This window comes from Suricata suricatta, chromosome 6 (genome assembly GCF_006229205.1).
Source record: "Suricata suricatta isolate VVHF042 chromosome 6, meerkat_22Aug2017_6uvM2_HiC, whole genome shotgun sequence".
Lineage (NCBI taxonomy): Eukaryota > Metazoa > Chordata > Mammalia > Carnivora > Herpestidae > Suricata > Suricata suricatta.
The window spans coordinates 18,383,997-18,456,085 of record NC_043705.1 but is presented as its reverse complement, the minus strand read 5'-3'; the positions used below and the strand labels follow the sequence as shown (position 1 = coordinate 18,456,085).

General features: G+C 37.7%; 1 pseudogene; it reads left to right on the top strand.

The window, feature by feature from the left end:
* The first annotated feature begins 39,442 nt into the window (after positions 1 to 39,442).
* On the top strand, positions 39,443 to 62,383 carry LOC115293364 (annotated as a pseudogene).
* Positions 62,384 to 72,089: the final 9,706 nt, after the last annotated feature.

Here is a 72,089-nt window from a genome sequence, read left to right as displayed (position 1 = left end):
CGCATACTTCTTAGCCCTAAACTACCAACCATCTGAATAAGATGTTGAGCCCAGGTATCTTTCCACACTGGCGCTCACTCCCTGTTTTCCTCTCAATTCTCCTTATATTGTGGCATCTTATACAGAATACAAAATTCAGGATGAATTCTGACTTTTTGTGTTTGGATACTGTACTTGCTCTAGAAAAGATGTTAGATTTCATTTGCTTTTTGTCCAATTTTTTTTTCCCCAGATGCTTGTCCATGTTGAGTTTATGGTCAACTGAAACCCCAACAGAACTTTAAATCTGTTTCTATGGATGATCAGATTTTGAAGTACAGTTCTACTAATATCTTTCTGCCCAAAGACTTTCATAATTTCCCTTGTTGAATCCAAGGGTTATTTTCTTCTAGAGATTAATTTTTTAAATCAGTTATTAAATTAATGTATTGTTTTATTTTTATTTTATTTTTTAAAAAATGTTTCCTTATTTTTATTGAGAGAGAAAGAGTGGGAGAGGGGCAGAGAGAGAGAGAGAGAGAGAGAGACAGAGACAGAGACAGAGAGAGAATCTCAAGCAGGCTCCCTGCTTAGCACAGAGCTTGATCTCATGACCTGAGTGAAAATAAAGAGTTAAACACTTAACCCACTGAGTCACCTAGCCATCCCAATAATTTTATTGCTTTATAGATAAAGTGTGTATAATATTAATTGTGAGGGATCTTTTGAGACTTTGTACAGTATTAATTTTTCTAAATTTTGAACTGTTGCTTAAAGCAATGCTTAAGTCTATGTTGATGTAAAGTTTATTAATTAGAGCTTTCTTTTTTACTTCCAAGCATGAGTTTTATTTATTTTTATTCCATTTTATTTTTTTATATATAGTTTATTGTCAAATTGGTTTCCATATAACATCCAGTGCTCTTCCCCACAAGTGCCCTCCTCCATGACCATCACCCCCCTTCCCTTTTCCCCCTCCCCTTTCAGCCCTCAGTTCGTTTTCTGCATTCAAGAGTCTCTGTAATGAATATATTTGCTTTTTCTTGATCTTGATCATTGGTAATAATCTCCATAATAATAATAATAATAATAATAATCTCTAATTATCTTTGTTGATCTAACATTTTCCCCTCTAAATCTATCAATGTTGTTATATAATATTTTTGACTATACCATTTGCTTTGTTTTTAACTATACTATTATATGAAGATAGAGTCAGACTGATTTTACATAGCCTGTATATTTTCTATGTTTTTTCCTCATGATCACTTTTAAATTATTTTGTCTGATTCTGGATTTCTTTTGGTCCTTGTTTGTGTGCAGTCATTTTTTTTCTATCCCTTGATTTGCAAACTTCACATAGTTTTTAATATTTCTGAATCTTTTCAAGAACCCATCAGAGATTTTTGATTAGTGGTGACAGCCATTTCCATTTCTCCTAGTTACTATTATATTGGGATTTACTTTCGACATATGTTTTGTTTTTTTCTTTCATTTATTAAAAGTTTTTTGCTTATTCTCCCCCTTTCCTTCCTCAACTTTCTAATATCTAGAGGGAATTTTCTTCTGCTGACTCTCTTTTACCAAGACTTATGCTAAAGTTTATTTTTGTTGAGTCAGTTTTTAGCTTATAATTATCTACAAATATTTTTCAATAAGTTAAACACTTTAGCAAATACTCCATTTGTACAACATCTAGAATTTTAATTCTTGACTGTTATGGACAATTTCTTACTTTTTAGATTTCTTTTTCTTATGGTCATTGCTTTCTTAAGATAATCAAATATTTCCGTAAGTTTTTTATTTACCCTTACTTCTCATGTATTTGCACTATCCTCCTGGATCTATAGCTTTATTTGCTGGAGAACAAGCCAAATGGATTTTTGTGTGATTAATTTTTTGAAGTCTTTTGTGCTTGCTAATATTTCTATTTCACACTTACATTTAAAGAAAATGTTTAATAGAATATAGAATTCTGGTATAATGTGCTTTTCTTTCAATATTCTGAAGATAAAACCCTGTTGCCTTTTTTACTATAATGTTGTCCTTGAGAATTTCAATGTCCATTTGAGCCTAACTCCTTTATGAGTGATTGGATTTTTTTCTCTCTGGAACTTTAAAGAACCTTTCATTTTTCCTTGATGTTCTTAATTTTCACTATAGCCTGTCTCAACCTGGGATTGTCCTAATTTATCCAGTTTGCAGTTATACATTCTTTCAATCCAAGGTCTTAAATTTTTCTTTAATTCTGAGTATTTAAAGTCACTATCTTTTCTTTTTTTTATTTTTATTTTTTTATGCTTTTTATTTATTTTTGAGAGACAGAGAGAGACAACACGAGCAGGGGAGGGTCAGAGAGAGAGGGAGACACAGAATCTGAAGCAGGCTCCAGGCTCTGAGCAAGCTGTCAGCACAGAGACCGCCACGGGGCTCGAACCCATGAACTGTGAGATCATGACCTGAGCTGAAGCCAGAAGCTGGGTGCTTAACCGACTGAGCCACCCAGGTGCCCCAAGTCACTATCTTTTATAAAATGCCTTCCCCTATTTATTTATTCACTCATTTACTGTAAAATCTATACATTAACTTATGTTGACATTTCTGTATCTTTCTGGGTATCTTTACAACTTATCTTTCATTCTTCCCATCTCTCAACGTCTCCTTGATGCTTTTGGGAATCTGTTTTCACTTGATCTTAGTCAAATGGCCACGAAGCAATTTTTGGGATCTGTTTTCAGTCTGATTATGGTAGATATTGTTTGTGGCCTACCATCAGCCATTTCCACTTCCTTCTTACTGACTTTGTGTTGCCATGTACCCAGACTCAGGGAATGTATCATTACTGATTAAAGGCAATTCAGCAAGCCCAATTGACAGTGAACATCTAGGAGTGATCAGATGACTCTAAGAAAGAGTTCCATGCGTGAAGGCTTAGGCTTAATTAGTAAGGCTCCCACTTTCCTGGGGCCAAAGAAAGCGAGGGAGAAGGGGCCAAGATGGCTGGCCGTGCCCTTGTGCCACCACTGGTAAACGGAACTTTGGAGTTCAGCTTAGATGGTTTTAGAAAAATTAAGAAATACCCTATTTTTGCAGTTAGTGAGTCATGGAGCATTTTGTTACCAGTATTAACATATTTGGGTGCATTGTATCAGTTAGCTAGTTCTGGCTGATTATGATATGAGGGACGGATGCTGGGGACTGTGGGAGACATTTTCCTTTACCACTGACATGAACAAGTATGACCATTACCACGATCACCGATGATTAGTGTTATTAGAGATGCAAAGGAAAAATTCTTCTGGCCCTGGGGATGAGGTTTTGTTTTTGTTTTTGCTTTTGTTTTGGCTCTTCTCCTGCTCTCTCCTCTGGGTTACCTGGCTGGAACACTAACTTGCCCTCACTACGCATCGACCCCTGAACTACAAGCCACCAGCCGGTGTCTAGAGTCATCCACGAGAACCCTTTAGATCTACATGCTGCCATTAGCCTGATGCCAAATTTCACCACTGCCCGGTGATTCCTGTTGAGAACACCGACTCTACTAAAATAGATTACGCAAGCGATTCGTCAATATTTTGGAGTATTGGCCCCAGCTGTAGTTTTTCTCTTGGCTGTTCTTTTTTGCCTTTGCATCCCCTCTTTGCCATCCTGTTATTGTCACCCTAGTTATTCCAAAGTTGAGACTGTGTGCTACTGGAAGCATATTTATAAAACAGAAATAGTGTCTGTCCTCTAGGAGATAATGATCTGGGGTACAGACAGTCAAGTAAACAGATAATTATAATATAACCTCAAATATATGATAGCAGTAATATTAAAATGCTATAGAAGTGAAAAGTCTGTCTTTTTGCCTGGAGGAGTTAGTAATTAATTAATAGAAATGTTGACATATGAACTGAGCCTTGAAAATTCAGCATTTTCATTCTAGGAGAGAAAATGTCATGTACAGATATGGAAATGGGATCATGAAAGAGCATGGTGTAGTTGAGGAACTTTGATAGAAATTCATCTGCGTGCTTTGTGAGTGCTTGTGGTATAGGAGTAACAGGGTGAGATACTGAGAATTTAAAATAGCAGAATATACCATATCAGCCATGTTATTTATTTTCTGCTGCCTGTAAAGAAATGGGCTTCATTCTTGGGAGAACAGAAGAGTAGTACTGCATTTTTTTGTATTGACTTATTTTTTCTTTTTTGCCTCAGAATAGGTAAACAGGTATTTTCCTTTTTTAATTTTTGTTAATGTTTATTTTTATTTTTGAGAGAGAACACAAGAATATAAAGCAGGCTCCAGTCTCCAGGCTCTGAGCTGGCAGCACAGAGCCCAATGCGGGGTTTGAACTCACAAACCATGAGATCATGAGCTGAAGTCAGACGCTTAACCAACTGAGCCCCACAGGCACCCCTTAGTGAGCAGGTATTTTCTAACTTGAAGGTACGGATCCTGACTCAATGAGTCATTCGGCACTTTTCCGTACATAGTAAGAGTGAGCAGTAGTGTCAATGAGAGGATAATTGCCAATAAAGACAAAAGGAGAGGGGCAAGCAAATAATGTTGCAGGGTTTTGGGAAGTAGAAACTGGAAACTTACTCGGATGTCAGGCCTTAAAGAGAAACATTGTGAAGAATGATCAAAACTGGCCATTCAGCGGTGGTTGCTCCCTGGAAGCTTTGGCAAAGATCTGAGGAGGGGGCGTGAGGAGAGGGAAGCAGTCTCTGAGGGACAGTGCTTGATCAGTCTCCTGCCCCAGAATGAACTGTGACATGAAGAATGACCATGATGTGCCGCGGCTCAAGGTGATCGGCTATTTTCCTGGGGACCAAATAAGGCACAGAAAGGAGCCAGTGTGGCCGGTAATGCTCTTCTTGCCATCACTGGCAAATAAAGTCTTGGGTCTGGATTAGATTTGATTTCAGAAAATTAAGAAATGATTTTTTTTTTTTTTTGCATCTTATGTGTCACTGAGCACTTTGTCCCTATTGTTAGCATAGCTGCGGGCATGATTTAATTTAATTTAATTTTGTAAAGGTTTATGTGTTTATTTTTCAGGAGAGGGGCAGAGAGAGAGGGAGACACAGAATCTGAAGCAGCCTTTAGGCTCCAAGCTGTCAGCATAGAGCCTGAAGTGGGGTTTGAACCCATGAGCCATGAGGTCGTGTCCTGAGCCAAAGTTGGACACTTAACCTACTGAGCCATCCAGGTGCCCTTATGTTTATTTGTTTGTTTAAAGAGAGAGAGACAGAGAGAGACAGACAGACAGAGAGAGAGACAGAGAGAGAGAGAGAGAGAGAGAGACAAAGAGAGAGACAGAGAGAGAGAGAAGGGGAGGACTCGAGAGTGGGAAAGAGAGAATTTCAAGCAGGCTCTCCACCATCAGCAGAGAGCCAGTTGTGAGGCTCAGTCCCATCAACCAGGAGATCATGACCTGAGCTGAAGTCAAGACTCAAACGTTTAACTGATTGAGACACCCAGGTGTCCCTGTTATTTTAAAAATGATTTTAAAAAATCTATTGACTTATCTTTTGTCTCTTACTGGAAATATGTTGATTTAACTAATTGAATGTGTACGTGTATGGGCGGGGTAAGTAGAGGTATGGTCCATTTTGCAATATTTCTTTCCTCTGGTTTTGGAGATTGGTTAGGTATAGCATAAAACTGCAACATAAGAGCAATTTTATAACTGTTTTTCAGGTATATAGCAACAATGTTGCATTTATACTTATAGACTGCCTAAAGGACCTCATACCAGGCAGGGGGAGAGAGTCAGTTGTGTTCAATTAGGGAGAGTAGTTCAGTGCTCAGTGTTTACACATGATTATTTATGTATGAGTTGGGGGTTCATACTCTTTCAAGATGGGTATTAGGAAGAAACAGCTTGATTTTCTCGTCAGATTTAGCCATCCAGAATTCAAGCCTAGTAAAAATACTGGGCCTATTACATGACAGCATTGTAGATGATTTTCTTAGTTAATTTTCTATTACTCATAATGTATGGATATTCCTAATGATTCCATTAGTGTTTAAATAACAGAATTCAGCACAAATGTATTTTTACTAAGCGGAAGAAACATAATTTCTCTGGAACTGCAGCTGCTGTGGTTGAAGACGAGGCTCTTACTATCCCTTAGGGAGATTACCGTCTCTGCCAGCTGACTTAGTTTTTATACAGCCAGCGATTTATTAGATTGCTTTGCTCTTAAGTGTGATAATAGGCCTTATGCTTAGCAAGGTTTAGAGACTTCCAGTGCATTAATATTTTATGACAATGACAGGCAAGACACATTTTGTTTACCTAACAAGACAAGCCAAGCCAGAGCTGATGTGTATTGGATATCAGCACTTTCAACTTGGAGGAAATGATATATTTCCTGCCAATGATATATTTAGGGCTCCGCAATAGCTCCTATAATTGTAATATAATCAGTTCCTTATTGAGTACATTGCTATTGTGTGTAAAGAAATCATTATAGCTTCACAGTCTGGACTTCACAGGAAGTAACCTTACTATTAGGTGACGAATATTAGCCATGTAATGACCATGGGTTTTCTAGTGACTTCTTTTCTTGCAGGAACAAGTTTTATTCCACCTCGAATTCATTCAGCCATGTGCCAAAGCTTTGGTGGATGCACACATATTCTAGTTTTATTCAGAGGGTCCCCTCAAGGGATTGGAGTCACCTCTTAGGGAAGGTTGTGTCCTGGTGCTCTGATTTTCTGGATTGCATTGTTGTTGCCTTGTTATTTTACAAGCTATTTAAAATATTGTGTTTCCCATGAAAGGGTGCTCAACGTCACTCATCATAAAGGAAATACAAATCAAAACTACACTCAGATAGTGCCTCACACCTGTCGGAGTGACTAAAGTTAACAACTCAGGAAACAACAGATGCTGGTGAGGATGTAGAGAAATGGGAACTCTCTGGCACTGTTGGTGAGAATGCAGATTGGTGCTGCAACTCTGGAAAATAGCGTGAAGGTCCCTCAAAAAATCAAAACTAGAACTACCCTACGACCCAGCAATAGCAGTATTAGGAGTTTATCCAAGGGATAGAGGAGTGCTGATTCATGGGGCACATGTACCCCAATGTTTATAGTAGCACTTTCAGCAATAGCCACGTTATCGAGAGAACCCAAATGTCCATCAACTGATGAATGAACGGAATAAGGAGATGTGGTTTATATATACAATGGACACTCCTTGGCAATGAGAACATATTAAGTCCTGCCATTTGTAACAACGTGAATGGAACTGGAGGGTATTATGCTAAATGAAATAAATCAGTCAGAGCAAGAGAGATAACATATGTTTTCACTCACGTGTGAAACTTGAGAAACTTAATGGAGGACCATGGGGGAAAGGGAGGGGAAAAATAGTTTCAAACAGAGAGGGAGGCAAGCCATAAGAGACTCTTGAATGTGGAGAACAAACTGAGGGTGGATGGGGGTCGGGGGGGAGATGGGTGATGAGCATTGCAGAGGGTACTTGTTGGGATGAGCCCTAGTTTGCATTCTTGCCAACAGTGCCAGAGAGCTCCTGTTTCTCTACATCCTCGCCGGCATCTGTTGTTTCCTGAGTTGTTAATTTTAGTCACTCTGACTGGTGTGAGGTGTGGTATGGAAGTGATGAACCACAGGAATCTAGCTCCAAACCAAGAGCACACTGTATACACTATATGTGAGCTTACGTGACAATAAATGATATATATTGAAAAAAATTGTATTTTCTGGTCCCCCTAAAGAATGGAAGGAAGTGCAAGTAAATAAAAGATCACCAAATGAAAGAGACCAAGCAAATTACTACAGAGCCATTTTAGTTTTGCCTTCTTCATAAAGTTAACAAAGAATTCTGTCAGTTTTCTCATTGGACAAAGATCATAAGTCTCAATGAATACTGAATGTTGGAGTATTGATTCTCTCTAGTTTAAAATTCTCTTGGTATACCTAGCCTCTATGCATAATTTTGAACATAAAACTATGTGTGTAATGTTTCTTCAGTGTTCTCAAGGGCTGTGAATATTACAATCAAACTACTAGGTACTTCTTATTTGTGATATTAAGCTGCATTGTATACATTAGTAAGCCTGTAGTTTAGATCCTGGATATTATACCTATAGTTTAAGTGTGCAGTCAAATTAAAATTTTTTTTATGTTGTCCATATCACCTCAGGAAGTAACCGTGGGCATCATCTGCTCCAAGGAAAGGGCCTTTTTTTTTTTTTTTTTACGAAAGGCCCAAAAAGCTTCCACCAGCCTGGTTAGAGTTTAGTTGGTGGGGAGAAGGAAGGGGGAAGGACAGATGCAGGTTTGGAGGGTGAGGAGTGGGCATTTGAAAGGGAAAGAAACCTAAATATGTTGAGAAGTGAGTCAGTACATGTGCAAAACCAAAGGACACCACGCACATGCAGATTTGGAAGAATTGCTAATACCCACAGTGTTCCAATGAGGCATAAACACAAACCACGTCACACGGTGCAGGGTTTCTCTGTGTGTTCATTACTTTTAATGCCGTTCTGTGCAAGCCTCAGAGGAACCCAGCCAAGTCCCACATCTCGGGGTTAGCGTAATCTTGCTGTGGCTGGCACGTTGCCTGTGCCTGACGAAGTTGGCTGATGTTTCTGAGAGGCAAAGCAATGGAAAACATGTGGTTTGGGTTTACAGATTGCTTTCTTTTCTAACATGGGGGTGGGATGGTTGAGGTGGGTGGGAATGAAAGCTTATCACCTAAGCTAAAGTCTTGAAAATCGCAAATACACGATAAAATGAGATGAATCCTTTGTGCTCACTGTCAGGATTTTTGGTGTTGTGTTTTGGGGTGGGGGGCTTCACTTTGAGTGAAATCACTGACCATTCCAAAGAATGCTTGGCCACTAGGGTGTTAAATTTGTGACTCCTCTTTCAATGCTTTGCCCCTCTCTCTGCAATTGCCTAGGGAGTGTTTATTTAAATGCTAGTTAATTACATTTTAGCGAGGACCAATGCAATCAGATATATCTCAGTCTCTTCATCTTCTGTTCCTAATTTAGCTTTTAAGGAGTACTTTCTGATTGCAAACCCCACGGAAGAAAAATCAGAGGCTATGAGAGGAAGGAATAGAGATTGTGTTAAGCTTCATCAACCAGGAAATAAAGCGAGAATAAATTTTCTAAGTGCTAGGAAAAGAGACACATAGACATATACGCTGTGCTTGAGCATGATAGTTTAACTACGTTCTCCATTTTATTAATGCTTTCAAGTAATATTTTTTCTCGGCCTCCCTCCCTTCCCAGAGCAGTATGGTCCTCAAACTTGAGTGAAGCTCAAAATACCACGCTGTTGGAAAAGTGCTGATGCTAGCTTTCTTCAGGGAATTTAAAGGGCTGGTGGCTTGGAACAAATCACATGGCTGGTGATTGGCTTTGTCTCTGTTTTTCTAAGTGATTAAAAAGAAAACCACTTCAATAATCCTCAGACCTCTGCTCTCTGCTGGGACCTCTTCCAACCAGGCCTGCCCTGGGAGGAGGAAAGCGTGCAAACCTTGGGCCAAAAAAATTAGAAAAAGAAACAAAGACACTGGAACTGAAAAAGTTCATTGTAGGCTAGAATTCAAAGGCACGATTTTTTTTTTTCTGGTTTGAGCCTCACACTCTATAGCAATTTGTTTTTCACATCACCCTCTGTCAGCTCTCAAGGGCTTCACAAAAATCTTGATTATTTTATATATGTTTGCTTTGAACACATAGACAGTCTGGTTCTGAGTTGCCACTAGAAAATGCAGTGATAATGATAACAATGAGACAATTTAAGTAGCGTGAGTTTCAAGAGCAATAATGTTGAGTTGTTGTGTGAACATTCTGAAATGAAGGGATTTTAGAACAGATTTCCCAAATGATTGCCTTTCTTAGTCCTCAAACAAACAATAAACAAAATCTATATCCATTTAGTATTCCTTGTTATGGCTTGTGTTGTTTTTCATTAAAATACCCACATATGCATTTAAAAGAAATTTTAAGTTTATTTATTTTGAGAGAGACAGAAATAGCACAAGTGGAGGAGGGGTAGAGAGAGGGGGAGAGAGAGAGAATCCCAAACAGGCTTCCTGCTGTCAGTGCAGAACCCAATGCAGGGCTCGAACCCACAAGGCTGTGAAATCGTGGCCTGAGCCGAAACCAAGAGTTGAATGCTTAACCGACTGAGCCACCGGGGACGCCCCACATACTCATTAAAAAAAAAAATCTCAATCAATTGCCTGGGAAGTGAGGAAGGCAGCATGTTCCAGGTTCTGAATTCTGAATATTTTGCTTAGAATCCCAGTGCCACCACTCTGGGCTTTCAAATCTTAGGTGAACCACTGACCTTTCTGGATCCTCTTTCCTCATCTGTAAAATGAAGATAATAATAAAGAGCCTATCCGCTGGGATTCCTTGGAGCAATAGAGGAAATAATGTATGTCAAATATTTTGCATATTATCTGCAACAAAGGGAGTACTTCATAAAAATGACTATATCACTTTTAGGGCAGGAAATTTGCTTTATTCTCTTCTGTATTCCCATATTGTCTACTTTTTTTAAAAAAAGAGAAGGTTGGGGTGTCTGGGTGACTACACTGGTTAAGTGTCTGACTCTTGGTTTTGGCTCAGGTCATGATATTATGGTTTCTGGGGTCAAGCACCACATTGCACTCTGCATGGATAGCATGGAGACTGCTTGGGATTCTCTCTCTCTCTCTCTCTGCCACTTCCCTATTCCTGCATGCTCTCTTTCTCAAAATAAATATGTAAAGCTTTTTAAGAAAAGAGAGAGGACTGTATTAAGGATGGTAGCTGTGGAAAATAGTGATTTATAGTCGATTTCTGTATCTTCTCTTTACAGGTAGATGATAAAATTACTGAGTGTTTTTTCAATTTTTTAAATTAATTAATTCATTTATCTTTAAAAATTTAAAACCTTATTTATTTTGAGAGCGAGAGAGTGCAAGCAGGGTAGAGGCAGAGAGCACTGAGCCTGATGTGGGGCTTGAATTCATGGAACCCCGAGATCATGACCTGAACTTAATCCAAGAGTTGGATGCTTAACTGACTGAGCCACTAAGGCTCCACTATTTTTTTTTTTTAAATAAAGTAGTATTGGGAGAATATTTCTTTGAGAATATTGTAGTATATTTTCTTTTCTGTAAATCTGTAAAATACCAAACAATTGTCCATTAGGGAATCACACTGGATATAGTGTGCTTAAGAATTTAAAAATCGTTTTGTGTTTATAGTCACATAAATGGAAACAAAGAGGAAATAAGGCTATATGAAGTAACATCTGTACTGAGACTTATGTTAATTTAATAATAATATTTCATATCACTTTAAAATGCCTTGTCTTGCCATTTTTGTCTTACCCCAAAATATCTCAACAAAAAGAAAATCCATGAGTAATTATATGAATTCTGCACATAAGACTTGCTGTTTTGTTTTATGTTAGTAGCTATTTAATACTATAAGTATTTGTACAATGGTCAAAACATTAGAAATAATTAGCCTAAATGTGTTTAAGCTTCAACAGAAAACACTTGTGCTGTAAAAGATCTAAATATTTAATGAGATTTTTGAAAAACACAATTATAGCTTTTTATAGAAAAGGAACTTTACCTCTGAGACCTGAAAAAGACTGTTTATTATATAAAGAATGAGACTTTTATATTTTTAATGTATAATTTAATAAGAATTGTACCATTCCAATCTTAAAATCTGCAGCTTGAGAAGAAAAACAGAAAAAGCATGTCAAAAAAATATTTTAGAAGGGTAGCACTTATTTATATTTTAGGAAAATGTCCAAAGTATACAGAAGGCAGAAATCTTAGTCAGACAGTTTTAGTTTATTGAATTTTCTGTGCCTCGAAAATCATAGCACAATTCTCTGGAGACACCTATAAGGATGTATTACATCATAAAGCACACCAAGGATAGTAACCCATGTTATTAAACTGTCAACATACATTATACTACAATTTGTCCTCAATCCAATGCAACTAAAAGCCACATTGTTGGCAGGAAGTTTAAAACATAAGACTATTCTCTAATCATCTAAAGCCTAAGGTACTTTGGGGAAAAAATGCTGTAATAATCGCACCACTACCCCATAGCAGCACGTGTGAATTTCATTGGTTTTGTACAGCAAATGTTCGGCTATTATAAGAAAGGATTCAGAAGGATTACCACTTAAAGGCCTTTTCCTAGCGATGCTGTAGATGTCTCATTTCACAGCATATTAATAGGGGTTTTGTATAATAGTAGCAGGGAGAAATAAACCATAGAAAGTAGAATTTAAATCGTGTTTAATTTTTACAAAAATGTTTAACAGAAGATCTGGCATGGTAATATTGTTGATTCCATCAAAACTCACAATTAGAGAATTCTTTTAAATTCTGAAATTTAAGTAATCTACAGAAATGTGGACACATTAAGTGCTGCTCAATATTCCCGACAATAGTTTATGTATGAAATGGGTAAAGTGTTCATGAGAGAGGGAATTTGCCACTGCAGATAAAATTCCTGGCTCAAAGTTTGTGACATAATGTACTTTGTCATGACAAAGTTCAAATGCTTACTTTTTTTTCTAGGTTTATTTATTTTTGAGAGACAGAGAGACAGAGCATGAGCAGGGGAAGAGCAGAGAGAGAAGGAGACACAGAATCTGAAGCAGGCCCCAGGGTCTGAGTTGTCAGTACAGAGCCCCAGAGCAGGGCTTGAACTCACGAACTGCAAAATCTTGACGTGAAACCCACTAAGCCACCCAGGCACCCCTCAAATGCTTACTTTCAAATTTCAAAATTAGGGGAAGAAAAGACACAAACCAATGGTATGCAATTCTTTATTAAAGTTTGATCTTGGGAATAACCAGAAAGGACAGGGAAACAATGGAATAAAGGACTCATTTTCTTTTCTTTCTTTTTTAAAAACCTTTATTTATTTATTTATTTATTTATTTATTTATTTATTTATTTATTTATTTATTTAAGACAGACAGACAGTGAGAGAGACAGAGTGTGAGCAGGGAAGAAACAGAGAGAGAGAGGGAGACACAGATTCCAAAGCAGGCTCGAGGCTCCAAGCTGTCAGCACAGAGTCCAACACGTGGCTCAGACTCTCCAACCGTGAGTTCATGACCTGGACCGAAGTCAGATGCCGAACCGATTGAGCCACCCAGGTGCCCTTCATTTTCTTTAACCTGAAGCATAGCCAGCCAAGAAATTGTAGGTATAATCTGGTGTACATGTGGTGTTTAATGTATAGAGAAATGTCAACATTAAAAAAAAAAGCACAGGCCATGTCTGTAATGTTAATGCTGCCTAGCAACATCAGAAAAATTTGTGGCTTGTGAAAGTCAATCCATTTTTATAAAGAAGTTCTTTTCCACTGAATGATTAAGCTGAGCTGGCTTGAAAACTGGGAAGACTTGTTCGAGTAAAGGGAATAAATAGCCTCTGCAAGTGTGGAAATATTTGTTCATCTGTCTCCTCCCCTTGATTACCAGTTCCATAAAGGAAGAGGCATTATTTTAGAGTTTTTGTTTTTAAATATCATCTCTGTAGCACCAAGTACTATCCAGCTCATAGTTGATCCTGAATAAATAGTTTTTGATTAAATGAAGTGGAGAACAATTGTAGTAAGTTTGAATAAGAGAATCAGGATGAGAGCCAATCCCTTTGGTTTTCATAGCAGGAACTAGAAAGGTGCTGTTGGCTCTAAGACGCGCTAGCATTTCTTTTGTAAAATTTGTGATAACTTGATATCTTGGAAAGGAATAATGAAGACAGAGATTGATCTGATGGTAGACTCTGAAGATTTTTGATATTTGCCTCATCGTGGGAGTTTGGTTACAGATGAATTCTGCTTCCTCCGAGGAGGAATGCTCTGTCGCCATTATGTCTGAATGCCAGCATCCACAGCCACGACCCTGCTGGGGTCAGCCCACCCCATGTAGTCAGCCCACCACTATGATCTTTGTTCCTCATATAGAGATGTTCATCTTCCGAGGTCTCCAGTCTGCTGTGCAGAAAATCCTGTGCCTCATAAACATCAAAGTCTTATGGTTTTCTGCTGCATCTTTAGCACTGACAGTACCACACAGGCCAAAATCAACGTATCAGTCATATACCTGAATTACTTCGATTTGATGCCACAGTTAGGGCCACATAGTGAACTGTTTTATGACAGAAAGGACATACAATGGCCAATAGCCCAGTATGTATCTAAGGGGTAGAGCATAACAAATATAAACTAGATAGCACATTGTCTAATCATTGCAAGTGGGGACAGATAGTGAGGGCAGCAGCTTCACCGTCAGAACTTTGCTGCCACTTTCGTATAGAATCCAGAAAAAACTTGTTTCTCTTGAAGCCACCCTCCACTCTCATGGTTGAAATTTTATTCTCTTGTGCTAAAATGCAAACATCAGCAAATGAATGTAGATGATCCCTCAGGGTCATCATAGAATAAGTTTGCTGTATTAACACATTTATAGCATAGTTTACCTAACATCTATTATTAAAACTATCAGAATTCCTTTTGGTCTGGAAAAATTGTGTCTCACATTTATCCTTCTGTGTGTACCATTTGTAATTCTTTTCTGGATTGTTCCATTGACTACATGATGGCCATCTTTCCTAACTCTTCTCTAACTTCCCATGCATGGAGGTCCCCGGACTCCAGTTTCCTCATGATTCCATGTTGTGGCAGTTCTCACAACTAAGAGGAAGACTTCTCAAGTGAGGGGCATGTGTGTTCATGACTTGAGTTTTCCTGGTAAGCTGAAATTTCCTAAAAACACAATTTCCATGGAGGAGAGAGCTAGCTGTCTGCCAGAGATTCCCACCCTCCTCCCATGGTGAGAACTGTTGAATTACCTCTGGCAGACAGACATCCTTGAACAAGAAAAGTGTTTGGAATCTACAGGAGTGAAAAATAAACTTGTGTTAAGCCATTGAGATTTGCGGTAAGCTTCTGAGATTTTAGGGCTTATCTGTTATAGTAGCTATTGTCACTTCATGAATATAATACCTTGCAATAAAAGTAATTGAGCTTAGCTGGGATACAGAAATTTATCTAATCAGAATGATATTCTTAGTTGAAAGGCAGTTCCTGACTGCCCCTGGCTAACGAGCCTTTTCACGAAGAAAAACACTGACCTATTTTTATTTTTCTTTTACATATATTTCTAGTTTTCTAAAATATGTTTTGAGGGTCCAGATTCTTTTTATTTGATGTGAAGTTTTTATACTTTTTTGTTAGGATAAATTTTACCAAAAACAGGAAAAGTTCAAAATAAGCAAATGTATATTTTGCTGACTCATCCAGTACCTCGTAACATCCCATAATTGGTGATTCTGTAATTAAAGATATAAGACAGAGGAATAAAAAAGATGATAAAAAAGTCCATGAGGCAGTCATATCCTAAGATATTCAAGATGAATAACATTGCGTGATCCCTAAACAGCCAAGGTCTGTAGCTCTTTGTACAACATTGTTTTTTTCCATCTGGTGACTATGAATGCCAGACAATCAAATTAACATAGGATTGTGGACTAAAATGAAATGGGTTACTCCTGAAAGTTTAGCTGCTGCCACAGTTTTTCAATTCAAATGATTTTGTGTGTGTGTGTGTGTGTGTGTGTGTGTGTGTGTAGCACTTGTTTCCTTCAGACGTTTTTCAGTGTACATTAGACAATAGTATTTATAGAGTGACATTTAAAAACCTGTGTTACCAACTCTTATGTGTAACCCGCTGCTTCATTCTTAGACACAATACCAGATGCCATCTCTTCATTGCTGCATTCGCACCTGTATAATCCATCAGTGACTTTTGGACACTCATCGGCTTCACAGAACTTTGTGATATGCACGCTCCTTAGTGCACTAAGTACTCTCTTTTGTCCCTGTAAGGTGAGTACGTTTGTTTACCTTTTCAGATTTACACACAGATCGGAGGGCACTAAAATTTCATGCTCTGTGACCTATGAATATGAATCAGGACCAGGTTTATCTGCCAGGAGCATGTCTGAAGTTATGTCTCCAGATGTGAATTTGAAGAACAGAGGAGTGAGTTGCTCTGTACATGGCGTAACCCGCAATAGTGTAGTTAGCTTCCCCTTAGTGGAGGGTGAGTTAAGTAAGTCATAGTCATCACTAGTAAGTTAGGTTTCGTTTTATTTTCTGGGTTTTGGTGATTCATTTAGAATTCTTTTTTCTTTGTGAAGGGTTTTTATTTTTTTAAAAAATAAATGTATTTCAGCATGAGTTCATTGTCATACCTGCCTCCAGGCCATTTACTAAGAATTAGTGAAATATATAAATTCATTATTTGGTCTGCATGATTATCTTCCCTGCATGATGCCAAAAGGCTTGCTTGACAAATGGTTCTGGCAGCTTGATGTTCTGGCTGAAGTGTATCTTAGATAGAGCAGACATAGACACAGAGTAACTGCAATCTAAAACTCTGATTCCGTAGCTTGTAACATTTTAAAAAAGAATCTTAAAAATTATGAAACACAACTCACTTCTATAAAAGTTTTTAAGGGGTGCCTGGGTGGCTCAGTCAATTAAGCATCTGGCTTCGGCTTAGGTCATGATCTCACGGTTCTTGGGTCCGAGCCCCGCATTAGGCTCTGTGACCCTCCCCTGCTCATGCTGTCTCTCTCTGTCTCTCAAAAATAAATAAAAAAAAATTTTTTACAGAAGTTTATAAATACACAACAAAGCGAATAGTTATAAAATGTAAACACTTATAACCACTACCCAATCCAAGAAACAATATGCTTTGTGTCCTTTATACATTATTTTTATAATACATTATATACATTATAATACATTATATATTTTATACTATATTATATATATTTTTCATAGATTCCCATCTGGTTTTAGCCATTCTGTGTTATGGTCTAACACTGATGTGTACCTTTTTGAGAAATTATAAAGGCTTTACCAGTTCTAGAGTAGTATTATGTCATCCTTTCTTTCTTATTTTTAAAGTTTATTTATTTATTTTTAAAGAGAGACAGAGTCCCAAGCAGGCCCTACACTGTCAATGCAGAGCCTGACACGGGACTTGATCTCATGAACCGTGACACCATGACCTGAGCTGAGATTGAGTCAGACGCTTAATGGACTGGGCCACCCAAGTGCCCATGACCTTCTTTCTTAAGTAAAATTGAAAAGTTTTCATTTCACTTTTGTCTTCAAAGATATGCAAAGTCGATATAAATTTGTTGATTTTCTTATCCATTTTGATTTCTACTCTAATATAAGCGTCCCCATCTAGATATTTCTAAAGTTAGAGAATATGGAAGTCAGAAAAATAATATGAAACTTGACTTTACTCTGGTTCAGGGCCTGGACCGCTGTCAGAGATTGATTCTGTCTGTTCTCTTTCTTGACAATGTTCACAGCTGCCTTCAAAGACCGCTGCCAATCTAATTGTTTTTGCCACTTGTCATGAACACATTGCTTCTTTTCTCGAGCTATACGTGTTACGTGTTAGCGTGAGGATTAGCTTTAAGCAGCTCATTTTTATACTGAAAATGAACTAATCAGTCATGCCATTATATACTGTTAACTTAATCTCCTGCTGCCCTTAGAAGGAAAAAAAATGGTCTCATCTGTTAATTATTCACATCACACTTATCAAAACATTTCGTACCCAGTGTCTCTTTGTGGTGCTATTTGGACTTTATGAATATGCTGCATAACTATTTCTCAGTGGGCTTCTTCTCAGTGGAGGGTGTAGTTGATTTGAATGGAGTCATTAGAAAGTAGATTTCACTTTATTTTTTCTGTTTCAAATATGAAGGTTGCATTGGGTATATAATTTGTGAGAGACTGGTATTAGTATATTCCCTTACAATTATATTTTCCTTGTCAAGGCTTGTCTTTTAGGAGATAGGCTCATCTTTATGCCTGCACCATTTACTAAGAATTGGCAAAATATATAAATTTATTATTTTATTCATATTTATTATTATATTACTTATATACAAATATATAAAATTTATTATTTTACCATTATATATGCTTCTATAGAAAATTGGCACAAACTAAGAAGTACACAGAAAAAGCAAACAAAAAGCTTTTAACCAATGCATTTAAATGCAACATGGAAGTATTTGATTTGGGATGTACAATTTGAGATGCATAGCACATGGGAGAAAACATTCGTTTGTGACTCTGGATAAAATTTGGGGCTAGAAACCTATGTTGGAGACTGGCCTATAGCATAAAACTCAAAATCATGATTTTGACTAATGTTTATGTTATGTTAATAGGTACAGGATCTACCTTTGCCTCCAATCCCCAACAAATTATTCTAGGCATTAAAAATAAGAAAGGAAGTGGAGCTCCTGAGTGGCTCAGTTGGTTGAGGATCTGACTCTTGATTATGGCTCAGGTCATGATCCCAGGACTGTGGGATCAAGCCTCGTGTCTGGCTCCACACTGGGCATTGAACCTACTTGGATTCTCTCTCTCTCTCTCTCTCTCTCTCTCTCTCTCTCTCTGGCCCTCCCCTACTCACGGCCTCTTTCTCAAAATAAATAAATGAATAAAATAAAAATAAAAATAAATAAGAAAGGAACTTCTAACAAAATAATAGATTTGATATGATATACTTTTTATTGAAGGACCTTGCTTTAGACCTGGCTGATAGAATGAGCTTGAATTTGGAGCTTAACTGTAATTAGACAGACCATGCAGCTCACCGGTAAGTCGAGTCATAGAAGCCCTATAGATGTGACTTTGTTTATTTTACAATGTTCCACTCAGATCACACTGTTTTGGCTATTTAGAAATACATGCTGGTGGATTCAGAATTCCAGAAAGCAGAAAACACATCATGGTCTTTGAACTATATTTGTTCCTTCTATTCATCATCTTAGTGTTATGATTTGAAAAAACAGATGAGTTTTCTTATTTCATGTTCACAAATGCCCTGTGAGTGAAGCAGAATATATATCATTAATCACTTTTGAGTATGCAGAAATAGACACTTAGAAATGTGGAATGACGTGGCCAACATGACTGGGTTTATAAGTGGCAAAGTTAGGACTTGAATTCAGGGATTCCTCCCTCAGGATTTATGCTTATGCCAACAAGAGTTTATTTTTCATAACATATTGAGAGAGATAGTCAGTTGGATTGGTTGACAATTGAGGCTTCCATTAGTATTTACATAAAACATATATTTCAAGATATTATCAATTTGTTTATAGCTGAGAAAGTTAAAGCAGAGAAGAATGTCTGACTGGCTCGAGGTCAATATACTCAGAGAGAGTAGATGTTGGCACCTGAAAATGTTGACTTTTAGACCACAGAGAATGATGGAGTTATGCATTATAGTTCATTACACAATGGGTGTTCACCCAAGTGGAAAGGGAAATTTACATGCAGAAGTGTTTTTACTTTTAGAAATGCTTTTTAATCTTTTCCTAAAACTTAATAACTAAAATTATAATAGTTCAATTAGATGTATTTTTATATTTTAAATGTTGCAAAGAGAAAAATATCAGGTGGGTTAGGGCATCAAACGTAACTTTTTTTAGAAAGTGTAATGTAATCCACATTCCCAGAGGGACTTTAAAATGCAGTTTGTTGTAATGTGTGTCATTTGGTTGTAGAGAAATTAAACAAAGAAATCAATTGTCATTATTATTGCAGAGCTTATGCTAAATTAATGGCATATGCTGTTTATGAACCATTGCTGCGCAACTAATAGAGCCAGAGGAAGTAAACGTGATTCCCAGACCTGTACATATTTCCCTAACGTAATCAAGTAGGCTAGTACCCAACCATGAAAGTTGTATTGATTTCGGTATTGTTTAAAACAGTGAGTAAAAAAGGCAGTGTCTTCCAGAGAGGAAAAAAAAACGATGTGATTAAGAAGTCATTTCATTTTCGATGTTCACAAAATGTATCTCAGACTGCAGGAGGGATGAAAAATATATCTTAACATAATTGTGTGGTTCAGGAAAGCAGCCAAGGAAACACTTGATGAACAGGTAGCAAAATAAATGTAATTATTTGTTATATAGAATACATTGATCACAACTTCACTGGGATTTAAAAACTTGCAGTGGCTTTTTATCTAATTTTGGTAAATGGCACTCATTTCTCACTGAAATTGTTTTCGATATTTAATTATAAATGAAGATCATTCGTGTTTGGAAAGAAAACTCCCTTTTGAACCTACAGGATGCATTGCAAGGAATCATTTTCAGGAGGATATTTGGGTACAAGTACCGGCGGTAGCTTCTCTTACATGATCAACAGTGTTCTGACCTACATCTTCTCTCTGTGTTGGCAGGTGTAGCAGAGAGAGCGTGGTGTTCTCTCGAGTGTGTGTGTACTTGGCGTTGTGCTGGCAGTGATGGTGGAGGCTATCGTGGGTTTTGAACATATAGGAGCCAGAGGCTGCACAAATCAGGTAACCAACTACACTTTCAATAGCTTCTTTTGAAGTTAGTCCAATGCATCATCCTCTTCTCCCCCAACCCCCAACACGTCACAACTTTAGTCAGGTACACTGCAAGGTGTTTTCACGTGGTTTTATTAACATGAACGGAATAACCATAGCTTTTTGACAAAAGGATTGACATTTGAGACGTAGCTATTAATACAGAATCTAAAACTAAAATTTTGAGCAGAAAGAATGGGAAGTTTCAATTGCTAATTTCTGAGGGAACTTAACCCAGGGATTCTTGATCTGATCAGACATGTTACTCTATTTAAAAGATGTTAGGAAGTGCCCCTTTACTGTCCACAAGGAGAAACGCAAATAATATAACTTATCTGTATATACCCAGTTAAAATATTGATAAAACATCTTAATTACAGGATAAAGGAGACATATTGGAAAGTGATTTATGGCCAAATATTGTAATATTTTTGTGGATGGTTATATTTCTCTGTAGTAGATCTGTTGGTTTAGTCAGATGCTCGCACTAGTGGGTAGAATCACGATTGAGAACCACAGCTCTAAATATGGATCGCTGTGAAGACACCAGTACCACAATGTGCTTTTCTGAATCGGTGGGCCATTTTTGGTGATTTCCGGACAAAGCAAAGTACGGTCTTCTTTTACTTTAGATGGTAGTTTTATTTTTGGGAAAATCAATGCATATTAAAACGTTGCAGACTTAGTTTTACACACCAGAACCCAGGTTCAGAAAATTACAAACAGCATTTTCTGCTTGTGGCTGTCCACAAGACATTTCAGGTGCATGTGGGGACATGAGCCAGTAAGTATTGTATAGTATTCTCTGTAAAGTTGCAGGACATCAAGCATCCCTAATGCCTGGTTTCCCAAAGATTCAGATACCATTCATCATCCTGGAGCAAACCAAAAGTGCCCTTGCATATTTTCCCAATTTAAGGGGACTGTTGTTGTTTTTAAATTAAATTATAGGTTGTGATATGCCTTGTTTTTTAATTATTAAGATATAATTGTTGCTGGAGTCTTTATACTATTTTGATCCAGATTTTATAGGTAAGGAAAATTAAGGCCAGAGGAAGTCATTACCCATTTTCAAAATATGAAAATGGAATATTTAGCAAAATAGTATCAAAGCACCAACTACATATCTACCAGAACAACTGTTTGGCCAAGTGAGCGAAGAATTATAAAGAAACAAATCAGGCAATACAACGCCCCAGCAATAATTCTCCCTTTCCAAACATGTGTTTTGGCATTGTGTGTTGGCCTCGCGATAAGCCCACGGCAGCATTGGGCTGGATCCGTTCCCAGCTCTGTCACGGATTAGTTATGGTGCTTGGATAAGTCACTTACCCCTCTCTCTGCACTTTTCTCATCTGCAAAATAGAATAGTGCTCACTCCATCTACCTCATTATCAGGACACAAAAGTAGCCCATGTGAAAATATGATATGTAGCACTGACGGTCAAGAATGCATCTTGTTCGGGCTCTGTTTGGTATGAGAGTTTTAAAATCACTTTTTAAAATCTTTTTTAAAAATTTTTATCTTTATTGACATTCTGGCTTGTAATATGTATGGCAGGCGTTATACAGTTGGAGGAAAAGACAGTTAAGGATGTTTGACTTTATACTATGAAATAGTCTACCTACAAGTTAGTAAGAAGTTAACTTGAGAATTCTATTCTATATGCAGTATATTGATATGTGTAAATATCTGTGAATATACTGGACACACAATGTTTCTGGCTCATTGGTTCTCAAAGTACAGTTTGGGCAGTCCTCCAGGTCCCTGTCCATCTTTCAGGTTGTCTGCAAGATCACACTTTTCTTATAAAAGTACTAAAACCTTACTTACTTTGCCTTTTGCTTTCTCTCTGCCTGTACAGAGGCATTTTCCAGCGTCCACACGATGTTGCCAGGGATTGGATGCTGAGGCAGATATGACGATCTACTAGCTTCTGTTTTTTTTTTTCTTTTCTTTTTATTAGTTTATTTATTTATTTTTGAGAAACACAGAGACAGCATGAGCAGGGGAGGAGCCGAGAGAAGGGGAGACACAGTTTCAAGCAGGCTGTGTGCTGTCAGCACAGAGCCCAAAGCAAGGCTCAAACTCATGAACTGTGAGATCATGATCTGAGCTGAAACCAACAGTCAGTCACTTAACCAACTGAGCCATCCAGGTGCCCTGAATCTAGCTATCTTCTGTTAAGCATCATGAATTGGAAAATGTAAAAGAAATGTCACTCTTATCACGAAATTTATACATATATCCTAAAGCTCTTATTTTTATTTTGTTAATTTTTTTAAAACATGACTTTTCAAAGAAGTTTATTTATTTTGAGAGAGAGAGAGAGTCTGTGTGCACATGAACATAAGGGAGGGGGAGAGAGACAGGGAGAGAGAGAATCCCAAGCAGGCTACATGCTCTCAGTGCAGAGCCCGACATGGAGCCCAATCTCATGAACCTGTAAGATCATGACCTGACTCAAAAGTAAGAGTCGGGGGCACCTGGGTGGCTCAGTCGGTTAAGCCTCCGGCTTCGGCTCAGGTCATGATCTCACGTTTGTGGGTTCGAGCGCCGCGTCGGGCTCTGTGCTGACGACTGGCTTGGAGCCTGGAGCCTGCTTCAGGTTCTGTGCCTCCTTCTCTCTCTGCCCCTCCTGCTCTCATGCTCTGTCTCTCTCTGTATCAAAAATAAATAAAACATAAAAAAAAAAAAAGTAAGAGTCAGACGCTCAACTGACTGAGCCACCCAGGGAGCCACAAAATGTCTTACTTTTCGTATCAAATACAGTAAACACCAGTACATACAAGTCACATGAAGTTTTGTTGAGGTCTTCAATCCTTTTTAAGAGGTGAACTATTCCCAAGACTGAAAAGTTGGAGAACCAGGCCCGCTGGTTCAGCAGGGTCTCAGTCAGTAGACCATGACTCTTGATCTCAAGATTGTGAATTTGAGCCCCACACTGGGCATAGAGAGGATTTAAAAATAAGTATTTAAAAATAATAATCAATTTAAAAAAAGTTTGAGAACCTCCGATTCAAGTTATACTCACATCTTGACTTCATTAAAGAACTGGCAGAATTGGTTTTTCTATGGGAGGTGTTTGTTTCCTGGTTCTAGAGCTTCATTATCAGAGTCCTCCTTCTACCTCCCCTTCAGGTTCTTTGTAGATCATCTCGAGCTATGTTGGAACAGTTGCTTCTTCATAACAGAAAGGGTGTAGCAAATGCAAAAATAACCCAGCCCTTTTTCTGTAAACCCTATTTTCTCAAGCGATGATGTGAATTCCTTCCTCTTGTCCACATAGTCAGCAAAATATCCAAACTCACCTCCTCTCCACGTGCACTGTGATGCAACTCACTCGTCTCATGCTCCCTCCTTAAGAGTTCCATGGAAGCAGTGGATGGATTTTGTAATCACTGACGTTTTGGCAGAAAGGAAATCACTTCCAGCGAGGTATGAACTGCAGTAATGGCACTGTTCTGCAGAAGTAATGGACGCTATAGACTTCTTATATGTAAGCTCCTAATACATACCTGGCTGCTGCAAAGCGGAGCCTTGGCATTGCACTCTGTGACCACACTGCATGGTGTAGTCTATAAAGTCTAGTACAAAACGTGTAAAGCACCTTATAAACACAAAAATATATTCTAAACCAGGTTTCTCGTATTTTCCCTTTCCATTCAAGTATTTTTATTTTCTTTCAACAGTAACAGTCTTGAAAGGTAGATTGCTTTGGTATGGTTTCGTCAACTCTCTAGGTATATATATATTCAGAATAATATTAGTGTATTAACGATATCTGTACAATGGATGACATTCTCTGCAATGGATTTAATTCCATTTTTAACCCAACAGGATTATATTGGTTAGATTGTGTAAAAGTTATTTCCCTCATAATTTTTTTGGCATTACCTCATAGATCTTCAATTAGGAGTTGCTGACATAGCTTTATAAATTATTTTGCTAAATAAAAGAGGATCTTGTCAGTCCCCAATCTATGAATGATTTAGGCAAAGAGATTGCAGAGTCTCAGCAGAAGAGGCTCATCGTAACTGCCCCCCACTGCCCAGTCTGTGTTGAGGACACTTAAACAAGGAACAACCAGAGTATTTCCTAGGTACTATTTCAGGAACATGTAAGTCCTTGTTCAGAGGTTCCCAGATCTCATAAATCAAGGGCATCCTGCACACTTTAGCCTCAACTTGGAGATTCCCAGAGAATGTCTCCCATTAAAAATCCTGAAAATCCCAGAGGATAGAAGCCTGTTTAATTATGTCTAGTCCAACCTTTCTTCAAGTTCATTATCCAAAGAAAACTTTTATGACTGAACATATTTGAATAAGTTGTAGGACAATTATGTTATGGCGGGACAACATTTGGGAATTATAGACTAAGAGAAAATCCATCTCTTCAGTAGTTATAGAGGATTCAGTGCCACAGTTTTGATGCCCACCTTGCTTTCTTCTTCCCTTACCACTTATTCTAGGTACCACCAAGCAGAGGTTAATCTTGTGTCCTTAGCTGGAAGGCAGAGTAGATTTTCTGACAGAAGCTGTGTTATCCACATGGCTATGGTCAACATGAATCAGTATCATTAGTACTCTACCACAAATGTACCATGCATTTTGTGGACTTCTATAGGAGGGCTTGTTCTGAATTGCAAATCTAGCTACTTAAAAGATAACCAGCCAGCAAATTAGGACACTGGTGGTACTAATTGTTTACCATAAGGTTTGGAGAGTCAGTACGTTCAAAATGTATTTAAGAACAAAGAAATATTTTAGCAAAAGGAAGGACAATTTAAGATGAAAAGAAGAATGAGAGCATGGAAACCTTTCTAATTCAGTGTGTTACTGAATCTGGATCACAAATGACAAGCTTTCTTATATATGTTCCGTGGAGGGGCATTCGTGATCAACATATATTGTTTTAAAGTTTTTTAATGTTTTTATTTACTTTTGAGAGAGAGAGAGAGAGAGAGAGAGAGAGAGAGAGACAGCATGAGCAGGTGAGGGTCAGAGAGAGAGACACACAGAATCCGAAGACAGGCTCCACGCTCTTAGCTAGCTGTCAGCACAGAACTCGATGCAGGGCTCGAACCCACAAACCGTGGGATCATGACCTGAGCCGAAGTCGGACGCCCAACTGACTGAGCCACCCAGGCGCCCCAACAAATATTTTTCTAAAAATATCTGGCTGTGAAACACTGAATTCTTTTTTCTGCAACCAGGCTGTATGATGGAATATATCCACTTGAACACACATGGCCTCTAGGGCCCAGGAAAGCAAACATTCATCCGTTGTTAGTTCTCTCTTCCAAATCTCCCACAACGAAAAGTAGAGCCTTCAAGCAATTAAATGCAAAGAAAATAGACGTGTGAAAATGTCACCTGATTATAGAACTGATATTACATCTTATATATATCTGAGCTGCCACATTTCCCCTGGAATGCAGCATGCCAAACATGGTAACTGAAGAAATGGTACTCCAAAATCAACTTTAAAAGGTAGACCTACAAAAAAAATCTTTTGGAGGCTTTTCTATCCCAGGGTCGCCAGGGAGCTAACTTATACCAAATAGTTAGGCTATCTTTGTGATGCCTCTTTTTGAGCAGCCTATCAATTATTTGAAATTGTGATAGCATAATATTTATATAAAACCAAACTTCAGAATTTTTGAAACTTTGTTATAATTGAGGGAAATTTCTAAGTTTCTAATGACTCGGGGGGGGGGGAATTGCTTTAAAGAACTACTTACTACAGTAAATTAAAAACATGAACCCACTAATCCTTATATTAGGGTGAGAATTAAGTGGTTTTGAAGTAGAGCTTGATTAGTTCTTCCTGGATGGGCTTGGTGCTTTATGGGTGCTTATCTTTAAAAGGGACATCCTAATTTTCTTTTATCTAATTGGACACAGAATTAAGAAAAACTAAATCACTCATTAAAAAATGTAAGGGTAGTGTTTTATATTCTTTAAGCATCTTTCTTTTCTTTTCTTTTTCTTAGTGGTGAGTTTGAAGGTAGGTATTCCGAGCATACTAGTGGCATTAGTTTTCAGCACTATAACTGATGTACACTAAATACTTGCTAGCAATAACATTTTAAAGTACTCGCTCTAGTGATAGTACTAGGGAACATACATCTCCATACATTTCCACAATTGTTTATTTGCTTTAATATCTTTGACAAGTTGTAGTTTCTGGTTAATTGCATATAAGCACTTGATGGACTTATAACCAGATGGTAAAAATTCAGATGGATAAAATTCTTATAGTCTGATATTATTCCAGAAGCTTCTTGGAAATGCTGTTCCTGGGTCTGCAGTCCCAGCACCTCTGAGACTCCGTGTACCAACTCTTAGTGCAGGATAGATTTGCAGCGAGGACATCTTAATGCTTATTTCACTTGTGTTTCCTCTTTCAGAAGCACTGCAAGGCTGGAATTTATTTATAATGACTTAATCAGTTTCTTTGTAGGGAAAAATCCTCTGTTCCGTATACTTGGTGGACACGAAATGAAGTACCTGCCTGAGTCTCAATGTTTTTAAATAAGAGCTCATTAGATATTTGTTTGGAAAGATCACTGCAAGAAAACAAATATCTTTGTTTCACAGAAACATCTTGAACTACTTTACTATGCTTTTGGGTCATGAAAACTCCAAACATATTTTGTCAAACACTCTTTCTTCAACTTTGAAACCCATGTGTATAAGCCAGGGAAAAGCAATCTGTATGTTTCTAATTAATTTACACTTAACTCATCAGAATGTTGTTTTCTAAGAGCTATTTGATGTGTAAGACCCCTTATGAGCCTTTCAAATATGGCTTCTAAGCATTTTTCCTTTGAACCAGAAAGTCACTTTTTTTTTCCTCCCTGAAGCAAATGCAATCCAATTCTCAAAAGGCTTTAGTTTGGTTCAAAAAATTGTCAAGCTCACACAATCTGACAAAACATGTTTTCTCACTTAAATGGATTAACTTATGCAGGAGGCACTAGGAATTAAAGGGCATATCATTAGGCAAAGATTTACTTAAAATTGCCACAGTGTTAATGAAATTTTTATTTATTTAGCAATGCTTTCAGATAAAATAACATTAAATACACTCGTGTCAATGGAGTAGGATAATGCAAAGGAATTAAAAAATGTCATCTTAAAAGCACACAACCATCTTTACAGTGTGTTACAAGAGGTTTTGAGTATTATCTCCCTGGTTTCAGTCCTAAAGTCAGTGTTGCACACAGGAGAGACTCATAGATTGGCATGATCCAATACTGCTTCTCTTACCTTTCATATAAGGTCCTAAAAGCAGAGATTACTCTAGAGAGATGCAGTGACGGGTCCCGAGCCTAGCCATTGACAGATGTTCCAGGCGTGACATGTTTCACTATGTTCACATAGTCAGAGCCTGTATGAGTATATTTTCATCTAAATTCCTTTATGTTAGTCTTACAAGTACATTTTTGCTTTCTAATAGGAACTTTGAAGTATCCGCATTGGTTTTCAAGTTCATTTTTGTCATCATCAGCGGGCATATATTTTTACCCATTCATTGTAGCAAAAGTTTTGTGTAGAGGCTTTCTGTTAACCCACATATTAGAGAAAACTCATCTTAGAGTTTTTTTTAATGATTGTCTCTGTTTCCAATGCACAAGAGTATGTAGATATGCTCCTGTGATATTTTTTTCTTTTATTTATATCCAAATTTCTCCCTCACTTTAGGCACACACTACTTCACCATCTCTTTCTAACTTCTTGTTAATGATTACCTATTTAGATTTTTAGCATTTTCAAATGTTTATTTACTTTTGAGACAGAAGGGGGGGAGGGGCAGAGAGAGACCAAGACATAGAATCCAAAGCAGGCTGTCAGCTGAGCTGTCAGCACAGAGCCCAACATGGGGCTCAGACTCACGAACCATGAGATCATGACCTGAGCTGAAGTTGAACGCTCATCAGGCTGAGCCACCCAGGAGTCCCAAATTTTCTAGCTTCTTGAAAGATGATTTTAGTTTGCAGAGAAGAATTGATAGAGGATTTTGTATTATTACCACTGATGTCTTGTGTAGTTATGTGCTCTTAGAACAGTATAGACAAAGAACTGATCGCACTGAGTACCTACAAACCATCTAAATCCTATACATTTCTATGCCTGGACAGGTTTCTGTTGGCCTTTTTCCAGAAGAATTTATGTTGGACGTAGCATGAAAACCATGACAATTTGAGCATAATATAAAAACAAATGCAAATCTTGTAGAGTTCAAAATGTTTTGTGAACAGAAGCAGAAAGGTTCTGAAAGTTTTCAATACACTAGTTAGAAAGATTTCACGGGTCAAGTTTAGAAACATTTTCATAGAGATAATATTTCTGATTTCAGGGTACTCATGGATATTTTAACATGAAAATCCACTGAGTCCTTTATTGTCATTTTCACTAAAACACTGGACGTTTGTTGGTTCCATGTATTTCTCGGTGGGAAGATTCAGAGACTTTGGGCAATATGTGCTCCCTGCCTTCAGTGAGTTTTACAACTGGATTATAATCTGAAGTCCAGTATCTCATTTTCTACCTATAAAGGGCAATAGAACCATATTTCCCAATTTCTTTTGTAGTGTTCAGCGCCTGGCCTTTGAAATGAAGTTTAAAAATCATTGCAACACCCTTCAAAATAAGTCTGCTTGTTTGACTTCTGGGTGTCCTTGGCATATCTCTCAATGAAAGAGCCTGTTTCGAAAGAAAGCACTTTTAAAGACATTGCTAACCCTGCTCTTCTCCACCCCGCCCCCCCAACCCAGAATACTTTAATTTTCAGGCAGCATCAGTAGTATGAGATGAGGTAGCTCTGGAAGTTTTTGTGACAAGCCAGAAGGACATTTAAATAGAGCAGTACTTGTATATATTGTAGCCTATTCCCTGATGAGCTGTAACTAACAGTTGAAACATACTTGGTACTAGTGGCAAATTGCTACTGGAAACCCCTCCATTTCACTTGTGGGCTATAAACACATTAGTTAGGATCAGTTCTCCTATAGATTAAAATTCAAAGTATTACCAAAGAGCAAGTAGGTAGTAAAGTGATTACCTTTCAGTAGATCCAGTGTGACTACACTTAGACATTGGAGAGAGGGAGAGGAGAATAAGAAAAAGAAGGAGAGGGAGGTAAGGGAAGGAAAGGGGAAAAAGGTAACCTTCCAGCACTTACTTGATAGTAATGAGGAAAAAAAATTCTTTCAAAATGGTTTTATAGATGTCTACATATTTATTTGAATTGTCATTATGTTTAAATGGAATGAGTACATTGTATGCTAGCCAATTTGACAATAAATTATATTTAAAAAATAAACAAAAATGGAGTGAGTAAACTACCAAAATAAGTTTTTAACCCACTCATTCCTGAGTAACTGCATTTAAAATTCCAGAAAGTACAGTGGGCCTTTGAAAAGACACACAGATGGCCAACAGACCCACGAAAAGATGCTCAACATCATTAATCATCAGGGAATGCAAATCACACCCACAACGAGATAGCACCTCACACCTGCCAGAATGGCTAGAATAAAAACACCAGCAATAACAAGCGTTGGTGAGGCTGTGGAGCAAAAGGAACCCTTGTACACTGCTGTGGGGGAGAATGCAAACTGGTGCAACCACTGTGGGAAAACAGTATGGAAGTTCCTCAAAAAGAATTACCATATGACCCATTAATTTCCACTATTGGGTATTTACTCAAAGAAAATGAAAATACTAAGTCGGAAAGATATATGCAACTCTGTGTTTATTGTGGCATTATTTATAATAGCCAAGATATGGAAATAACCCGTGTCCATCCACAGAGAATGGATAAAGAAGATGTGATATATATTATATGTTATATACACACACACACATCTATAATGTAGTATTTCTCAGCCATAAAAAGGAATGAAATCTTGCTATTTGCAACAACATGGATAGATCTAGAGGGTGTAATACTAAGTGAAATAAGTTTATTAGAGAAAGACACATACCGTGTGCATTGACTCATATGTGGAATTTAAGAAGCAAGTGAACAAAGAAAAAAAATAGTAACAAACAAACAAAAATGACTTTTAAAAAAGAAGACTCTTATATACAGAGAATAAACTGATGGTTGCCAGAACGGAGGTAGGGGGTGTGGGTGAAATAAAGGAGATTAAGCTTAATGAGCACTGAGCAATGTAGAGAACTGTTGAATCATTTTATTGTACACCTGAAACTAATATAACATAACACTGTAGGTTAATTATACTTCAACAAAATAACAGAAATTAAATCATTTTTGCTGTGAGATTAGGATTCCTTTTAACAGGTTAATAATCTTGTTTCTTAACAGAAATAATTAATCCAGACCAGAATTCTACCTTCTAACTTTGCTATAGAAAGTATAAGAATTCACAAGAACAAAGCAATCACAGAGACTGATTTGAATAACCTGAAAAGCAGTTTGCCAAATGTACGTTTAGTGTGGTAGGTCTCCTGCTTCTGTTATGTTGGCCTTTCTTTGAACCTGAGGGTCGATGGGGAAATGTTATGGGAACCGCATGCTTTCATTCAGGTCAGTGCTCTTCCGAAGACAGAGTAGGGTCCCAATGCATTTTCTCAGGTTGCAAGACAGCCGCCCTATTGTGAAGAGTCATCCATTTTTCTCAGTGGGATAGATGCCATACTTCCATAAGACAATTAGCTGATTGTTAAAATTTGAAAATCCCATGGAGATACTAGTGTGTCATTTTTTGGGCTGTAAAAGTGTTAGATCCCCAAACATAATCCACTAAAGTTTACTTGGAAACGGAAATTTCCAAATACAATCAGCTTGTGGAATTTTTCAGAGCAGGAGATGCTTTACAATTCTTTTTTTTTTTTAATGCAAAGGAACAAATATTTTTAATATTTTGGTGTTTGTTTTTTCCCCCCGAGGGAAGACTACTTTAAAAGCGACAGGGCAGTCTGATATCTAAAATTGAAAGGGTAAATTGCTGCTTTTTCACATGAGTGTCTTCTGTAGGTTGGAAGTGAAAAATATTTTTAATTTCAAAGTGAATTTGGAGATCTGAGCATGCTCACTGTACATTACTTTAGAATTATTAAAGTAGTTTGATTTAATAGAGTGAATCTTCTCAGGCTGAGGAGTACTTCACTCTGGGCTGCACAGGCTGAGATGTTGGAACCCGATCGCTTTCCAGCTGAAGAGCTTATAAAAATGTGAAGTACTCTAATAATTTTAAATTACTCTATACTGCACATTTTCAGGTCTCTGATCACCTCCAAATTCAAGTGCTTATAAAACTGCTCCCATAATTTTAAATTGCTATGTGCACAGTGATTTAGAATTGTGAGAGTACTTTAAAGTTTTTTAATAAGTGCTTTAATTTAGCACTGAGTTGAGCGATACTCCAGTATAACTTCAAGAAATTATGAAACTGATATAAAAATTTATCCTCTGGAAAGAAAATTACATTATGTATAAAAGGGTGAGGCTTCAAATGAATATATATGAGGATGAAGGTACCAAATGCTCAGGAACAATCAGTCAATGAAATGAGATAATAGGGTCCTGCGGTGGGGAGGGGGTTGTTTTGTTAATTTTGCTCACTGTTTGCCTGGGGCTATAGTTCTTGAAACTCTCACGGGTATTTCAGTTCCTTTAAGGTGGTGAATTGCATTTAGAGGATTTCTCTTTCCATTCTCCGCATTTTCAAAGATGTCAGGAAATTTCTCCCAAAATTGTGGGAAAATGGCACTGTTAGATGGAAGGAGTATATCTTAGAAAAAGAGGGAGAGGGAGGAAGAGGGAAGGAGGGGAAGGAAAGGGATGAGGGGGGCAAGGTGGGAGAGTGGGAGACTGTTTATTGTTGAAGAGGTCTTCTCTTACTTGTCAGTGAGATAGCTTTGGCGGGACACTACTGACTAGTTAATTTCTCCTTTTTCAAAGGTAAACAAAGCATGTTTTAAATTGTACTCATGCCTGAGTAAAATTGTTTTTATAAAGGACAGACTCCCTTTTGTAAACCAATGGTTCTGTTCACTGTAGAGGAACACTTAGATTTTTTTCTTACTACCTGCCATTATTATTATCATGCACCAGTTAATTTGACTTTATACATGTTATCTTCCTACACAGATCTAGCATTATCCCACATGTTTTGGGGGATGAAATATCTTGTGATGTGCCAGCTGCCAACAAGCTGCCTTCTGTGTCTTCCCCCGCTGATTTTCAATGCCATTCAGGTCAACATGGTGGAACGTGTTGATTGTGTCACTTGGTTTGTCTGACTGCATTATACAATCTGAAATATCAAACTATTTGATGGGGACCGAGGCCTCTCACTTATTTAACTATAGTTTTACAATGTCTTTGGTTAACAACATTACAGTGAAATATGTAGGGTTGCCTGGGTGGCTCAGTGGGTTAAGCATCTGACTCTTCATTTTGGCTCAGGCCACTATCTCACACTTTGTGGGTTCGAATCCCGCATTGGGCTCTGCACTGAAGGTGAGGAACCTGCTTGGGATTTTCTCTTTCCCTCTGTCTCTGTTCCTCTCCTGCTTGTGCTTTCTCTCTCTCAAAATAAATAAATAAACTTAAAAAAAATAAAGTGAAATATGGACAAGATAAGGTTGTTCTGTTTGTCAAATTATTGAAGGCTTAGGATTTATAATACATTGTGATTCTTTGTAGGTTTCCAAATTCTGTGAAACCCCACAGGCTTACTTTTCAGGAAAAGACATTTACATTTTACTAAGTTGCAGATGAAATAAAGGGGGAATTGACTGTGTGCTTCAGCAGTTCATGTTTCAATAAGGGAAATTACATACATCATTGGATTCTAGGGTATAATAAATGAGTGAATGTTAGTTATTATTACACACATTGCTACAAATATTACCATGCACCAAAACATTTGAAATAGTTCTCATCTCATTTTTGGCTTATATAAATATTCCTTGAAAATAACTATCTTCCTATATTTTCTAAATATAGAAGATTAATTTCTCTAACTGCAGGGAAACAGGACTTACTGAAAGGTAATAACATACACATTTACGTGGTAATGGACAGAAAGGATGTCTGTTACAGCTTTAAAAAAGAGAGTGATTTTCCTTAAGATAATTTATCACTCAACCCATATCCCCATTTTCTAAGACTATTGCAGCATTACTAAAACAAATTGCATTCTGTGTCCCCAGTAGAACATCTGTTAGTGCCCTGCAAGTATGGACTACTCCGATCATGAAGCCTTGTGGAAAGGCAAGCGTTGCCTTGTTCCGGGAAAGTCAATGCTTTGCCTTCACTGCCATAGACTGGTGATGATTTTAGGGTAGAATTATCTCATCGTTTTCTGTCTGACATGATCCATTTCTACTTCTCAGTTCTCCACAGACACTTATTTAAAAAGCCCTCCCCTCTAGTTTTGTTCTCATTAGGAAAAGGAGGCAGTGGAGAGAAAAAAACAGAAGTAGTTTCTTTCTTTTTCTGAGTCAGATCTGGGCAGTGAGCTTACTCACATCTCATGTGTTTTTCTTACCGATGTCAATAAAAGACCATCCCTTTAACTGCCCAGCTTATTAGCCGTATGCATTGCCTTAAGATATTGCCCCCAAAGATCAATACCCCGATTTCCTTTCCATCTGCCTAGACTAAGATAATTAGGCTCTTTACTTTGTTTTGTATATAATGAAGGAGGCAACGTAGTGCTAGTCGGGGAAAAAAGGCGATCTCCCAGTGGTAAATGTATTGACATTTACAGACACCGACAGAGCACAACATGGAGAGAGTAATGAGAAATTTGACTGCTTTCCTCTCTTTCTCTGCTTCCTGCTTTAGAGCTGCTGCATCCCACAGTGAATTACTAGCTACAAAGAGAAGGGACTGCTTAGGGACTGACAATTGAGAGCATTTACAATTAGCTGAATTGATTAACCTTTACAAATGCTGTTACTTTATGAGGTGTTTTTCTCAGCCCTGGTTGAACAGTACGCCTTATTGATTCAACATACTCCTTTATGGAAGCCCTGATTTGTCTGTGACTCCACCAGTCATAACGCCTGCCTTGGTAATCGCTTCTGTGTGTTCTTGGGAAAACTTGACACGGTAGACTGATTGGCATTATGTAAATGGTGTCCTTGTCACCCTCTTGGAGAGGAAGCAGTGTGCAGCGGGAGAAGCGAGGGCACGGATCTGCTTCCCTGCATCGCCATCTCCAAGCACAGATACAAAGGATGCCAGCCCCTCACTGCCCCTCAGTCCACTGACTTGCTCCAAACAGCCTGCAGGACGGAGAGAACTGCAGATGTTCCTCTAAGGTTTCCAACACCCCTGTATGCCTGGGTTTTATTTCACTTTCCTGAAATAATTTGGATTTTGTGTGTGAATATGTAAGGGAAGGAGTGGTGGGAAATTGTCAAAAACATTAAATTGTATTTAGCTAATTGTTTTTTAATAATGTTGGAGACTGACGCTGAGTGCCTACTTTGGCTAGGGATCCCAAAACCTGTGACAAGAGGCATATTCCTTTAACCACTTGCAGTCACACTCTGTATTCAGAATAACTATCACGTAGAAATGGCTGCCTTCCATCCCTCACGGCCCATCAAACTATATGAATACAAAGTAAATGCTGTTTAGTTTTCCCTCCCTTTGCGCTTCCCTTTGTCTCCGCTTTCTTCTTTCTATCCTTCTTTTATTCTTCATTTCAAAGGGTACATATTTGTGATCTTAAAAGAACTGACAGCTGAAAATGTTACTGAGTTCATCCATTAGCTGTTCCACGAGTGCTCTTTAAATGCATCGTGCACCCCAGACCAGTTACATGATCTGTGGGCTCTGGGGTGCACAACGAAGATTTGGGGCCCCGTGTTTATGAAGTATGAAAAATTTCTAAATGGTGACAGCAGAGCATGAAACCAAACCCAGCTCTTGTAAGCATGAGGCTTTGGGTGACTGCAGAGTCACGTGCCAGGAAGCAGGCCCTGTCATTACCCTGGACACCGTAGTTTGTGAAAAGACTGAGGTGGTGGTATTTGTTTTCCTCCCCAACTGGAATTTAAACTTCCCTAATGCGTGACTAGTTCATTCTGGATCATGCTGAATTGCATATGCTTGCTTACCACTTGACCTGCTGCTTAGTGGACAGGAAGTGAGAGTGCCACCCTAATGACATCTTCTGCATCGCAGGGAAACCTAAACCAGACCCGGGTGACTGGAAACGCACTTTTATCCATGCCAGTGGTAGGAAAGTGGAATGTGTGTCACCTTGTGCATTCAGTGCTGGCTACAGAAAGTTTGTTTTGCTTCAAGTGATTAAACTGAATGTTTTGCTTGATCCACATGCAAAAATATGTGCATTTATTCTAATATAATACATATACATATTCAAATGCACAGGAATTTTTTCATACATATATATGTATAACGGAATTGAGTTTATGGCGTTCCAAGACACAGATGAACAATGATGGAAGACAGCCATTTTTTTTTTTTATGAAGAATTGATGCATTTTTAAAGAAAAAAATCAGGGAGCTGCTCTAACAAAGTCTGCAGCATTCACAGCATGACAAACAAATTAGAAAACAGCAGATGCAGCACAAATTAAGATGTATTTAGCACAGCAGCCCATCAGATGTGTGAACGTCTTTTGTAACTCAGCTTTGCAAGGTTGATGTATTGCACTTTAGACAGCTGATAATGAACCCTCCTAGCAATTAGAAGTGGAAATACTGAGGAGTCAAAATTGTGTTGTTCCCAGTGGGGCAAAAAGGAAAAAAAAACATGTGAAACTTATTTCTTTATGTGCTTGCAAAACAAAGAGAATGTTTCAATTTATATACTGGTGTGTTTGAATTTTTCTTGCCTTTTAAAAATTCCTACTTCATTTTAATTACCATCCGATTCCAAAGTGTCATTAAATAAGTATGAATTCTCTTGCAGTTACACACGTTTTATGGCCAATACAATGTCTTTCCTTTATGGGATGCATTATTTAGTAATCTTACATTAAGACAATAACTTCAATCATTGTGCCTTCAAATGGCAATAAGCATGGTAATGGCTTTGCTGAGCTGCTTCCTGACTCTTTCTATTATTGTGTTTTCTCTTTAATATTAGAGCATTGTTTTTATTTCTATGCAGATAGTGCACCCCCCACCCACCCGGTTTCTGCTTTGTGAGAGTAGAAGCACATTTGCAGTAGGGAACAAAGCATCAGAGTCCATTTAATAGACCAGATTCTAGTCTAATCTGGTGCCAGGTCTAACAGTGTACTGTTAATGTTTATTTTTTTTAATTCAATATTTTATTTAAGAAAGCATATCACTTCTTTCCAGGAGGAAGAGGTGATTGGTAGTCATTATGTGGAGTTAGCAGTAGTCCAGCATTTTGTTAAATATGGGAGTTGACAAATTTAACAAGCTTGGAAGGACTCACAGGAGAATAAGCCAAACCACATAAAGGTGGAAGAACAGAAACAAATAAGGAAAGGGAGCCTAATTGGTGTATTCTGCCTAGCAAAGAGAGATCTAACAGGTGATTTGAAAGCTGACCCACCTATGTGAAAACTCTCAGATGTTTCTGATGTTTGTAGTCTTAAAGAAATCAGCATCACAGACACCATTTCCTCTTGAGCATGTTTCCTGCTGTTGTGTTGTTCCAATCCGCATCCTCGATCCCAGACCTCCAAAGAAAAACCTTGCATCTGCAACTCTCCAGAAAGTTTAGAGGAGCATGAGGGTGAATGGAAACATTACAGTCACATTTCTTTAAGACAAATACAAATGTCCGAATATATGTGCAGATTGGTCATGTTGTAAACCCCAAGGACAGAATTTATTTCCCAAGGTGGAAGCTTTTCTGTGCTACCCAGAGACGGGTCCAAATAGTACTGCCCTCTATTCCCACTGTAACTTAAAGGGAAACTTTCAATGCCCACAGCCCTTGATGTCCTGCAGATTAAGTTGGAAGATGTCTCTGAACACTGGGCAACTGACTTAGGTGGCGGGCACCAATCTTGACTTCCAAACGGACAGTTCATCTATATAAGGAAAAGTGAGGTCATCTATATCCTAAGTCTTCAGAAGACCTGGGAGGGTCTCCTTTTGGTGACTTGTGACAGTGTTGCCATTGGAAATCCAGATGATGTCGGTGTCACATCCTCTAGAAGCACTGGCTATTGGGCTTTGCTGAAGTTTGCTGCTGCCACCGGAGCTATTTCTATTGCAGGCCGCTTCACTACAGAAACTTCAGGAGCCATGACTTCCTATGGTTACTGATCTTAGGGCCAACCACCAGCCTCTCAGAGAGGTGTCCTCCATTAATCCGCCTGCCATTGCCCTGAGGGACACAAAGGCGCCGCTTTGCTACATGGACACCGGAATCCCTGCAGCAAGGGGGCTCATTCAGCCGGTCGGCCACGCGGTGGAGATCAGGGCGGGAAGTTCTGCGCATGCGCGTAGCTGTTCCAGAAGCAGGCGGGACGTCGCACTAGTTCTCTCGCTCTGTGGAGCTTCTGGAGAGTTGGCAAAGGCAGGCCACGTCGCTGCTGAGAAGGCTGTGCCCAGGGGGTGGAACTTCGGGGTGAATGGACTGCTCCAGCTCCGAAATTTACTGCTCCTCAACCCGAGGTGGCAGGCTGGTCTGCAGGCCTTGGGTGCCCCCTGAACCCCCTCAGCAGTTCAGGCCACTGAATAGGTAATAGGACCGGCCCCCCGAGGCTGTTTCCCGTAGGCTCTTAACCAGTACTCCCTCCAGAGAGAGTGTCACGGGGATGAGAGAGGTCATGAGCCAGCAATGTGAAGCCTGGAACAGGCTTGGAGGTGTTTTATTTATGTATTTATAGGTGTATGTGGTTTTTGGCTTTTAAAAATTCATATAGTTTTAAAACCAGGAGATTGTCCTCTAAAGACTGGGATTCTAGCTGCTCGAGAAATCAGCTCGTCGCTCGCCTGCATTTCTCCGTGGTTACATTTGGCGAGGGTTGGGGAGTGGTGGTGGCACTGTCCTGGTTCCACGGTCCCCTGCCCTCTGTCGTCTCTTGCACTCAGCCTGAGCATTGGTCGCTCTTTATCATGCTGCTTGCGTTGTTTGTTTTTTGAGATCCAAGAACGTTTTCTTCCTCCACTGATTTCCTTATTTACGTTACTGTCCAGCCCTTGTAGGCAATATGTATGTTTATGGCCCTGGCCTATCACAGTATCTTCACTAGTGAAATCCCAAGGATATGTGATGAGATGTATTTTTCAAACCTAGGATCCTAGGTTTCTATCTTCTATTTCTGTGGAGGGAACAATGGAGTAACTAGAATAGGGCGAGATTTAGGGTGGTCATGAGAAAGAACTGCTTGAAAAAAACGCCAAAGAAACATTGTACTCTGTTTCCTGATGGAGATTTTGAACTCTCTTTATCCTTAACATAAAGAATGATAATCCCTTACATCTGTACAATGCCGTAGTGCTTTTTAAAGTGCTGTCACATAAAAGAACTATTTTTGAGCTCATTTTATGAGGCTATTTTTTAAAAGAAAGGACATAGATGATAGGCAGTAGATAATCCATCTAAGATGAATCCATTGGAGTGTAGGGGGTAAATTAAGGGCCTTATTGTGGTTCCTTCTGGCTGTATAATTCTATTTTTCACCAAGGCTGTGACCTGTTTTTAGAAGAGTAGTAAATACACTGCCAAGGAATAAAGCTGTTAGAACACATTGGCTCCTTACAGTGATGGTTTAACCCAGGTTCCCCTTATTATACTGATTTATGAGGCAGGTGGTATTAGGAATCACCAAGCTTATTACAACTATTTTCATTTCAGTATTGTAAATCTAAAGCACACCATGATATTAAGAAATAGTTGGAGAGACTGTAATTTCTGTTAAGTCAGACTTCACATAGATATTGTCCTACGTGGAGAATTCATTTAGCAGGTCTCTCTTTTTCTCTTTTCCATGTAAGTCTGGATTTGTAGGAAAACGAGGTTAGGATGAAGATTCGAACTCATGAGGGTAGTGTGGTTCCTGAGAAGGACACTGACCTCAGAGTTTGGAAGCCTGGATCCTGGGCTTGCTGTTTATCCTTTGTATGCACTTGGCTCATCAATGGAACTGCTCCTTCTCACCATTCTTGAAGACAGTGTTTTACAGCTTCCCGAAGGAGGGAGTGTTTGGTCACAGTTGCTAAGACCTCTTTCAGAGTCAACATACCTGGAGAGTCGAGCTTTGAGGAATCGGCTTGTATCAGACACAGGTGATGGGTACACGTAGATTTAGGGATTATCTGAAAAGCAGCAGTGAGCTAGTGTTTTTTGTGGCTTCCTTTTGCAGCTTGTATCTTCTTGTCCGGTAGAGCACTAATATCTAATTGTCCCAAGTTGTTTGATCACTCAGACCTCACAACCATGCCCTCTTGCACTAGTCTTCTCCTCCAGATCCCAGCCTCTGCCGCTTCCATCAAAATTGAGATGTCCTAGCTGTGTGAGGCACGAGTCCCCAGTCTGACACACTAGTTAACAAGTAGGTGTTAACAGCAGACAATGCCTGACTTGCCATTCTTTCTCTGTTGCCTTCTAATTAGAAACATCCACCACCACAATACACACATTATTATCATTAATGATAGAATTATAAATACCAAAAGGTTGATGAGGAAAAGTATTTGGGGACTGGGGTTCTCAGTCTTTCCAATTATCAGAATAAAGCTAACAAAGGAGATAAAACTATAGCAGAGCCCGGTACTCTTTAGTGTTAATGACCTTCAAAAATGACCTTAGGCCTCACAGGTGCAGATTCCTGGAATGGGTAATTTTAATAGGCAAGCTCTGAGTTTCTTATTGATTGTGCATGCATAATACCACCACTAGAAAATTTTATCATTAGTAAAAGGTTCACCCTCTTAGAAAATTCATTGCTGGGTTTTTGGGAATGAAGCTGAGATGGCAGTTATTGCAGGATTGACTTTGTAAAGACAGAGTGCAGTGTTGTGAACGCCACTGCATTGTCAATGAGAAGAAAAGAAACCCAGTGACGGCCAGAAAATCACTCTTACTGGACACTGGGAAAGAATGTGTAGCCTATATGGTGGTTTAAGAGCACATTTTACGCGTAAATTTCTTGAAAATAAGCAAAATTTGCCCTGTTAACAGCTACTTATATTTGAGGCTTATTTAAAATTCAAACTATAGCGACCTTCCTTTACATGCTGTGTTATATTTGTAGTTATTAGCAGATTCCATTTGATAAGATAGTTCTAAAATTAGACAAGACTGCCAGCTGAAATCCTCTTAATGCCTTTGATCCCGAAGCGAAGAGGATTCTCTCCGGGCAAACAATGAATGTGTTTTGGACAATCAACACAGTTGTTTTGTTCTTGTTTTGTTTTTGTTTTGTTCTTGTTTTGTTTTTGTTTTAGGTGCCCACCCTTCCAGCCTCCAATCCCCCATTACTTCTTTGTTTTATTTGTTTACTGGTACATAATGACCAATAAAAGGGAACATAAAATACACCTGAACTTTATTTAAGGAAAAAGACCCTCTGGGCATGAAATCATTTCCAGATAAAGGGCAAATAGTATTGTTTCTTTGTTCAAAGAGATTATTTTCTGTTTCATGCTCAGTTCATTCTGTACTTTTATCTTTTTGTTGAATGTGTGCTCCGTGACCTCTTAGCTAACACGGGCCTTTGATATGTACTGTGTAATTATAAGAATGTAATGCCAAATTGAATAGGCAAACTTATAGCCAGACAATGGGATTTATAGGGCAGACTTGTTGCTAACACTGCTGTAGCAAGCCTGTTTTCTTAGAAATGCTGGGGTAATTAAACCTGGGGATATAGAACTTCATTATGTCTTTTTGTATTATTGTAATTTTTTTGTTTTATCATATTTTTAAAACATTATTTTCTTGCATGTCTAAAGGTAGATCTTTTATAATAGTAAATTCTAAAACATGTGCATATATATATTTTAAATGTTTATTTATTTTTGAGAGAGAGAGAGAAAAAGGAAGAGTGGGGGAGGGGCAGAGAGAGAGGGCTCGAACTCATTGACTGTGAGATTATGACCTGAGCCAAAGTCGGATGCTTAACCCACTGAGCCACTTAGGTGCCTCGATGTGCATACATTTTTAAAATTCATAGCATTTTACATATTATTTTGATTCATCAGATTATCCCCATTTTATAGTTGAAAACCTGAGGCTCAGGAATTTCTTGTCATTTTATTAATATCAAATATCCAATAAGTGGTGGCTCTATTAAACATGGTTTTCTAACTCTAATTCTGGAACAGTGAGAGACAAATTTGTTGTGATTCTTTATATTACAAGTCTGTTAATGCTATTTTCTTCTATGGAATCCTTGGTTTTCTAATAATTCTTTCTTGAGCGCCCAAAGAATCCTGAAATGTTGAGTATTCTTTTCTCCCCCCTCTCTTTTTTTAAAAATGGCCTTTCCCTGCTTGACAAAGGAGAGGCATGGTCCTCCTCTGTCCTGAATCTTACTGTACCCTATTGCCATCGAATGAAAAGATTTCCTCTAGCCTCTAACAGATACCTCTTAAATACATTTTTTTTGAGAAAAATATAACAACAAAACAGAGTGATTCCAAATGGTCTGTTGAAGGGCGTGACACCTTGCTTTACCCATGGAATAATTTCAAGTCAAAGAACTATTCCTGACTCCACCCCTCTGAAGAACCATGTGGAAAACTCCTGAGAGTTTTTTCACATTGCAGTGGGGAATCTGGGATCCGTACTCTCTTTTACTCCTCATTGTTTGAAAGATGCTGAGGGCCATAAATGTCCACGCATTGCAGGCTGCCTGGCACAGGGTTGAGCAAGCTCCTGTAGCAATACATGAAGCTTTCAGGCAGAGAATCTCAGAGACACAGTTTTTCAGTGGAGGAGGGTGTGTGTGTGTGTGTGTGTGTGTGTGTGTGTGTGTGTGTGTGCGCGCGTGTGTGTGGTCTGGGAACTGTCCCATGTTGCTGCAGATGAACTCGGAGGTGGGCTGAGGGAATGTGTAATAGTGCATGGGTGCATATGACTGTGTATTTGTATGTATTTTCAGGTTTCAGTGAGGTTTTGATGACCATCTTATATTAAGATGACTTTATGGAGTAGGGACTATATCCAGAAATCCCAGGGTTCTGCCTTGGCCACTTTACTCTCAGTACAGTACTTCCTGAAAGAGATAGAAACATAAAGCAGGGTTATAAAGAAGGACTATAGTATTTGCTTTGTTAGATGGAAGCCTCTTACCCCAGTACGGAGTTTTCTGGAAAATGGGGCTGGAACTCATGACTTTAGCTTAAATCCTAGACAGGGCCTCTTTCTAAACTTATATGAAAGTCCTACTACTTTTTAGTCATAGGGCTTGAAAGGGTGAGTGTGGGTGACTGAGGATGATTATAGTCCATACATATAGCCCCAATGTATAAAAAGAGATTCATTTCAAGGGGTGGGTTGACATGATAGTGAGGGCTGGCAAGGCAAGTCTGACGTCCACCAGAGCTGTCAGGAAGGGCCGGCTGGAAACCTTCGTGGGTGGCAGCTACTGTCCACAAGCAGCATTTCTTCTGTTTTACAGAAGCCTCTGCTTTTTTGTTGCGGCCTTTCGCCTAATTGAATGAGGCCTCCTTAGATTCTCTGGGGTAATTTCCGTTACGTAGAATCAACTGATTATGCACTTTAATCAAAATACCTTCATAACAACATGTAGTTGAGTGTTTGATTGAATTAAAGGGGCTGTAGTCTAGCCAAGTTGACACATAATTACCATGGAGGACAGATGAAGAAAGATTATCTGGGGCTCATGCAGATGAGGCAGGACCTGGCTCCTAATTTTTCTAATGCTCTGAGAAGGAAGTCCGAGCGAAAGCCGCATACTTACCACTGGGCTTTTACTTTGATTCTAAGCCTATCCATTTGTCAGTATAGTTCCTTTGGTGATATGGAATTGATATAGTGAGATTGGTATCACCTCCTTTGGAAGAACTAAGTCAGAGCAGTATAAACAACAGGTTTGGTGTTTTTTTTTTACCCCTCATCACCAAGGAATTTCTCAAACACTGGAGATAGCATCAGATCCCACAAGTTGAGGCTTCAGTCCTACCAGAATGCCCTCTCCCATCCCCACTTCAGGCTCTAGCCACAAGTTCAGGGTCGTCAGTCATACTTCTCCCGACTGGCTTCAGATAGAGTCTGATTAATTTATTGGAATGACTCACAGAACTCAGAGAAACATTTTCCTTAATAGATTACTGATTTATTATAAAAGGATATAACTCAGGAATAGCCACATGCCGTAGGGCAAGGTATGGGAGAAGTGTCATGGAGCTTTCATGCTCTTTCTGAGAATACCACTCTCCACACATCGCCATGTGTTCATCAACCGGGAAGCTCTACAAATCCTGCCCTTTGGGGTTTTATGGAGGTTTTATTACACAGGTAGGATTGATGTAACTCATTGGTCATTGGCAATTGATTCAACTTCTAGCCGCTCCTGTCCCAGAGGCCTGGGTTGGGAACAAAAAGTCCCAGTCCTCTCATGGCATGGTGGTCGGCCTCACATTCCAAAAACCATTTCATTAACATAACAAGAGATATTGTAATCTCTGTCTTCACTTAGGAAATTCTAAGCCTTCTAGAAGCTTTGTGCCAGGAGTGAACAGGGATGAAGGTCAAATATATATGTATCGAGGTCAAATATATATGTATATATTCCTTATTATAAATTACAATATCACAGTTGGTTAGAAAAATTTTCCCAGTTGTCTCCCCAAAGTGTCAATAGCTAGATATACAGAGGGGGGGGGGTGTGTGTATAATTTTTTTTTTCTTTAAGCAATTAGGCTAAAAGCCAAACCTGTTGGAAACTAGAGATATGGCTAATGCCTCTTTTCAGGGGACTGGTAGGGCATCAGCAAGTCCTTCACCTTCCTATGTGTAATTGCTTCCTAGGGTACACTGCTCTTACACAGTCACCTGGGATCAGTGAGGAGCTGGACACTTCTGGCTTTCCAGCGATGCTTGTTTGCTCTCTTACAGTAAAATCTCTAAAATGGCCCATATTAAGGTATCCATTAAGTTAACTATGAAGTTACATCATATTTTAATTGAAGTTTTTATTCCTATTCTCTTTTCTGCTTAATCATGTTGTCTAACTTAGCACATTTGAACAGGTTATACAGTGGGCAGTTCACAGTTACATTCCTCGCTCATTATCATCATTTTAAAACGGCCCAAGTTCAAACAAGAAGAATACAGTATTTTCTACTGTTAATTTTCCACAAAGGAATTAAAGCCCACAGATGGAATCACTCATCTTGTAGAAGTTAAATGTTTAGTAAAGGTCAAATCTGAAAATAATCCTTATCTAATTTGTCTCTTCTGTGTAGTCCTAAACATAGAACACTCACTCATACACCTAATTCACGACCAAATTCTTCAGCAGCACCTATAGCTTGAGCTGTTTGTTCTCTGTCCAATGGATCTAGTGTAGATTGTTAATGATCTCTAAAATTATACCCATCCATCAATTAGTCCAGTGTTTCTAAGATTCCCAAATCTAGGAAGATACGTAATATCACTAGCCTCACTCTCATAAAATTTATAACACACCACTCCTCAGATGCCAAATAAAAACTGGTATTCCTAAAACTCATTGTGTTTTATAGACCTTCACTGTAATTGCCAACCATACGAGATGCTTGAGATGCTTGACTCTAAAGAACATTGTGATACGCACAATGGAGGGCTCTCTCATTGGGTGTTGATAGAATACTTTTCTTTTTCCTGGGTCGGGGAGAGGGGACTTATCCATAAAAACTGCCTCCTGTCTTCTATCTGGTCATAAAGCTCAGTTTTTGGTTCTTTTGTGAGGATGTTTTCTACTCTTTAGTTGCCAATCCTTTGAAAACCTTTTAAGGAAGATTTTGCGTTGTTTTGTTTTCGCTCTGAGTTCTTGGAACTCCAATCAAAAGATAAAAAGAGAGACTACTGAAAAAAGGACTCAGTGTCAGGAAGTGGTGGAACAATAAAAAATAGTTAGAAAGCATGCAGGAATTGACATTACAGTTATTACTAAAAAGAAAAAAAGCTAGCCATTTTGAAATTAAAAAAAATAATAAATCTTCTGGTCAAATAAATCATAATGGAAATCAAAAATAATAAACCTGAATGACAAATAAATACTACCTATAAAACGTACAGGATGCAATTAAAATAGTAGTTGATAACAATTTATATCCTTAAGTGGAAAAGAAGAAAGTCTAAAAATTAATGAGGTAAGCACTTAAGAGTTCAGAGAATGAAAAGGAATGAATCAGACAAAATAAAAAAGGTAATGAACATATCAAATATCAATAAAATAGAAAACAGTTCTAATGAAGAGGATCCAAAGGGCTATAAGTGACTTCTTGAAAAGCTTATTAAAGTGGTAAGCTTCTGATAATGTTCATGAACTTAAAGGAGAAAACCCCAAGAACAATGGCACAGGTAAACTACGAATGAAAGGGGAAACTACTTGGGCACCTGGCGGCTCTGAACACTACTGAAAATGTTGAAGAGTACAGACATAGGAAAAAAAAATCTTAACTCATGTTATGAGGCCAGTATACACTGTAATCAAATGAAAAAAAAATGCCTACATGAGAACAGAAATTAAAAGCCAAATTCAACTATGTATGTAGGTAGATGCAAACATCTCAAACAAGGAATAAACTTAACAATACTGGTGAAATACTTTTGCGCTGAAAATTATAAAGCATTAATGAAGGAGATTAAAGAATACAGGGATAAATGGAAAGACCTCCTGAGTTCATGGGTTAGAGGGATTAATATTCTTAAAGTGACCATATTACCCAAAGTGATCTGCAGATCAACAGCAATGGCTATCAAAATTCCAAAGACATTCTTTATAGAAATAGAAAAAATAATCTTAAAATTCAAATGAAACCACAAAAGACTCCAAATGGTCAAATTAATCTTGAGCAAGAAGAACAAAGCTGGAGGTATCATGCTTTCTGGTTTCAAACTGTATTGCAAAGCTTTACAATCAAAACAGAGTGGCCCTGGCATAAAAACAGACACATAACCAATGGAACAGAATAGAGGGCCCAGGAAATCTACATGTTTAAATCTACATGTTTATGGTCAATTGATCTTTAACAGGAATACCAAGAATATACAATTGGGAAAATTAGCTTGATAATGGTGATCATTTCCCAGTGTATACCTATGTCAAAACATCATTTGGGCTTTACTTTTCCTAGAAGTTCTTACTACATACATTATTATGTAATCTTTTAATAGTCATTCTTTGTGTACGTTTACTTCTTTGTGTATGTTTACTTCACTAACCTGTGAGTGACCTCACTGTGCGCAAGGAATATAAATCAATTCTCTTCGTATGAGTAAATTCTTGCAGCATGGTAGATGCTCAATAAACGTTTTGTTGAATTCATGCATAAATAAATGCTAGGGTAAGTTTGAGACCACCAAGAAGAGTGTTCTTAAGGTTTCTGAACTATGTAAGTCCTACTTCCCACCTTTTATCATAAAAATCTGATTAAGTTTGCTTGGGGTTTCCATAGCTACTGAAATGAGAAAGAATTTGCCCCTTATAGAGCAATAGTTTATTGTCCAAATAGTGTAACTAATGAATGTTGTAGTGAAAGAAAAAGAGTAACATAACCCAGCATTTAATGAGAATATGGGCATTGGAAGTAAGGAAACAGAGAATTAGGCAAAGTCAGGAACAAAGAAAAAATAAAACTCTTAGGATGAAACGTTACAATTTATTATTTATGAGCCATGCATCTGGGAAACAGTGACTAATAAGTGGTATGTATGTTGTAAAGTGATTAGCATGCTGCTAGCTGTGCCACTAGCACACGTAGTAACTCATCAGTAATATGTAATAAAGTGACTAGCCTGCCACCAGCTATGCCATTAGCAAGCTGCTTAGCATTGTGCCAGTTATTTAACTTCTTTGGACCTTAGGTTCTGCCTCTGAGTATTAAAACATGTTGGCCCTCCAACAGCAAAGTCCCATCTGTTATTACATGCTTTGGTTATGCTTTTCTCTTTGTCATATGTTCTTGCCCCAGATACTAGAAAATGGTATTCTGCTCAGTTTCAATGACTAAGTAATCCTGGAAAACATTAATTTTATTTGTATGGAAGGTGACATCTGCATATTGGTTGTATCCCAATAATCCAGAGGAGACGTCTTTAAGGATAATGATATATAATTATAATTCCAGACAGTTTTGTGACAAGGAAATTGAAACAAATAATATGGATGCAGTATATCCAACAGGAATTGCTTGTTTCCCGAATGTGTGTTCCAGCACATAGAGGGAAGAGGCAGAGAAACGTACTAGAGTTCAAAGAATTTTAATTGCAGGGCTTATGTAGATTATCTGAAACTATCTATCCATCAAAAGTGCTTTCCCTGGGGCATTGTGGGACAGTAGATAGGTCTGAGCTCAGAATGAAAATGGCATTAAAATTCGGCTCTGCTATTAGCAACTGAACTTTGAGAAATTTATTTAATTTCCTTGGATCTTAATTTCTTTATCTATAAAATGGGAACCATAATACCATAAAAATGAAATGATTTTATGATAATAAAACACCTTACATGTTTGGTACATAGTAGATACTTTTAAAAGGCCATTCAGCTTTATTTTTATTCTTTTATGTTTTTTTAAGTTTTTATTTTAATTCCAGTTAGCGTATAGTGTAGTATTAGTTTCAGATGGACAAACCAGTAATTCAACACTTCCCTACATCATTGTGTGCTCATCACAAGTGCACTCCTTAATCGCCATCTTCTGTTTACCCCATCCTCTGGGAACCATCAGTATAATTAAGACTGTCTGTATAATTAAGACTCTGTCTCTTTTTCTTTTTAACATTTTACGTATTTATTGAGAGAAAGAGAGAGAGAGAGAGAGAGAGAGAGAGAGAGAGAGAGTGAGAAAGCGCGTGTGAGAGGGACAGAGAGACAGAGATAGAGAGAGCATCCCAAGCAAGCTCTGCCCTGCCAATGCAGAGCCCAATGTAGAGCCTCACAAACTGAGCTCATGACCTGAGTCAAAATCAAGGGTCAGTCACTTAACTGACTGAGCCACCCAGATGCTCCAACAGTTTGTTTCTTGACTTGTCTCTTTCTTTCTCTTATTTTTCCCCCATTGCTCATTTGTTTTGTTTCTTAAATTCTACATATGAGTGGAATCATGTGATATTTGTTTTTCTCTAAATTACTTTGCTTAGCATTATACTCTCTGCTTCATCCATGTCATTGCAAATGACATGTGTTCATTCTTTTTTATGGCTGAATAATATTCATTATATATAAACTACATCTTCTTTATCCATTCATCAATCATTGGACACTTGGGCTGCTTCTGTATCTTGGCTACTGTACATACAGTTTTATTTTTTCATTGACCTTAAAATTTACTTTGTAATCCATAGCACTGACACATGAAAACAGCCTGCTTATTTAATAATTCAAGAAATACTCAGTCATCAGATAGTTTTTTATTATTTACCTATTTTAAATTTTATTGTTACTTATTTTTAGAGAGAGATAGCACAACTATGGGAGAGGAGCAGAGGGAGAGAGAGAATCCATGCCTAGCATGGAGCCTGACATGGGACTCTGCCCCACAAACTTGGTATCATGACCTGAGCCAAAACCAAGAGTTGGATGCTTAACCCACTGAGCCACCCATATTCCCTTGATAATTTCTTAAATGCTAGAGATACAAAGGTATCTCTAGACAGACAGGATTCCTGCCCTCATGGAGTATACATTCTAGTAAGAAAGATACACAAATAATAGAACAAAATACCATTGTAAGTTGTGATCACTCTAGGAAGGAGACAAATAAGAATTATGGGAAAATAGTGCAATATTGGGGAGTAGAGATCAGAAGAGAAATCTGTTGTATTAAAAGGGGAAATGTATCAGTTTAAGAGAAAAGTAAAACTTGGCACAATGAATTCAGGAGAATGTGCACAAGAATGTGAGCAAATGAAGTAAAGGGTAATTTTTTCATTAGCCGAGCAATTGTGGTCTAGCTAGTTTCACTGTGGGAGAAAACTGGACATGGATTTGGGAAGGAAAGAAGAAATAATCATGGGTTGTAGTCTGGATTATAGGTAAAAGGTTTTTTTTTTTATTTTTAAAAAATTTTTTTAAGCAAGCCTGATCACTCCATAGCTTCTTGGTTACTTAAGTTCTGTATTTTTCATGACTTGGTCAGGGCAAATAAGTGAGAATTTTGTGAATCATGTTACCTCACCTATAGAATGTAGTAGTTTTAGTCTGTACTTGGAAAATTTAGAGGGAGAAAGACAGTTAATCAAACAATAAAACATGCGGTAGGGGAAGAATTGGTAGTGTGAAGAGTAAAGGGGTTTTAGGTACCTGTGGGCAAGGTAACCAACTCTCATTGAGAATAACGGAAAATTTTGGACAAAATCTTAAACAGTATTAACTTCACGGCAGTAGAATTAGTGAAATAAGTTAGTGAATAAGTTAATGAAAAATTAAAGGAGTAAGATCTTGGAAAAGAGATAAACCAAGAGAGCCAAGCCCAGTGTTTGACTTACAGGACAATTGAGAATTTCAAAGGAACCATGCATATTGGATGTCACTGAAGCATTACTTGTAATACCAAAAGTCTAACACATGTTAAAGGATGATCAGTGATTGAATGGACAGACAAAATAGTCATATGGTAGAATACTGCACAGAGTATATGCGGAATTAAACAGATCTACGTTTACCTGCATGGGTAGGATTTCCAAAATACAACATTGAATAAAATGAATGAGTCCATCAAAATGTAGATTTATATATTTTCAGGCATGTGCAACAATTATATAAATTTTTATGCATACATAAATGTTTGAGAAAAGAATAAAATAGTTGTTTAATGTAGGTAAAATCCTGCATTAAATCATTGCTCCTAATTACAGCAACTAAAATCATGCTTGACAGAGAGACACTAATAAAAAAGCCCACAAGATAACAACATATGTAATACTACTCAACCAACAAGTTTTCTACCTCTTTGTGAACTCAGATCTTATTTGGAAATAATAGCTTGCATAATAATTTGTTTTTTCAACTGGGTACAAATTCTTTCCCTAAATAACAACTTTACATATATTGGTAGATTTATAAGAATTTAACAAGGAAATTTAGATGGGAAGCTTTATGGCATTAAATATTTTTGATGGGTGTAGTGATGGGACTGGGGAGAACAGATAAACACACACTAAAAATGTTGGGATCATATCTACTCTGCTAATAATATTATGCCATTAACTGGAGGGTACTTTTGATTGAAATGTGTGTGCTTAAGCGTTGTGAGTACCGGTAGGAAGAATATACTTTTTAACTCAATATCTTATTTAATTTAAAGTCATGTAAGTGAAGAAAAGAGATTTTAAGGAAATAATGCACTATGTCAAATTGGTTTTTTTAATTAAGAAAACTTTGTTTTACGTTTATTTATTTTTGAGAGAGAGCAAGAACACAAGAGCACATGAGTGAGTGGGGGAGGGATAGAGAGAGAGGGAGACACAGAATCCAAAGCAGTCATCAGGCTCTGAGCTGTCAGCACAGAGCCCAACGTGGGGCTCAAACTCATGAACTGTGAGATCATGACATGAGCTGAAGACAGATGCTTAATTGACTGAACCTCCCAGGCACTCCTCTAACTGGTTTTTTAAGGGAAATATATGAACCGAATATGAATAAACAGGAGAATTCTCAGGACCTCTGTGTGCTCTTCAGTACTGTGAAATCCCTAAAACTAGCTTCAACTATGTGTCAGCTGGACACCTGTTAATAAACAACATCTTGATTAAAATGTTTATTTGATTAACCAGTAATCAGTGTAACTTTTAAACTCCTAGAAACACGCCATCATGCATACTTCAAACTGATTTTTCTCAGAGCCTACCTTGGTGGCACTCTCACACACTCTCCTATTTCGTTGAGGTAGTTTGTGTAATAGACAAGCAGTTTCAGATAGTGGGTAGATTAAGATTTTCATCACGAGAAAACTTAGTGTTTTCATTCAGCCTGGTTTCTCGTCCCCAGTGGCTTGCGCTGGGTGCACTTGCACTCTCCTACATCTACCACAGCTTACCTGTGTTTGTCCTACTCGTTCCCTGCCCTGGTTGGGTGTAGTGTTTTATAAATATCAATTAGATGCTGTTGGCGGATGGTATTTTCTTAGTTCTTCTTCTGTATGCGTGTTTATTTTCTCTTTACTATTTGTTTTTAGTACTAAGAGAGGAGTTGAGACCTCTGAATATGTTTATGGGTTTAGCTGTTTCTCCTGTCAGTTCTGTCAGATTTTGCTTCATGTGTTTTGAAACTCTGTCACTAACCTTCTTTATTAAGAAATGGGATTTGGGGGCGCCTGGGTGGCTCAGTCGGTTGGGCCTCCGACTTCGGCTCAGGTCAGATCTCACGTTCGTGGGTTCGAGCCCCGCGTCAGGCTCTGGGCTGACAGCTAGCTCAGAGCCTGGAGCCTGCTTCTGGTTCTGTGCCTCCTTCTCTCTCTGCCCCTCCCCCTCTCATGCTCTGTCTCTCTCTGTATCAAAAATAAATAAAACATTAAAAAATTAAAAAAAAAGAAATGGGATTTGTAGTACATGGACAACACTATTTGAAAAAGAGGATAATAAGTAAGGGACTTATATTTTATTGGAGTATAATAAGTCACATATAAGATTTACTGGGCATGAAAAGCTTACAGTTTTTGGAAATTCACTTATAGAAGTAACCAAATTATAATTTGTGCAAAAATCCAAATCTGAGCAAAATCTGATGTCTTCTTATCATGATATAATTAAGATTCATATAACATCTTCTAAGAGTTACAAAGAAACAGACATAACTAACTTTGCCACCTGGAGAAGATAATTAAAGTTTAAAAAAATGATTCTTCGCAAACCAGATTGTACATGAGAATGTCATGAACTCAGCACTAAGTAACTTGCTTTGCGAGTCTATAGGAAGAGGGGACTTTTTTTCCATTAAAAAATGCGTGTAAGGAACTTAGAAGGCTCCACACCTTCCTAATAACATGTAAAAAGCTCAACAGAATGAAAACTCAACAACTCCTCTTGGCTGCAACAGAGAGGGAAGACAAAGGGCAAACAGCTGCCTCCGGGATTAGAGACAGACGAGTGAATACAGGGAGTCATGGTTTACCAGAGCAGAGATTCATGTGTGGAAACCGGTGCCAGGATAGGAAAAGCTGAACTGTAACTGATGAATTGCTACAGGCTCAGTGTGGAGAACTCTGAGAGTTAAAAAGGGGGATGAAGTCAAGGGAGGCACTGTTAGCATTATAAGACAAACCTCTGGGAAAGGTCTTTAATATGTCTATGCCTAACAAGATACTATCAAACTAGGTGAGGCAAAAAGTGAGACAAAGTCAAGGAGAAATAGATGTATCCACCGTTAGAGTTGGAGCCTTCAACACTCTTGTGTCAGAAGTGGACACATCTAACAGGCAGAATATCAATAAGGACCTCGTTGAACTCCATGGTGGTAATTAATCATGATGGTGAGCAATCATATGGATATAACTGACATCTTTTTAGAAGTCCTTCATCTCACATTGGCAGAATACACATTCTTCCCAAGTTCACATGGAACCCTCACCAAGATGGACCACCTCCTGGGCCATAAAACACACCTTAACAAATTTAAAAGAAGAGAAATCATACACCATGAGATTAAACTAGAAGTCAATAGCAGATAACTGGCAAACCTCCAAATACATGGAGATGAAACAACACGCTTCTAAATAACAGATGGGTCAATGAAGAAATCTGAGGAGAAATTTAAAAATATTTTTAATTGAATGAAAACATATATATCTTTCAAATTGTGGGATTCAATGAAAGCAGTGTATGGAGGAACCTTTATTGCACTGAATTCATATATTAGAGAAGAAGAAAGAGAAAAAATTTCCATCTTAGGTACCTGGAAAAGGAAGAGCAAATAAAAATCAAAGTGAGCAGGAGAAAGGAAATAACTACAAATAATAATTGCAAATAACCAAACACAATTTTAAATATCCTATGAGTTCACAAGAAAAATGGCAAAACCTCTACTGGCTCTTATCTTTACAAAATAAGATATATTTAAATATTGTTATGTAGTTGGAACTTGTATTCTTTAAAAATGAAATGCTGGTGGATATTTGCCTATATCCTTAATTTGCCTGAGCTTGGAAAAGTTTAAGTAAAATAAACTTAAATCTGACCAGCAGCTTTTGTTTTTATACTAGTTTTTACCATGAAATTTAACTTAAGAAATTGTACAAATGTACAAATGTCCAAAATTAATAAAGTTTAAATTTTATTTACTAATTCTTAAATAGAAAGTATAAATTATTTTTTATTTTGTAAATGTTTATTTATTTTTGAGAGAGACAGAGAGAGAGAGAGAGAGAGAGAGAAAGAGCAAGGGAGGTGCGGCAGAGAGAGAGGGAGACACAGAATCTGAAGCAGCCTCCATGTGAGTACAAGCCTAATGCGGGGCTTGAACTTGTGAGCTGCAAGATCATGACCTGAGTTGAAGTTGGATGCTCCACTGACTGAGCCCACCCAGGTGCCCTGAAAATATAAATTTGTAATGTTCTATAGATTTTAATTTTTTTCTGTATATTAGGACTAATTACTGCTGTGGTTTTAGAGTTTAGATATCTCTCTTTTACTTAAGATATGTACAAAGAGGTGAATAAATAAGACATTTTTCCATTAATATTATGTTTGTAAAAAAATTGTCTCTTCCCTTTAGAATTGTGATAGTAGGTCATATATGCTTTATTCAAGATTCTGCATTAATTATAAGTAAAATGATCATATCTAAAGTATCACAACTATATACATCTTTGAAGGTTCAGTACAAATTATTTTTCTGTGAAGTTTCTCTGTTGTTATGAGTATCAGTTAAGGCACATAAAAACATACACATAATGGGGAAATAACGTAAGTAAACAAATAAACCAAATAATACAGTACTAAAAGTGCCAAATAAAAGTATATAATAGTACTTTATTGTTGCAAAATTATCTGGTACAATTGTATACTACATTGCACTCAGTTACAGAAATTAAGTACATAAAAGCCAGATAGACAGAAAAATGTAAAGAAAAAAACTTAAAAACCGTAGCAAATATAATACTATTCAAACCACTAAGTGTTCTACTCTTTTCTTATATCACCAGATTTTATTTGGAAATTATATAATTACTTGCATAATAATGTCTTTTGGGTATAAATTAGTTCCCAAATATAATTTATACTTTTTCTTATTTTATATGCTTCTTATTAATGGCATTATTTACATATATATTTTCTATTTTCCAAAGTGTATTAGTATTCTCTGTAACAGCAAGTATCAATTTTATTTTTTGATAGCACTTAATTTTCTCAATTTCTTTAGAACCACAAGTATGAAGTGAGGCCACATTTAAAGTAATGTTTATTTGTGAATGTACCTTCAGATACTGAAGGAAAATATGGGATTAAACATAAAAGTTCTAAGGAATACATCTTTGCTAAGATAAAACAATTTTTAAGATAAGTTAATACATTTTTCTAGGTTAATAGAAATCAAAACATGAAATTAAATTTCTTGGTCAAAACTCGAGAAATACCTTGATGGGAAATATAATCTTCTATTATAATTAGAATATAATCTTTTTGCCTGCTTTCTCCTCTAGGATTTTGATGGGTTCCTGTCTTACATTTAAGTCTTTCATCCATATTGAGTTTATTTTTGTGTGTGGTGTAAAAAAGTGATCCAGGTTCATTTTTCTGCATGTCATTGTCCAGTTTTTCCAGCACCATTTGTTGAAGAGACTGTCTTTATTCCATTGGCTATGCTTTCCTGCTTTGTCAGAGTCATTGGCCATACATTTGTGGGTCTATTTCTGGGTTCTCTATTCTGTTCCATTGGTCTGAGTGTCTGTTCTTGTGCCAGTACCATACTGTCTTGGTGATGACAGCTTTGTAATACAGCTTGAAGTCCAGGATTGTGATGCCTCCTGCTCTGGTTTCCTATTTGAAGATTGCTTTTGCTATTTGGGGTCTTTTTTGGTTCCATACAAATTTTAAAGTTATTTGTTCTAGTTCTGTGAAGGATGCTGGTGTTATTTTGAAAGGGATTGCATTGAATATGTAGGCTGCTTTGATTAGTATTGACATTTTAACAGTATTTGTTCTTCCTCCCCAAGAGAATAGAATATTTTTCCATTTGTGGTGTGTCTTCTTCAATTTCTTTCATAAGCTTTCTGTAGTTTTCAGTGTATAGATTTTTTACCTCTTTGATTAGGTTTATTCCTAAGTATTTTATGGTTTTTGGTGACAAATACATTATTCTTATGTTGTTTCTTCAAGGAGTAAAAATTTTATCTACATGCTATCCAAATATCTGGTTAAAAACAGGAAATTCACATGACTATAAATTCACTCTTGCTATGGAGTTCCCAGATATTTGGATATGGTAGTAAGTAAAAGTATAACACTAAGAACTTACTCGTTGCTGGTGTGGTTGTATCAATAAAGGTGGACCACCAAAAGAAGCAGGAAATATACTTAAAAAAGAGAGAGTGAAAATGCACACAAAGGCAGGAAAAGGAAACCAAATATTCATGAATACTAGTCCGTGCTAATGAAATGTGAGAGAACAAGCAGAATTGGAATAGTTTCATGTATGTTGTGAAAGATGTCATGATGCGAGCGGTCTTGCCGGTATGTGTAACAGTGCTCACTGGAGAACAGGTGACATGCCGTTGCTTGAGTTGTAGCCTCAGTCACTGTCATGGGAAGTTCATCTCTTTCTTTTCCAATTCAGAAGAAAAAGAACCAAACAGATTTATGGTGGGAGAGTGTTTGCACCCTAGAGGTTGCTGAAGTGACTGATAAAGTCTAGACTTCCTTTATTACTTCTGTTTTTACCTGGCAGGTGTGGGAGCCAATTGCACTGTTAATTATAAACTCCTGACTTGTATCTTCCTCCAGGTTCTGGGTCACCAAACACTCGCATTGCCTTTGTTAGTCTTGATTATTTTGTTTTTCTTAGTTTGTTTTCAGAGAGTTTGAAAAGAACAAGCATTGCAAGGACTTCTGGGTATGAGTGGCAATGAGATTATTTTAAACACACGCATACACACCCACACAGAGATAGAGACAGAATGAAAGAAACAGTGGGAGTCTATATGAAATGAAAGTAGATAGCCGAGCAGCACTTGCCAGGGTTCTTGGATGTTCTTGACCAGGAGGCGGTCGCTAGCATTCTGCAGTGATTGTGTAGTTAAGGACATGGACACCAGGGTGAGGGCCCTCAGGGTGGATGGCTGGAGCAATTCAAGGGTGCCCCAAAGTAAAACAAACAAAAAACTTGGGGAGAGAGGGAGAGAGAAAGCTTTGTGAAGGAAGAATAAACAGAAGACAATTATGGAGACCAGCATTCAAACAAATCAAGCTCCCATTTCTGTGATGAAATCTATATGCATCTATTCACAGTCCACCAGCAATGCTTGTGGCACCAGGATTTCCTTAAGTGGACAGAAGCAGAAGTTATACTGATGTGGTTTGGGGGCAGCTTTTTCCTTGCTCTGATGTTTGAGCAGCACTTCAATGATAAGTCTTAAGGGCTGATTTTATGAAAAATGAAATTTCCCACTTTGGATGTGTTAGCCTGAGATTTTGATAAAGTTACAGTCTCTACCTTCACTGACATTCTCCAGGTGCTTGGAAAGCTGTGAGGCTTAGGTAATTACGTTGCATGCCCTTCAAGTCTCCCATGAGTGTCTTCGGAGGACAAAAAGACAAATGCTGGGACAAGGTGAATAAAATATGATCGCCTAAGAATTTTTAGTATACATATATCCACATGTGTAATACTTGAAAAACTAGATACTAAGATGCACATTTGTTTCACATTTTAACTGTTGGAATTTTAATGTATCTTATTAATGTGCGTATTTAATGTGGTAGTGTTTTTCTTTATCCTGAAAAATGCTGTTATCTTGGAATCATACAAATGCAGTATGTGTAACTGGAAACAGTGAAAGGAACCCCTTTTCCCAGCTGTCCACCTGGAGTTGTTGAAATTGAACAAAAAGAAACTTCTGCTGTTCTCCATAATGGCACCTGGTGTGTGGATTTTGCTGAACCTAGACATTAAATGATTGTCCTTTGTACACTGTTTCCGAGGGGGGAATATACTTTCTTGAGGCTGTAGGGAAAGACTGAGAACTCAGGAGAGAAGGAGTGATTGGTTTATTGAGTCAGATGTTTCTCATTGGCGCATTGTCCTCCTCCCACCTGGCTCCCTCGTTCCCTTAGTGATATTATTATAGACTGATTTCCTGATTGGATAGGAATTATTTGGGCTGACCAGGTGCTGTGGATTACTGGGTTGTTGACAGGTGAAGGGTGGGACTTCCCTGAGTTGGAGCTTGTTGTGAATGTGTTGTGTAGGTGGAGTTGTGGTCTTTGCGATGGATATTTGGAGGAGGAGCTAGCTGCTGAGATGAGAAAAAGACCAAGTCAGGGAAACAAGTCTGATGTATGCACCTTCAAGAGGACCTCCTGTGAGAGATTTAACATTTTTATGGTTTTTTTCTTCACTAATGGAGATTATGTTTCCATTGCCTGCATTTGTTTTTCATTTTATCTCTTGAGCAAATTCTCATTTACCACCATTTGCATGTGTATTGTGGTATTGGGAAGGAGCAAAAAAAAAAAAAAATGCTGTGGGACAAGCAGACATGACCTGTCCCACATTTACCAAACCTTTCAACGCTGAGTCTGGAATTGTATTGACAGTGCCTATCTAGGCTACTTTAGGTTCCAAGTTAGTGCATAACAAGGGAGTTAACACTAACCCACAGTGAGATTTAGAGTCCTCAAGAGATGAGATTTCAGGAAGCAGAATGAAGAGACCATTTCAGACAGAAGCAAGAAGAGATTTTAGGACAGGGGCATTAGCCAGTCTTCCCTGCGAGTCCACTGATACACAATTTTGCCTTAGGCTATTCTTGCTTTACAGTTTCTTCTTCCATTCAGCACCCACAGGTTTTTCTGAAAGCTCCAAATTGTTTCAATAAAGACTCCTGTTGTGCTTTGGATTTAGGGGAGCTGCGGGAGAAAGTGGAAGAGGGGAAAGGAGTGAGCAGCAGGGTGGTTTATGATTATTAATGAGTGATTGTAGCAGAAGAGCCTACTAGCCAGAAAAGTGTTCAGAAAAATAGCCCTCCAGTGACATGCTAAGAGACATACTTGAAATTAGTCCTGCTTAGTGGCATACTTAAGTTTCTGACTCCTAGAAACTTGGGTGTTTTGTACATTATCCTAACATTGCCAACTTATATACATTAATTATATTTGTCTACTCATTTCATCAGGTTCTGTCAAGGATTTTTACCTGGCGACATTTGGTTAGGCTGGGTTTTAGTTATTCTGTGTACTCAGTGGTAGTAAATATCATATAATATTTAGCCTGGTTTTTCTTCAGTCAGATTTGTTAGATTTCCTCATGTACCTTATATTTTAAAATACTATTTGAAATCTCTCAAACTGGTTGTCTCCATTTACATTTATTGTATTGTTCTAATAATTTCAAATGATGAATTCTGTTAAATTCTATACCAGTGTGGAGACTCAAGATACCATAACTTAATGCTGTGTATATGGAATCCCACCCCTGACCTTTAAAATTTTTTTTTGAAAGATCCAAAACTCTAGTATGAAATTTATGCATCTCTTAGGGGAAATCTTTCCATATGGTTCTGGTGCACAATCAGGAGAAAGAATGGTTGACTTGCAAAATTATATGGGACAAATTAAAGACTTTCTAACCCAAAACAACCAATCTCCTGACAGACCACTTAGTATTTTAGACTCATAGTTTACATTAGAGGAAAAATGAATGCATTTAAAAAAATGTAACATGTCCTGATATTTTTGGTTTGTTAAATCATTTTCTCTGAGAAGCTTGAAGGGTTTAATCTTGACTACAGTTCTGTGCAGAAGAGAGATAATCAGAAGAACAGATAGTTCAAGTTAATTACTTGAAATCTGTGAACCACAGGCTTGAGGGGTTTTTTTGCTTCCAAATTTAGTCTTTATCTGATACTTGTTTTTGCATAAAGACAACATTTGTTAATGTTGTTGCTGGTGTGTGTGTGTGTGTGTGTGTGTGTGTGTGTATGTGTGTTTCTTTTACTGTTTATTTGGGATGACTTAAAATCATTCAACCTCTAAGAAATTCTGAAATCTCTCTATGCTTAAGTCATTGAACTTTGATTCCCCCGCCTCCCACCCCCTGGTTTCACTGTGAATATATATATTTTTTATTAAGGACTCAGGGCTAAAAGCAAATTCAGCCCTTCATTCTAAATCTAATTAGTGGCTGCCAGTCACATACTTAACCACAGTCTTTGAGTTTGTTAACTTCCTTAGACATTTGGTCACTGAAGCATACTGTCACAGTAGAAAATCATCTGAGACAACAGTAGCATTTCTAGAAGCTGTCTTTGAGGTTGCAGAACAGAGAGATTGCCATACCAAATGAGAGGCTAAAATGAGATGGTTTATTTAATCAAATTCCAAAATGCAGCAAGAAGCAAAGATTTGATGTTGGTTTATTACACTTAAAATAGTGGGATGCACTTGGACTGGAAAGAACACACTACTTGGTCTTGTGTTGTACAGCGTTCACATACTCCTCTCTCTCTGTTTCCTTCTGCCTCATCAGCCTGCTCTGCTGATGGTGTAGTTACAAGAACCAGAGTTGAGGTTTAGAAAGGGCACTCAATGGATAGAAGGTCTTCTGACCTATCACTTGCTTCTTTGATGAGAGAGATACAGGGGCAAGTATGCCTGGTCAATAGTTGTAGATCATCGATGAGTTGCTGAGCAGCCAAAGATTTTATCTGTGTGCCTCTGGCAGAGGTCATGTGGGACCAAAATGGGTGTCTCCAGTGGGTGACAGTGTCACAATAGGGATCACATGACTGGCCACTGGGAGCATTATGATCCATGATTTATGAATATTTAAGATTTAATCAGTTTCCCATCTCTTTGTGTGTACATATTAACTCTCAATTTCATAATTTTGTGTGCAGCATACATGAATTATATTTAGTGTTTGTCTTTATAGGTTAGCAGTCTTGTAACTATTATTAACAGATCTACTTTTCATCTGTGTTATTTGTTTATCTTATTCTTCATAAGTCTTCTGCATAGAAAACGTGAATATTTTTAAAGGATATGACAAACACACATGATAGCCTGACTAGAGTCCAGTGTTATATTTGCAAGATATAGAAATACTGGATCTTTATTTCTGGAAAAAACCGTGAGAATGGGAAAGACATAGCTGTCTGATTTTCTCTTGAGTTTTTATTTTAATTCCATTTAGTTAACATAGTGTTTTATTAGTTTCATGTGTACAATATAGTGATTTAACAATTCCATGTACTCTGCTCTTTTCAAAAATTATTTTAGAATGAAAACAAGGCTGGAGAGGTTGGAGAAGGCTAGGATGAATAAAAAAGAGGCCGGGGGAACTATTCAGAAATGATCTATGTATAATCATCTCCTTCCTTCCTGCTTTCTTTTCTTCCCTACTCTCACTTTGCCTCCCTCCCTTCCTGTATATTCAATAATGACTTATTTATAATATGTTAAATTATATGACCATTGATACTTTCATTAGAACCCAGACTATGGTATTTTCTAGCCCATGTATTGTGTATCATAACGATGAATGTGTATTCTGAAGTCATTGGGTGTAGTTCTCTAAATGTTAGGTCAAGGTACTAAATAGTACAGTTTTTAGATAACCTATGTCTTTACTGATATTTTGATCTTAGAAAAGAGGTATTGAAATGTAATTGTGATTTTATCTGTTTGTCCTCTGTTTTAAGGTTTCCCCGCGCTGCCCGGTGAGGGGTCCATGTGGCGTTGTTTTGCGTTCCCGTCGTAATTTAAAGGGAAACTTTCACAGTGTCTGGAGCCCTTGGTGTCCTGCAAATGAAGGGGGAGGAAGTTCTCAAATTCCTTGCAGCAGGAACCCACTTAGGTGGCACCAGCTTTGACTTCCAAATGGAACAGTACATCTACAAAAGGAAAAGCGACGGCATCTACATCATAAATCAGAAGAGGACCTGGGAGAAGCTGCTGCCGGTGGCGCGTGCCATCGTTGCCATTGAAAACCCAGCCATGTTAGCGTCATATCATCCCGGAACACAGGCCAGCGAGCTGTGCTGAAGTTCGCTGCCACCACCGGGGCCACTCCGATCGCCGGCCGCTTCACTCCCGGGACCTTCACCAACCAGATCCAGGCGGCCTTTCGGGAGTGGAGGCTTCTCGTAGTCACCGATCCCAGGGCTGACCACCAGCCGCTCACGGAGGCGTCTTACGTTAACCTGCCCACGGTCGATCGGTGCAACACAGACTCTCCCCTGCCTACGTGGACATCGCCATCCCTTGCAACAACAAGGGCGCTCACTCGGGAAGTCTTGCGCATGCGCGGCACCACCTCCTGGGAGCACCTGTGGGAGGTCATGCCGGTCCTCTACTTCTACAGGGATCCCGAAGAGATTGAAAAGGAGAAGCAGGCTGCTGCCGAAAAGGCTGTGACCAAGGAGGAATTTCAGGGTGAATGGACGGCCCCAGCGCCTGAGTTCACAGCTACTCAGCCCGAAGTCGCCGACTGGTCTGAAGGCGTGCAGGTGCCCTCCGTGCCCATCCAGCAGGTCCCCACCGAGGACTGGAGCGCCCAGCCCACCACGGAGGACTGGTCTGCAGCGCCCATGCTCAGGCCACCGAGTGGGTAGGAACAACCACCGAGTGGTCTTGAGCTGCTCTTCTTCAGAGAGAGAAAATGGAAACAAGGTTGACGGAAAATAAAGTTTCTACAAGTTGGAAAAAAATATGAATGATCCCTAGCTGATCACTAGGGATACTGAAATCATGTTTAAATTAACAAAGGCAAAATGCATGTACAACAGTCACATTGACTTGGTAGCAATAATGGCCTTTAATTTTCAGAAATAAATGTTTTGCACTAGTCTTACCATTTACTATGCTGTTATAAGTCTGTAACGCCCAGTACATAACTGCAATTTGATATCCAAACAAATCCTCAGTACACAAGAAATCCACACTTGAGTGCTCTATTTTAATATCCTAGGCAATATAGAATTGCACACAAGATAAGAAAAAAACATCCCTTCAACCTTCCCTTAAGAGGAGCCACACAAAGTGCATGTGTTGCATTTCAATTATTTCAAAAGACAATAAAAATCTGTTGGTCAGGTATATATATATATATTCCCTGTTCACTGATTAATACATGATCCACTTTTTTTTGGAATTATTTTCCTTTTAAAACCTTTTTATGTTGCTAGTGCCAGGTAATGGATTAATAATGCCTATTGAAAAGTCAATTGCACCCACGTCTACAAAAACATTGTGTAAAAGAGACTTAGTTTCCTCTCCACAGTCCACTGGAAAACTGAAGGACACACAGCGTTTCCTAAGAATCTGACCACACAGAATGTGCTTACTTTGACACATTTTCTTAGCTTTGAAAAAATTATGTTAGAAAAGGAATTCAGTAGATTGACTTGTAAATACCCATCTCAGATTTTAAATCTGCAAAAATTCATCACTGCCGTTGGGACAGGTTGAGATAAGGCTAATATATTTTTTCCAAGTTAATATATTGAGAAAATAGAACCATATTTCTGCAATAAATAAGTATATTTTATTTATTTATTTATTCATTTGTTCATTTATTTTAAAAGCAAACCAGTGAAGGAAAGGACAAAAACCTTTGGTTCACTTGTATTTATGAATGGAAAAATTTTATAATGCAAATTCACTCATTAAAAAACTTAGGTACAAATTACAACAGTACAGATAAACCTTTGTTTCACATGGAGACCTTAGAGACTCAATTTATTTCAAGAGAACTAAGTATGAGTACTCCAAGTAAATATTACACAAATTGGAAGCATCTTGGATTTTTTAAAGTACATTTCAATACATAAATTTGTATGCATGCTTTAAACAAATAGTATATTTCAAGAATGAGAAAGTCTAAACAAAAAGTATGACCAGCACCAGGACTGAAGTTTTCTGATTTTAATATAAGTCTGACATAGCGTTAGTAACCATGCTGCATGGAAACATGAAATGGTACAGTCTGAATCATGAGTTGTTAAATACTCTACCCCACTTCCCCAGAATGCTCAGGCTGGTCATAAAGGTAACTGCGTAAGTAAGTACATAAGCATAATCAGGTATGGACAGCCTCCTGTATTGACTGCTGTTTAGCAATACACAAACTGCCTCTAGACTTATGCTTACAGGTAGACATTCAATTATACCAGTGAAACAGCATGTCCTGAAAATATGGGCACGTTTGAAAACATTGTAAGACAATTCTGTTAACCATAATAGTCCCACAGTCTGACTGAGTAAGGAGAACCTACTTTAAAAGCCGCGAACCTAATCGGCGTAGTGCATGATTGACTCCATGTAGTCCCCGGGAACAGGCGGGTCACACGGTTGCACACGCCTTCATACCAGCCGTCGTCGTTTTTCTTGATGACATAAATGATTGCACCCTCCATAAATGATAGCTCATCATCCTTGTCTTTCGTATAATCATATATTGCCACAACTTTCTCAATAAAGCTCTGTTTTAAGGTGCAGTTACTTTTATGATTTTTCTGTATTCCTGCTGTATTGATGATTTTATTATTTAAATTATCCATTTTTATCTCTAGTAATACATTTTTTCTTTAAAAAAATTTTTTTTAATGTTCTTATTTATTTTTGATAGAGAGAGAAAGAGACAGCCAGCCAGCGTGAGCAGGGGAGGGTCAGAAAGAGAAGGAGTCACAGGATCTGAAGACAGGCAGCTCCAGGCTCTGAGCTAGCGCTCAGCACAGAGCCCTCTACGGAGCTCGAACCCACAGAACTGTGAGATCGTGGAGATCATGACCTGAGCCCAAGTCCGACGCTTAACTGACTGAGCCACCCAGGCACTCCAGTACCTTTTTTTCTTAACATCTCTTTTAGCTGATGTTAAAACAGCTACTCCAGGCTTCTTAGCTTTACGTATCTGCATTAGTGTTTTCATGGTTGCTCTAGAAATTACAAGATAAATACTTAACTTTTCGATCTACTTAAAGTTGCCGTTCCACTGCTTCACATAAAATGTAGGAACTCGGCACCCTATTAGCTCCTTGTACTCCCTGTTCTTATTCTGCAGATACTCCACATAGCTACAGACCTGTAAAACTCCTAAGATTGAGTTACAATTTTTGCTTTCATCACTCATGCATTTAACCGAAATTGTGAGGAATAAGAATGCCTTATATTTATTTGAATATTTACAATTTTTGATTTTCATCCCTTCCTTGTCATCTGAGTTTTCCTCTGGTGTAAAATTTTACTTCATCTCAATAACTTCCTTTAGGATTTTTATACTGTAAGTCTTCTGACAAACAAATTCATTTAATTTTCTTTATTCTGAAGTGTCTTTACTTGTCCTTTATTATTGAAAAATTATTGCACTTGAAATAGAATTCTGGGTTGATCTGTCTTTTAGCATTTTGTAGATAATTTTCCACTATCATCTGGCCTTATTGGCTTCTGGTGAGGCCAGTGGTTTCTGGATCATTTTTCGTAGTATATAATGTGTTGTTTTTCTTTGACTGCTTACAAGATTCTACCTTTATTTCTGGTTTCAGCAATTTAACTCTAATGCACCTAGGATGGTTTCTTTTATTTATTCTGCATGGAGTTTGCTGAGTATCTTGCATTCGTATATGCACGTCTTTCTCCAAATTGGTAGAAAATTTACCCAACAATGTTTGAAAAAAAATTTATGTAGTTTTCAGTTACAGAATTTTCATTTAGATGTTACTGTATAGTTTTTATTTCTCTGCTGTGGTTTACTATATTTTTTTAGTTAAAAATTTTTTAATTTATTTTTGAGAGAGAGAGAGAGCGAGAGAGAGAGAGACATAGTACGAGTGAGAGAGGGGCAGAGAGAGAGAGAGAGAGAGAGGGGCCAGAATCTGAAGCAGATTTTATGCTCCCGACTGTCAGCACAGAGTCCTCAATATGGGGCTCAAACTCATGAACCATGAGATCATGACCTGAGCTGAAGTCGGATGCTTAACCGACTGAGCCACCCAGGAGACCCTCCTATCTTTTATTAATTGCAAAAATATTTTCTTTTACCTCAGTGAGCAAAGTTATAAGTAGGTAATTTAAGTCCTTTTCTCCTCCTCCTAATATTTTAGTCATCTTTGGAGGGGTTTTAAATGATTGTCCCTTTATTAAAAATTGGTCCAGTGTTACTGTTCCTTTGTGTATTTAGTCTTTTGGACATTTAAAATGCTATGTTGTAGAAATTCTGCATTCTTTTATATCCCTGTGAACAGTGTTGGTGTTTAGTTTGCTGGTTTGTTTTAGGAAGCAATTATCTTGGTCGACAAAAACTGTAAATTGTTTCCCTTGGGCTGCAGCTGAAATATAAGTTCATTTCTTTTGGCATTAGCTACATTGTTTTGTGTGTGCCACATGCTGTGTAGATCAAAGATCAGTTAGAGATTTGGGCAGAGTTTATACAGAATAATACAGGGCTTTCCCCCATTGGCTCCCTTTTTCTTTCTTTCTTTCTTTCTTTCTTTCTTTCTTTCTTTCTTTCTTTCTTTCTTTCTTTCTTTCTTTCTTCTTTCTTTCTTTCTTTCTTTCTTTCTTTCTTTCTTTCTTTCTTTCTTTCTTTCTTTTGACTGGTATCTCTTAAGTGTATTTTATTTTATTTTTTTCCATGTATTTTTATTTTTTTTAAATAGTTTATTACCAAGTTGGTTTTCATATACACTGAGTGCTCTTCCTTGCAAATGCCCCCCTCCAGGACAATCACCTTCTTCCCCTACCCCCACTCCCTCCTCAGCCCTCAGTTTGTTCTCAGCATTCAAAAGTCTCTCATGATTTGCCTCACTCCCTCTCCCTAACTCTCCCCCCCCCCCGCCTTTTCCCTTCCCATGGTCCCCTGTTAGGTTTCTCCTGCTTGACTCCCTTTTTCTATGGAACACCTCTCCTTCTCATTGCAGAAGCTGTAGTTAGCTCACACTGTGTTGTCTGAAAGACTGCATGTTTTCTATTGGCATTTTATGTACCATACATTGTGTCAACTATATTCTGCCATTAGTGTAAAAGTCTTAAAAACATACCATACCATATGGTCTTAAAATTCATACCATACTATACCTTTTTCCAGGCTTGGACTTCCAAGCTTTGAATTTGATTTTTTTTTTCACTCTCTAATGACTTCAGGTGGCTGTTTATTGATGTTTTCTAGAATATAGAATGGTTCTGTCTTTGAGAGTAAGTTTGGTAGAAATAGAACCATACTGGAAGTAATACTTGGGGTTATACACCTTGTTCTTGGGGATATTTTTTTTTGACCCCAAGGAAAAGGCCTACTAAGAACTCAAATATTTTTGTTAATTATAGAATCTGAAGTATAAAGTATAAATGTTATAAATATGTTTTTCTTTCATTATCACTGGAGGCATGTGTATTCAGTCTTGGATAAATAAAACTAGTGATACAATCAGCATAAATTAGGAAATAGGAGGAGTGAAGATATGGAGGTTATGTAGAAACATACTAAATTCATAATACAAAAGTAAATACCACAAAGAGACATTCAGGCAATCTGAAGAAGAAATCCGTTGGCTTCACATAGATTGTCTTCTATTTGAATGGAAAGGTTTCCATAAAATTAGGATGCTGAATGATGTTAATGATAAAAAGAGGATTGGATAAAGAAAAAAAGACAATCATAAAATTCATGGGAAAATACTTATATAAGCTTATTTTTATATGAAGCTCCTCAAAATATGGTTTCATTTTGAGAAATTTATGGAATGTGAGAAATGTTGCATACTTTTATCTGTGTATTAGGAGTGCTTTTATTTTAATAAGGCAGTTGTGATATTCAAACTGTAGACAAATGAATTCCTAGATTATTATCTGATTTTCTTGTGTATAATATTTATGTAGTCCTACTACCATAATAGCTGGGTGCTTTCAAGTTTTAGAGTCAAACTACACCTTCTTATAATTTATGGTTATAAATAAGATGTTCTTAAGTTTTGTGATGTACTAATAATAGATGTCTAATTGAACAGAGATGCAAAGAAAAAGCAGAAAGGAGAGTGGAAGCCAATATAAGAATACTTATATCTTTATATAATATCATGAGGATTAAGGGATACTTAAGACAATGTTCAAATTTCATGCACTGATAAACTGAGGTTAATATATTTATATATATTAAATAATTATTAGATCAACAAAATAATAACTTACCAAAATACATGAAGAAACATGGGATATTGGTAATCTTATACATATCTTTCAAGTCTTTTAAATGTTTGTTTATTTTTGAGAGGGGGGATGGAAAGAGAGAGGGAGGGAGGAAGGGAGCACAAAGGGAGAGAAGGAGACACAGAATCCAGAGCAGTTTTATGGGGCTCGAACCCACAAACTATGAGATCATGACCTGAGCCAAAGTTGGATGCTCAACTGACTGAGCCACCCAGTCGCCCCTTATACTTACCTTTAAAGCAGAGATTCAGTATATAATTTCTCAAATTTGTATATCAGATAATAGCGCCATAACAATATTAGTCATAAATGTACCAAAGAGCTGCTAAAAATCAGAAAAAGTTAAAAGTACTGATTTTTAGAAAGTGAGGCTTGAGTTATAAAGGCTTGACATTGGTCTTTTACATTATGAGCACTTAAGTTTTATTTACTTATTTATAAAGTTTTGTTTATCTTGAGAGAGAGAGTATGTGTGAGTGGGGGAAGGGCAGAGAGAAAAGGTGTGTGAGAGAGAGAGAGAAGGAGGGAGGGAGGGAGGGAGGGAGGGAATCCCAAGCAGGCTCCACACCAACAGCACAGAGTCCAATGCAGGGCTTGAGCCCGGGAACCATGAGATCATGACCTGAGCCGAGATTAGGAATCAGATGCTCAACTGACTGAGCCACCCAGGTGTCCCTTAAGTTTCACTTAAAAATCTGTTTATGTTAAAAAATGGGAAAAAATTATGTAAGGAAATGACAATGTAACTAGGAATGCAAATACTAGTTAGTTTGTTGTAGTTGACCACAATTTACCACAAATTTCCCCACGTAATGATCACATTTGATTTTTTTTTCCAGAAAATTCTCAGCATAAATTTGAGGTAGATACTGCTTTTCAGAGAATCATAGTGCAGAAAGCAGCCAAATGAGAATTAAATCATATAACCCCAATTTCTTTTTTTTTCTTTCTATTGTGTTTAGTGTTCACTAGTTATCTTTCCATACCTCATAAAATTTAGTGAGATTTTGGAATCAGACAAACCTGCTATTTAATCTTGGTTCCACCAGTTATTAGTTATTTTCTAGATAGTTGTCTAATTCTTGATATTCCCATTTATCAAAAGGGATCTCTATTATAATATTTATCAGTATTAACCAGAATAATATATGCACAGTGTTTGGCAGAATCCATATATTTGTGTGTGTGTGTGTGTGTATAGGGTTTTATTTTTTTTTTCACTTTATTTTTTTATTTTTTTTTAGAATATAACACTATTTTTTTAACATATGCAATTATTTTCCATCATTTACAATACAGTAGTTACAATAATATTTTTAATCAGTTCTCCTATACTTCTCTAATTCTTTTTTTCTACACATTTCTTCCAAGAAGCAGGATTAGTTTCATTTAACATAATATGCTGGCCATAGAAAATATTTCAACATTGCTGCTATTTCTAGGCTTAGTTCACATTTCTGACCTCACAGTATATGATTCAAAGCAATGAATGATTGGAAGCAAATCATTCTGTTAAATTATACTCTAATTTCTTTCAATATCATTTACTAGGCTGTGCTTTAGTGGGATTCCTTCATCTTTATGTTTCAGTCTTCTTCATGAAGTTTCAACTTTATATTAAAATAGCTTTGTATTTGGGAACAAATGCAATCATATGACAGTTCTGTGCTTAAATGTAAGTAGAAAAAGAACAAAAAAATTTTTGGAATTTCTACCATTGCATTTGGTAGTTTATGTCTTTTTTTTTTTGGTTTCATGACTTTTTTTTAAGTTTATTAGTTTTGAGAGAGAGACACTGTGAGTAGAGGGAGGGGCAGAACGAGAGGAGAGAGCCCCAAGCAGGCTCTGCCGTCATTGAGCTGGGTGCAGGGCTCCATCTCAACAAACTATGAGATCATGACCTGAGCCAAAGTCAAGAGCCAAACATTCAACTGACTGAGCCACCCAGGGGCCCTTGGTCTAGTAAGTTTTTAAATGGATTCTTCTAAATATTGTTTGTAACTACCTCATTAACGTCAGTAGCTGCAGTAACAACTGCTTTTCTAAAAGTAAGGGTTTTAAAAAGCACTTTGTTCTCTTCATTCATTTTCCTTTTTTTTCTTACTTTGATTTTTCTTGTAAATTTCCTTAGCATAAACATGACAACATGTCGAGTGCTTTGATCTCAGATTTGGTTTAGGCAGGCTAAAGAAGAGTATTTCCACTAAGCTCTGCTAAGAAGCTCTAAAATGGCCTGCCCAATTAGGAGGCACATAAAGAATAGAGGACTGTTGTTTAAAAAACTTTTCTTAAGGGGGCATCTGGGAGGCTTAGTTGGTTAAGCATCCGACTTCAGCTCGGGTCACAGTCTCACAGTTCATGGGTTCAAGCCCTGCATTGGACTCTGTGCTGACACTTCAGAGCCTGGAGTCTGCTTCGAAGTCTATGTCTCTCTGTCTCTCTCTGCCCCTCCCCTGCTCATGTTCTGTCTGTCTGTCTCACTCTCAAAAATAAATAAACATTAAAAAAAAACTAAAAAAATTACATTGTAGCGTGTTGCTCCATCTTGAATCATTTAGAGAAAGAAAATACCCTATTTTTGTAGGCCATGCTTTATAAAATAATTAAACTATTAAAATTCAACCTTATTCATTGCTTTTTCTTTTTTTCCTAATGGAGACTGACAAACTTTTGATTAAGTGGATACTTGTCTGGTCAAGGTGGGAGAAATCCTAGTCAGTAAAATTGATTGTGGTGAATCAGAGACAGCCAGCAGACTCAGAGCCTCAAATGACATTGATCTCTTCTCACCCATTTGTCTGTGTGACCATGGAATTAGAGGTGGTTGACTTTTCTAGCTATGAGCATTGGAATACAATCACGCTTTTTTTTTTTCTTAAGAACTAAAGATCCATTTAAATCTTATATATTCAGTTCAAGTCAAATAACTGTTTCCCCTTGTGGTATTAGTTACAGCTGTAAAAGAAATACTTGAATAGAGTTAAAGGTAGTCCAGGAACATTTAGTTTTCAAACTTGATTCATCCAGATTTTTATTTATAATGAAAATTATCTTTGGAAAGAAAATACATAAATAGTCAAATCTTGACCTATTTTTGTGATACAGTGCAATTCTGTAGCCCAATTAAACCATTTCTGTAAAGCTAATGATAGTCCTAAATATGCATAGTTTGAATAAAGTAATGTAGTATTCCAAAGTGATAGATTTTGCTGAACTATAGCAAAGTAATTATAAATAATTTTTAATAACTTGAATTTGAGGTCAATTCACTTGTTCCCTATTCCTAGAGAAGCTCATTACTAGCTACTTGTTGCCTTAATTCAAATAAGGAAAATGAAGATTTGTGGATGAGACAGAACTCTCTTCTCTGGAGAACTGGAAGAGAAGAGGATTGGGGCTCAGAGATGGTAGCTGGGCAGGAAGTGTGGGTCAGGCACAGGAATGAAAAGGGGGAGTAACTGCAAATTTATATGCACAACAATCAGATTCTAGTCACCCCATCTCTGCCCTATTAATGATAACACTTTGACTTCTGTCTGCTGAGCAAGATACTAGAAATTTTCCTTCAAAGAAAATAAAAACATAAGGAAAACCCAACTCCTTTTGATGACATTTTGGGGTCCAAAAATAAAAGTATGTACCTCCCACCACTTGTTTGAGAGGTTAAAAATACAGATTTGGGTAAAGAGAAACACAAAACAGAAAACAGAAACACCAAGAAGGCAGAATGATTAACATTAATATCAGCTAAGTTCTTTAAGAGCATTAAATAAGATATTCTGTGAAAAGGGTATAGCATTCATAAATCTGTAGGTAACCATTAACAAAGCAGTTGAACACATAAAATTTTAACCACCCTGTACTTTAGCCCGTAACATTGGTTCTGTTGAACAAACTGTATTTTCCAGCTTTCCTTGAAGGCATTGGTAAGATGTAAACAGACATATTCAGGTGGAGTTTCACAGAAAATTCATTAAGTGGGCTTACTCAGATGGAATGTACCTTCTAAACCCATTTCCTAAATCCTTTTTTTCTGACGAGAATGTTGACGTGATGGCTAGAATTCTAGCAACTCTCTTGTGAAAACGAGGTGACGGTGAGGTCAACCTGAGAATGAGAAGATGGCTCTGAGTATGTGGGGACTTAGGGAATGAAAGCCA